The sequence below is a fragment of the Diabrotica undecimpunctata genome, chromosome 3 (assembly GCF_040954645.1).
Source record: "Diabrotica undecimpunctata isolate CICGRU chromosome 3, icDiaUnde3, whole genome shotgun sequence".
Taxonomy (NCBI): domain Eukaryota; kingdom Metazoa; phylum Arthropoda; class Insecta; order Coleoptera; family Chrysomelidae; genus Diabrotica; species Diabrotica undecimpunctata.
The window spans coordinates 33752660-33824748 of record NC_092805.1 but is presented as its reverse complement, the minus strand read 5'-3'; the positions used below and the strand labels follow the sequence as shown (position 1 = coordinate 33824748).

Here is a 72089-nt window from a genome sequence, read left to right as displayed (position 1 = left end):
ACATGCGGTTTTTGTTTTATTTTTGGTGGTTGGTACCCTTTTGTGTAGATAGATTTGTTTTAGATAGTATTTCTTTTAGAAATTTATAGCATGAAAGGATTCTACTATATAACATTTATATTCCTAAGATTTCTCAAGATAGTATGCTTACAACAAAAGTTATGATTTTTTTTCTAAAATTTCAAACTTCGAACGGTTCTTCTGTAAAATTCACAATTGGCGTATTAGCTGTTTTACCTTACAAGCGTCGATATAATTGTTTAAAAACAGCAAAATCAGCTGTACATTTTTAAGGATTTATCATCAGCTATCCCTTTGTATCACCTCGAAAACCTGTTTTAAGTGTAAGATGTTTTTCCGTTTTTTTTTTCTTTACTGGTATAACTACCGAGCTAAACTACTTATAGTGCTAAATACAATAACGTAAAACAGATATTTAGATAACTCGTTACTTAGACAAAAGATCAAGAATAACATTTTTGTTATTTTTGATTTTTTTGTTTTTTTAGTAGATTTTCAGCCGTGTGGTAATAGTTCCTTCTCTACTTATTCTATTTTTCCGTAATATTTATTCTTGCTGCTTAGTTTAAGTACTTTTCTGGCTTTAAGAAAGTTCCAGGTCCCAGTACAATACTAGCATAATAAAATAAAGTATAATATATACTACTAGAATCTATTGTCTTGGTTTTGCTAATTTTTTTCACTATTATATTACATGTAATATGTTTCAGTCAACCAATTAAAGAGAATGTTTCGTGCAATTTCCAGTTTAAAAAAAGTAATTACCGATATCACGAGTTACCTTTTAAACGTATTGTTATGTTTGCAATAAGTTTAAAGATAAATTCGCGTATTATATTTGTGCGGTATACGTGGCTATGGTTATAGTATACACAAACATTCGATTTTCCTATACAGCCTAATAAAAAAACAAAAGGCAAAAATTTTTATGAGAAAAGAAATTCCTAGTCAATAATTATGGTACATATATATATACATATATATATATATATATATATATATATATATATATATATATATATATATATATATATATATTGTAACGATTGGGGTTTATAGAAAATAATTTATAAGTTATATACTACATAATATTAGATATAAAAAAGTATTTGATTATTTTAAATAAGTTATATACTAGAGAATTTTATAAAAATATATTTATGTGAGGGCATTTTTAATAAATTAGCATATAATAATTGTAAAAAGTTGTATTTAGTAATTTTAATGTTGTAAATAGATTTAAGTGAGCCATGTGCCTAGGCAACCAACTATACATACTCCAAGTGTCAAATTAAGAATCATAATACGAATATAAGTGGGGTTATTATAATAATATATTGTTTGAAATGTGTATTTTATTAAATTAGAGTGTTAGTTACTAATTTAATTATATATTCTGATCTGAAAAGCCTAAATGTCAACAAAATTATTAATAGAAAAGAATGGAATTCTCTGGATCTCCGGAGATGGCCATGTTTGCGAAATGGTTTGTTCCAGAAAATTCAGACATGTATTAAATAGAACTGAATAGAACATGATATCTTACGAGATGGTTCTAGAATGTCCAAAAGATATAAATACCCGTGATTTGGATTCAAGATGGCAGTTTTAGAAGTTTTTAGTTAGAAGTCAAGCAGTTTATTATGAAAGTTAGTTGAAGTCAGTGAATCAAGTACAAATAGTCAAAATGTTTAATATAGTGAGTTAAATGAAGATTAAAAATTATGCATATAATTAATGCACATTTATAATTATACACAAATAATTATTGAAGATTATAAAAGTATATTGGAAGAAATTAAATTATATTGTGGTTGGAGATTAGTATAAATCAACTAATAATAATTGGATATTGGTATATTGAAAAGAAGAATAAATATAAATGCTGTTTGCTGGTTTGGTTGGTGGTGTATAGATGCTGGTGAAGAAAAATATATCTTAAATTGGTAGAAGCTGATAATTGAAAAAAGTAATTTCACAAAAAACAAGGATAACTGAAGTACGAAGACATTCAGTGGTGATTAGAATCTATATACTTAGTGGAAAATAGTTCATTTAGGCATTCAGTGGAAGAAAGGTACAAAATTTTGTTAATATAATTTAGTTAGTGTCATAACAATTTCAATTTTGAAGATAGTTTGTTTAAATTTTAGATTGTCTATAGAATTTAATTAGTTTTGTAAGAATATCAATTTAAAGATAGTTTATTTTAAATTTACATTGGCTAGGTTAGATATATATATGTGTGTTTCATAATAGTTACAATAAAGATAATTTAAAAAAGTACTTACAAACTAATTCTTTGAGAACCGCGATAAAAACCCTATATATTATATTATTAAAAATACTCATTGCTCATCATTCAAACAAAAAACACATCATAAAAATTTGGCACCCAACGCGGTGGCTCTCTATTTAAAAGAATTAGTTTGGGAAGATAAGTGCTCTCATATAATTAAATTAATTATCAGTAGAAAGAAAAAATTATAGATTTTATTTTTAATTATATTTGAACAAGTAAAGTCTCAAAATGTCTCAAGGAAAGAAAGGTACAACAAGCAAAAAGAATGAAGAAGATGTGGAAGTAGAAACACAACCTATACAAGAGGAGAGTTTAGTTCAAGTTCCACAAGATACTGCAGAAATGAATCCAGAAAGAGAGGAAAATGTCAATATGGCAGCTTTGATGTCATTAATGATGCAGATGAACAAGACAATGGAAGAGAATTCAAAAGAAATCAAAGAAGACATGAAAAAAATGGAACAGAAAATGGAAGAGAATACGAAAAAAATGGAAGAGAATTCAAAAGAAATCAAAGAAGACATAAAAAAATTGGAAGAGAATTCAAAAGAAGTCAAAGAAGACATGAAAAAAATGGAACAGAAATTGGAAGAGAATTATAGAAAATTAGAAAAGAAAATAGAAGATAATAATAATAAAATTGTAAAACAAATGGATAAAAAACTTGAAGCTGCAGAGAAAAAAGTAGCAAATGAAATAAAAAGTATACGGAATGACTACAAGAAAAGGATAGACAATGAGAGGACAGAAGTAAAGAGGATTATTCAAGATAATAAGATAGATATAGAACAGAAAATAGAGTTACAGAAATGTAACTTAGAAGTAAAAATTAACGAAGACAGGAGAAACACAGAAGAAAAATTAGACGATATACAACAAAATATTCAAATAAATTGTAATCAAATTAGAAATGTGGAACAGAGAATAGATGATATTTCACAAATGAGAGACATAGGGAGACCTTACTTAAATTTAACAAATGAGACTGGGATTAAATTCTCTGGTAATATAAAAAATTTGCATCCTAGAGTATACATAAATAGTTTAAAACATAAATTAAGATTTGTGAATAATATTAATGATATTAAAGATTATATTAGAATGACATTAAATGACAATGCAGCAACTTGGTTTGCTAGTATTGAGAATGATTTAGATAATTTTCAAACATTTGAAAATAAATTTTTAAATTATTATTGGGGTGAATTAGAGCAAGCCAAGTTTAGAGAAATTCTATATTTTGGAAAGTATAATCAAAATTTAAAATCAAATATGGTAGATTATGCATTGAAATTGATAACAGTTGCAAAATATTTAGAACCACCACTTAGAGAGGATGAAACAGTCTTAAATGTATCTAGACATTTTGATGCTGATGTTGTGCAAACCGTAACTGTACAAAATATTCAAACAATAGATAGTTTTATTAATTTTATTCAAAGAATACAAAGAGGCAATATGACAAGTAATAATAACAACAGAAAAAACAATAATAACTTTCAATATGGTAAAAATGATAATCAACAATATAGACAATCATATAATAGATATGGTAATAGTTTACAAAATTTTAATAATACTAACAGTAATCCAAATAGACAGAACTTTAATAATAATACTAATTATAATAGACATTTTAATAACAGTACTAATAATAATAGACAAGATTTTAACAATAGAAGAAATACAGAGCGACCTAACTATAACAGACAGGTAAATTGTGTTCGAAGGAATAGAAGCTGCGAAGACAGGGAACGAAGTAGTACAAGTCAGGAAAATGTGAGTAGAAGTCATAGTAGGGAAAGACATAGGACATCAGATCCAAGTGGTCAGATACAATCTGACAATTCTAATAATCAAAATTTTGTGCAGTAAACTTTCTGAATTACAAGTTAGGCCATTGCTATTATGAAAAACCTTCTGAATTTATTTCTTTAGATGAAGAGAAAATTATTGAATCTATTAATTTAATTTATATAAATGCTTTGGCCAAAAATAAAATGATTAAAATTATGATAGATACTGGTTCAGAAAGTACATTAGTCTCGGAGAATTTTATTTTTAATACATTAAAACTATCAGATATAATAAAGATTCCAAAAATTAAAATTATTGGTGCAAATAATAAGAAGTTGGGTGAAATTGATAAACTAGCCAATTTTAAATTTAATATTCTTAATAAAGAAATTAATATGCAAGGATTTATTGTCAAGGATTTATGTGTTGATATATTAATGGGAAATGATGAATTGGAAAAGAAGAAAGTAAAGATAGATTTTGAAGAAAAAATGGTAACTTTGGAAGGGCAAATAATTAAATTTATGCAGAAAGATGTAGAAGAAGAAGGAATAAGAGTTGATAGGATATTATTAAAAGAAAATAATGATGTTTATGAAGAAGAAATGTATTTTGATGATGGGGAAATGTCCCAAAAGAATGTAAAGAATAATTATTGTAGTGAATATTTAAGGAATGGAAATTTTAAGCAGATGGATGCCTACGAGGCGGAGTGCGTAAAATTGGAAGCAAGGAATAATGAGTACATAATGAAGAATAATTTTATTTGTAAAGAAGAAGATGTGATAAAAGTTTTAAATTGCCCTGAAGAATATAAATCAATAGTCATTTCCATATTGCAGCAACACAAGGGACTTGTCAATAAAGAAAATAGAATTGCACAAAATTATATCCATAGTATAAAAGTTAAAGAAGAAAAAGATTTTAAAACAAAATCATACCCAATACCATATAAATACAGAGAAGAAGTAAACAAAACAATTAATAATATGTTAGAAGATGGGATCATTGAGAAGGCAGACACACGTTTTATTAACCCCATAGTAGTAGTACGAAAAAGATCAGGTGAAATCAGGTTATGTTTGGATGCAAGGAATATTAACAAGATTACTGAAAAGCAATTTGAAGCACCAATGAGTATAGATGGAATATTAGGAAGAATTACAGGAATGTCATTTTTCACTAAAATCGATTTACAGCATAGTTTCTGGTTAATACCTCTAGAAAGAAAAAGTAGACAGTATACAGGATTTCAGATAGATGGAGTAGTATATCAATTCAAAGTAGTACCATTTGGACTTCAATCATCTTGCAGTGCTCTATGTAGATGTCTTCATGATATTTTGGATCAATATGAACATTTTGTAATTCACTACATTGATGATATATTAATTTTTTCTAAAACGGCTGAAGATCATGAGAAACACCTAAAAATTATAATAAATAGATTAGACAAAGTTGGACTAAAAATAAATCAAGAAAAATGTACATTTTTTCAAAAAGAAGTCATATATCTAGGTTATAAACTTAACACTAAGGGAATCGAAATGGATCCAGAACGGACACAAGTCATTCAGGAATATAAAACACCACACAATTTAAGAACTTTAAGAGGATTCACTGGAATAATTAATTATTATAAAAGGATGATACCAGATCTAAGTATAAAAGAAATTCCATTACTTGAACTACTGAGAAAAGGTGTAAAATGGAGATGGGATCAGAGAAGAGAACTAGCATTCCAAGAAATTAAAAACATTTTTCTGTCAAATTTGAAAATATACTATCCTGACTACACACAGCCATTCATATTAAGAACAGATGCATCAATAGAGAGATTATCAGGGGTATTATTGCAAATACATGATGGGGTCGAATACCCAATACAATTCATTTCAAGAATTACAAAGCCACATGAAAAGGGTTACTCAGTTTCAGAATTAGAACTAGCAAGTATAATACACTGTGTCACAAAATTAAGATTTTATTTGTTGGGTAATGAATTTACAATAGAAACAGATCACCAAGCTTTAACGTCTATATTAAATAACAAATATGGAAACAGTAGAATACATCGGTGGAGTCTAATATTGAGTGAATACTCATTTGAAATCAAATACATTTCTGGAAAATCCAATATAGTGGCAGATGCTTTATCAAGGTTAGAAAATACATCACAAAAAGGGCAGCGAACAATAAAAATTGGATTAAATCAATTAGTAGACAGTACTGGATTATATTCTAGAGAAGAAATTATAAGAGATCAGATCAATTTGAGTGAAAAACAAAAAGTCCTTAGGAAAGATGGAGTATATTATAAAATAATAAATGGCATAGAAGTATATGTAATAACTAGAACTTTAGCAAAGAAAATATTGAAAAATTTACATAACAATTATATGCATATTGGTTCAAGAAAGCTATGGATGCTATTTAGGAACAATTATTTTGCAAAGAATGACATAAGTATAGCAAAAGAAATTACTATCCAATGCCCAATATGTCAACTAAACAAAGAACAGAATTTAAAAAAAAAACTTACTGATAGATCCATTTCATAAATAGATGGTAGATTTCATTGTTGTGAATAAATTTGACATCATACTTGTTGAATTTTGTACATATGGAAATTGTTTGGTACCCTAAAAATCATAATTTGGGGTTAGATACAGAATTGATTGTGTAAATGTCTGTATAAAAAGTGTAAAACTTACCAATTTATATTGATGAAGTTATTTTGAATAGAAATAATTCCTAGATTTTGTCTATAAATAAACAGAACACCATATCTATTATATTTTTAATTAAGGTTATATTTTATTCTCTGATATCGCATCCATTGCTCCATTTGACATGACAGTTTGACCATAGAATAGCCGAACTGTGCTCCGTTGTTCTCTGTTTTGACATAGGCAGCGAACAGGGATGTATTTAACACATTTTAAATAAAAAAAAAATTGATTTATTAAATTTAATAAGGTATGAGAAAATTAATATTTAAAAAAATAATAAGTAAATTATTTATTTTAAATATTATTTTGGGGTATTGTAACGATTGGGGTTTATAGAAAATAATTTATAAGTTATATACTACATAATATTAGATATAAAAAAGTATTTGATTATTTTAAATAAGTTATATACTAGAGAATTTTATAAAAATATATTTATGTGAGGGCATTTTTAATAAATTAGCATATAATAATTGTAAAAAGTTGTATTTAGTAATTTTAATGTTGTAAATAGATTTAAGTGAGCCATGTGCCTAGGCAACCAACTATACATACTCCAAGTGTCAAATTAAGAATCATAATACGAATATAAGTGGGGTTATTATAATAATATATTGTTTGAAATGTGTATTTTATTAAATTAGAGTGTTAGTTACTAATTTAATTATATATTCTGATCTGAAAAGCCTAAATGTCAACAAAATTATTAATAGAAAAGAATGGAATTCTCTGGATCTCCGGAGATGGCCATGTTTGCGAAATGGTTTGTTCCAGAAAATTCAGACATGTATTAAATAGAACTGAATAGAACATGATATCTTACGAGATGGTTCTAGAATGTCCAAAAGATATAAATACCCGTGATTTGGATTCAAGATGGCAGTTTTAGAAGTTTTTAGTTAGAAGTCAAGCAGTTTATTATGAAAGTTAGTTGAAGTCAGTGAATCAAGTACAAATAGTCAAAATGTTTAATATAGTGAGTTAAATGAAGATTAAAAATTATGCATATAATTAATGCACATTTATAATTATACACAAATAATTATTGAAGATTATAAAAGTATATTGGAAGAAATTAAATTATATTGTGGTTGGAGATTAGTATAAATCAACTAATAATAATTGGATATTGGTATATTGAAAAGAAGAATAAATATAAATGCTGTTTGCTGGTTTGGTTGGTGGTGTATAGATGCTGGTGAAGAAAAATATATCTTAAATTGGTAGAAGCTGATAATTGAAAAAAGTAATTTCACAAAAAACAAGGATAACTGAAGTACGAAGACATTCAGTGGTGATTAGAATCTATATACTTAGTGGAAAATAGTTCATTTAGGCATTCAGTGAAAGAAAGGTACAAAATTTTGTTAATATAATTTAGTTAGTGTCATAACAATTTCAATTTTGAAGATAGTTTGTTTAAATTTTAGATTGTCTATAGAATTTAATTAGTTTTGTAAGAATATCAATTTAAAGATAGTTTATTTTAAATTTACATTGGCTAGGTTAGATATATATATGTGTGTTTCATAATAGTTACAATAAAGATAATTTAAAAAAGTACTTACAAACTAATTCTTTGAGAACCGCGATAAAAACCCTATATATTATATTATTAAAAATACTCATTGCTCATCATTCAAACAAAAAACACATCATAAAAATATATATATATATATATATATACATATATATACTTCTGGTAAATATTTATATAAACACCCAGTCTAAGTTTCTTAAGCACTTTCAAAACAAAGACATTACGAAACATAAACTTTAAGCGATCAAAGTAGTTTACCTTCGGAAAATCCTACAAAAGCCCAAATTATGGTTCCCCCAAAACACCCAGTCCAAGTTTCTTAAGCACTTTCAAAACAAAAACATTACGAAACATTAACATTAGGCGATCAAAGTAATTTACTTGTGGAAAATCCTACAACCGACCAAATTATGGTTCCCCCAAAACGCTCAGTCTAAGTTTCTTAAGTAATTTCAAAAGAATAAAGAAAACAAAATAGAATATACATAAGTTATAGTTTATTTCACGAAAAATGGTTGAGTACTTAATGATTGCAATAAAACCCGATCGCAAGTACCCCAGCTTAGTCAACATTAGTTGAGCAGGTAAGTATTCAGGTAAAATTGAAGCTACTGTGGAGTGTCGTTATCTTGTTTGTATAATAAATTCCTGGTAATATAAAAACGATTAAAAAATCGTATAAAATTATAAAAACGATTAGAATACATTTTATTTCATAAAGTTGTAAACATTTTAACAGTGAGTTTCACTATCAATGGTTGATCTTTTAATGACCACAATAAATTTGTTGATCGTTAAGTATTTCCTGGAATAATTATACAGGTTCCCTCTATTCTGTATAATTTGTAAAAGTATATAAAACCGATGAGAAATTTTTAAATATACATTTTGTTTCATTTAGTTGAAAGTGTTACAAGTGTTACCAGTGTTATACCTATTTATACCTATAAAACAGCATTATGTGGCGTCCGTGGAAAAACATTGATGGTGCTTCTTCCAGTGTTCCAGCAAAGAAAAAGCATTTATCTGCTGACGCTAAAGAAATCGTAAAAACAATATATAGTTCTTTACTTACAAGAGGACTTACTGCTAATACTGCTGTCAGTGAAATATCTGATTTAACGAAAATACCTCTAACCACAGTGAAAAGAATTACATCAAATCCCATTAAGTCAAGAAGGAAGCGTAAGGATGCCGGTTCTACCAAATGTACTGACGAAAGTGATAAGGACTTAATAAGACGAAAAATTTACACAATGTACGAAGAGCAACGGATACCTACATTAGATGCTTTAAAACAACGGCTTACTAATGATGATACACAAATAAACTGTAGCCGCATTAGTCTTTGGAGGATTTTGTCTAAAATGGGCTTCAGATATCGTACAATTGACAAAAGGCAAGTGCTTATGGAGTCCCATCGTTTACAAAAGTGGCGTACTGAATATATAACTTTCATAAGAAAGTACCGTACAGAAGATCGACCAATAATTTATCTGGACGAGACATGGTTTGACACTCATGAAACACCATCCAAAGGACGGTCCGATTGTTCCAACAGGTGTCAAACAAAAGCTCCATCAAACAAAGGGAACAGAATAACAATTTTACATGCAGGATCAGAAAATATTTGGGTCCCAAATGCCTTATGGCTTTCTGCAAAGAACATTAAAGACTCCTGCGTGGACTACCATGAGGATACAATGGCAGAGCTTTTTGAGCAATGGTTTAAGAATTTTCTTATACCTAACCTTCCTTAAAATAGTGTGATAGTAATGGACAATGCAAGTTACCACAGTCGTCAATTACATAAGTCTTCAAGTGCAAATAACACGAACATTGAAATTCAAAACTACCTGTTAGAAAACGATATATATTTTGAAGAAAGTTATTTAAAAACTGAACTGTTAGAAGTGTTAAAATCATTTTCTATTAAAAAAGTATATGTTTGTGACGCATTGGCCGAGGACATGGGACATACACTGTTACGGCTTCAGCCCTACTATTGTTTATTTAATTCCATAGAGCATATGTGGTACCAACTGAAGTCAAATGTTAGTTCACAAAATGTTTCTCCGACTTTAAGTGGTAGTGTAGTCGAATTAATAAGGAAATGTGTTGTATTACAGCTACTCTTGTATTACTCCTGTATCAGATAAGAAAGTTATTTGGAGTGTGTATATCTCCCTGCTAATAACTACTGGTAGTTAATGTGGGTTTTCTTGTTAGTTAAAAAAGAAGAAAACAATCAGTTAACTCCAAATTTCACGCGGTTCTTACCTACACCAAGAGAAACCTAAGTGCCAACTGTCAAGGCTCTAGGACTTTTGCTTTAAGAAAAATAAAAGCTATAATAATATAAAAAGAAGAAGAAGAATACCTGTTAACGACACATTGAATACAGTTCTTTCTTATACCAAGAGGAACCTATATACTAAGGTTCAAGACTCTAGGACGTTTAATTCAAGAAAAAGAAAAAACCTAATAAAATGGGAATACGAAAAGACTCGTGGACAACTTAAATTATGTTCTTGCTTACACCAAGAGAAACTTAACTATCAAATTTCAAGACCATGGAATTTTTGATTAAAAAAGCATAATTGTATAAATACAAGAAGAGTTCGGTAAGCCAAAGTGTAAGGACAAGTGTTCGGTAAGCCAAAACATGTTTTCGATCCAAAAAATGCACCAAAAAATACATATCAACCAGAACCAATGTCCACCACATCGAGAATGCTTTCTGCTAAACAAAAATTTCAATTTCAACAAAGGGCTCCTCCTAATTTTCAAACAATCTATCAGAAGACGAAATGGAGGATAATCCATGTTCATGTTCCTATTCTCAAAATTATTGTTGTTCGAAAAATTACGAATACGAATCCCAGGATCCAGATCAGTCAAATTTTCCTGAGCGTATTCAGCAAAATCCAAACGATTGGAAAAACAAATCGATCTGAATAATATGGTCCCTAATTCACTGCCATATATTCAAATAAATTCCCCAACTCTTAATTATTAATAGACACAGGATACCACCCATCTCCTCTCAGAGGAGGGAGGAATTATATAAACGTAAAGAGATAATTCCATTGGAATCCGCCGACCACAGTCCATCTGATCGGAAGGTATAATAATGAATTAATAATAAGAAGAAGTTAATTGTTAATTGTATTCAGAGCGTTTATTTATAGTTCGGCAACAAGTATATTGTATTGTATTTTTGAAAATAAAGTTTTTAAAAACCAACTTTCCACGAAAATAAATTTAATTCAGGTCATGAATAACTGTCTAAATTGATAAGAAGAATTCAATTTCCCCACAAAATTATCCCCTTGCTGTAAAACATTGATAAAACCAACAATATTTTGCGAAGTTTCTAGTATTTTACGTAATTTATTAAAATGCGTGTCAATTATTATTATTTTTTGCTTTGACTGCAAACCATATCTCATATGATAAGGGCCATTACATTCGGGAATTTCTAAGTAGATATTTCCATACGTTTTATTACTTTTTTCAGAATTGCTTTATCTAAATGAAGTCAAAATATTTATCCTTGCAATTATTTAAGAATAACTTAAGATAAAAAAACTTTACATCATTAGATTAACATATTTCTTTTAGTTTAAGTTATTGGTATTATAATGACTACTTCAAACAATTTGTTAATTTGTTCCTGATAAATACGGGTACTATGGAATGTGACAGTTTTAATTAGTTGTCTATCTATATATACGGTTTTTTTACACCTTCATCTCGATTCTAATACGCCACATTAGTGTGATGTCACGGCATCATGTTTTAACGTCTTATTGTAAATAAGTTATTTTAAACATAAAGACTACGGTAACCTCTTTAAAACTCTTTCCTATATATATACAGTGTGGACATACATTTTAAATAACTGTGGACAGTTATTTAAGACAAAGATGAAAAACGCTCGGGCCCGACAATTTTTATTTTAATAGAGGTATTTTATAACATAAAAAAATTGTCACCGCTTTCATCCCCTTCACTTGACAGCTACCACCTCAAATTTTTTAAATAGCAATGGGGGTCGTGCGATAGTTCGTTGGAAAGGGTTTGAAAAGAAGAATTATTCAAAAATGTATAAGTTTGAAATTTTGTATGGCATAATGGTTTTATTTAAAATAAAATATACAAAAAATAGTGTATTAAATTACATCTTTAAAATTAAAGCAACTGGCAAATTATCCTAAAGAAAACTTAAATTACTCCAGGAGATGCTCGAAATGTTCTCCATTTACTTCCTGGCAGAAGTAGATTCTTTGTTTCGTTGCCTCCCTAACCATTTGTAGGGTCTACATATCAATCCTATTACATTCTTCGATTATTCTTTGACGGAGTTCATCAAGTGTCGTCAACTGGTTCCCATACAGTTTGGATTTAAGGTAACTCCATAGGTAAAAATCTAGAGGAGTAAGATCTGGTGATCTTGGTGGCCATTCAATGAATCCACGACGTCCAACCCATCTTCTCGGATACAAATTAATTAAAAAATTTCGAACGCAAGCATCGTAATGAGGCGGAGCACCATTTTGCTGAAAAACAAGATCTTCGGTGAATTCGCCTGGATTGTTTATAAGCACATCATTAATTGCAGGAATTATTTGTGTTTCTAATAGATTAAGATAGCTTTCCCCCGTTAAATTACCTTAGATAAAAAAGGGTCTATAATGTGATCCCCTAATATACCTACCCAAACATTTAATTTAGTGTGAAATATAGTATGGCACTCTCGAAACAATCGAGGGTTTTCGTTAGACATATCTTACGTTTTGTCGATGTACATGACCATATAAATAGAATGTAGCTTCATCGGAAAAACAAATATGTCTTAAATAATTTGGATCTTGTGAAATATTATTATCTATAGTTTCACAATATTGCAGTCGTCGAGCTGGATCATCCTCTGTCAATTCGTGAACCATTTTCATCTTATAGGGATGAAATTTTTGCTTTTTTAAAATGTTTAAGACGGTCCTGTGACTTACTTCGCATTCGCGAGCAACATTTCTAGTTGAACTGGATGGATTTACTACAAATTGACACAAAATATCTACTTGCTTTTCCTCAGAAGTCTTTTTTATACCATCCCGTTTCTTGTTTTCGACAGAACCAGTTTCACAAAATTTGGTAACAAGTAGTCTATAGTAATGTCGATCAATTGGACGATTCGGAAAACGTTCATTAAATATTCTCACGGCTTCATGGTAGTTACGGCCTGCTTCATTAAATATTAAAATTGCTTCACATTTGTCTACTAATCTACGAGGTGGTGCCATTTTGATTGTTTTGACTTTTGAATACTAAAAATTTACAGGTTACCACTAATGCTCACCAAATCTCAAGTTCTTGTCAATATTCTTTACAATCAACAGTGCTAATTGCTTGGTTTTTATGACAGTTGTCAAAAACTAGACACGCCAACTAGATTATTTAAAAAATTGTTCTAACCACGATATGTTTTAACGACACAAAAGTATTTATTCTGCAAAAAAGTAATTCGGTATAAACGTTCAAGAATAAAAATTAAATAAATTTTGTTATACCGAATGTCCCATATTAAAGCAAAACCAGTGTACCTACTTTTGTATTGTTGTATCGCAAACAATAAATCGTTATTAACAAACAGATCCTTAAAGTTAAAGTGTGATAGATTTTTGAATTCTTCTTTGCAAACCATTTCCAACGAACTGTCGCAGGACCCCTATTGCTATTTAAAAAATCTGAGGGGGTAGCTGCCAAGTAAAGGGGATGAAAGGGGTGACAATTTTTTTTATGTTATAAAATACCTCTAATAAAAATTCACGTTTTCCGAGCGTTTTTCATCTTTGTCTTAAATAACGGAGTTCACTAGGGGGGGGGTAAGACTTAATATCCACACTATATATATATATATATATATATATATATATATATATATATATATATATATATATAAATATATATATATATATATATATAAATATATATATATATATATATATATATATATATAAATATATATATATATATATATATATATATATATATATAATATATATATATATATATATATATATATATATATATATATATATATATATATATATATATATATATATATATCTGATGTTTATGAAAAAGGGCTTAAGTCATAAAATCACAAGTTTACAGGGGGAATACTGGACTGTTCCAAAAATTGTTACAAATCGCACAAGTCACCTTGAAACAATTTAGTACAATAAAACCATTCAATGTACCATAATAAAATGATAATTATAGTAAGAAGACAATTTTCGTAGATTTTTAAATATTTTAAATGCACTTAAGACATATAGATCCTACTATTTGTCTGATTTAAGTCCTACTGACCGCAACTTTTGTTCTATATTCATATTTTTGTGTATCTACTACTGAAAGTGATTATAAATGCATTATAATTTAAAACTAAAACGTAAATAGCATTAAATATTTTATTGACAAAATATTAGCAAATGAATATATTGTTCTAAACAAATAATTATTAATAAAAAATCGGTTTCCTGTAAAGTCGGTTTTACGGGCGAAGATTTTACGTGACAACGTCTTTTTCTCGGTAGAATATTTATTGATATGAATATTATTAAATTGCACAATAGGAACAAGGAATTGAATGAAAATAAGAATTGCACAAATTTTAACTATAGAAATATATTTTGTTGGGCGGACGTAATTTCGGCCGGAAAAAGAGCAGGTACTAAAAGCCGGTAGGTAAATTCGGCCGGAGGTTTTAAGTTGCTTCCTTATCTCATAGGTATTTTCGGCCGCAAATCAAATAAAATAACAGAATGCTTTATATTAAAATATTTCTTTATTTCAATAAAATTATTACATCAACTTATTTCTATAAATTAAGTAAACTATAAATTTTTAAAAAACGTTTTGATGTGATACAGATTTAACGAAATTAATTCTAGAAATATTGTCAGATCGAAGCATATTTACCATGTTTTCGATAAATTTTAGTTTGTTTTTTACTTGTTTGTCTTTAATTTTTGCTGGAATATTTAAATTTTTTATTTTTAAATATGCATCGATCTGACAATCTTTTAATTTTTCTATAAAAATAAATATAGAAGGGTGACTTGAATAAAAACTAGAATTAAAGTGCGAATGGAATGATTCGCAGGCATTTGTGGTTCTTTTAATTGATGGGTTTTCATATGCCCATATATTTGGTGGAAAATGAGATTCTGGCGCTATGTAGTTTTCTAATAAATAGTCTGCGTATTTATCTATAAGTTTATGGTCCGGTTTGTATGACATGAGATCAAATATGAAACAATCTTCAACTTCAAAGGGGTCTAAATAAGTTAGCCCAAAAGTATAAGTAAGCCATTTGCTTTCCTCGCAGTTTTTATCTTTATACATTTGGGTTAACCCTAATGATTGTATTTTCCTATACCACGCCTGGTGCAAGTGGAATCTACAACCATTTAGTTTGGTTTTGGGAAAGACAACTTTTAATGCGTTATGAATTGCGATTTCAAAATCCACAAATACCTCCTTCGGTTCAAAAACAATATTATAAAGTTCAAAAATTTTAGATTTTACCAACAGAAAAAGTCTCATATATGTGTCACTGGTCTTATTGGGCAACAGACAATACAAAAGAGGAACATAATGCCCATTTTCCAGTCCATGGATGGTAAATAACTGATAAAAATATTTTGTACAATAAGAAAATGTGCCATCCATCTAAAAATCTTTCATTTTACATAAACTTATTATATTTGTATGGCAAGAAAAAACAATGATATTATCAGCTGTGCTGTTAATAAACAAAAAATTTTCACCTGTTGTGGTTTTCGGTCCATAACTATCGAGTACAGAATGTACATCGTGAATATCCTTAGGCAGGGCTGGTAAGAGCTTACGGCGGCTGTTGTACAAATTTCTTCTTATTAGACTGACATCTATCGATGACAAATTCTCTGGCAAATGATTTGAAAGAACGCTTTTAATAATTTTTGAAGGTTTCTCCGATATGTCTTCCTCAGCTTTGCGCTTGCATGAAGTCGTCACTATTCTCTCCAACGTAGTTTCATCGGACTCGTGGTTGTGGATTAATTCACTTCTAGTAACTGTGTATTCCGCACCAACAGTGTACAGTTTGGCTAAACATCTTAAATTTTTCTTTATACACCTCCAACGTACTTCACCACTTTTTAATACGTCCTGTTTACAAAACTGAAACTTTTCTACAACTAGTAAGTCACAACCGCGTGAACTCTTAATTACTGAAACAGATGCCATCGTATACAAATAATATATTTTATGCTTTCTATCGACTAGTAGCTTCAAGATAAGTTATAATACTGACTAGCTATAATAATTTTATACCTGTTATTTGTGAATTTTATACATTTAAAGGAATAATCTTAAGTAGGTACAACATAGTTATTAGAATAAAGAGATAAGTAAATTAAAGGTATTTCCGACAGGTACACAGGATTAGGTATTTCCAAATAAATACACAATTAATATTTTACAGAAACTATGAAGCGTAATTACCAATATTTTAATCTCATCGTAAACATCAACCCCTCGGCCGAAATTACCCCTGTCATAAATGGTACCCCTTGATTTATGCAGGTAGGCCAAGGGATTACCGGCCGAAATTACGCCCGCCGATTTTGTTTACTAAAACATTGTACATGTAAACTTAAACTTAACTAACTTCCAACGCGCCTAATTCTCTAGTGCTGCGCGCGCAGCGGACCGATCATGTTTGAGTGGGAGAGAGACGCAAGGCATTCGCCGGTCCGGCGGGCCTCTCTCTCGTTCGGTGACTCATTGTAACAGACGTGAGCGGGCGTTACACTTTTTCATGAGTGACTCCGAGCCACAACCTAATTTAAGACGTTGTCACGTCAAAATAAAAAATTGATACCTATAAAAGTAAACCAGATCTAGAAAATAAAAATGATTATCATAGGAAGAGGCTTTCAAATCTTTGAATCTATTTCTTCGAGATCTGGATCAATTTCTGGTACATTTAGGGTAGTAGGAAGATCTTTGTAAAATTGATGAATGAGATCCAGTAGATCTTTGTTTTTTTCTTTTGTCACAGGAAGAGGACCCGTGTACGCAGAAGTGACATCAATGGTGTAACAACATCTCCTTCTTAATGACAACCGCTTAAAAGGTGTATTACATTTTAGATATGTATTATAATCGAATATCCGGTCATAAATCAACTATTGACATTCACGCCATACAAAATGCTCACCCCTGTCACCCATTTTGGTGTTTTTGGACTAACGGACCTTTTAGAAGTTCTGCGAAGTTCAGAAATTCGTTTTGTTTCATTTCGACTATTTTAAATTTGTTACTGGTACATCGAATTAATGTAGCCCAGTCGTGAGGATGAGCTATTAAAGTAACACTCTTTTTTTTCTTTTTTTTTATTAAAGAATGATCTGCATCACATTCATTTATTTTTTCTATTAAAGAATGATCGGTATCACAAATGTGTGATGAATTTCTTCTATTTTATAGTTTTCTGTTGTAGTTGATAGGTGTACATAGCGGCTACGTGCGAGTTCTTGTTCTGTCCTCCACATGTGTCAGAGTATAGAATAATTTTTTTGACTGAATCTGGTAAATCCATTATTTCTTTATAGAGACACGATACAATCTCGTTTGCACCACGCTTGGCTAAAGTTTTGTGCCATAAATAACAAGATACCTTGCCTGTAGCGCAATCGTGAATGGCCAAGTTATATTGTGTGGAAACCACTTATGGAATAAAATTGTTTGTGTCCTTATTTTAGAAAATAATAAAAAACGTTGAAATACCTTAACTTTTAAATTGAAATGTGCGCTTTTTAAACATAAATTTGAATGTACACGGTGATCCACGCAAGTCTGGCATAGTCCATAATCTGTATTTTAAATGAAACACCCTGTATATTTGTATGTTTTTAAAAGGTCTTTAACAACCTGATCTCAACGAACTTTATCATGTGGGGTCTATTATGAATGATACAAGGTGAAATTTTGAAATTAAGTATAATTTTCTTCAAGACGGTTAATTCATAGAATACCCGAGGTAATTGATTGGATTACATTAAAATAAATGCTTAGAATGTTGTTGCTTCACCTTGTTGTTGGCAATAACACAGTCTCCTATAAAACTCCTCTCCTAGTTATCCTTTCTTTGAGGTCTTCAATGCTAGTTGGTTGTGTTGCATATACTTTGTTCTTGAGATAACCCCACAGAAAAAAATCCAAAGGCGTAAGATCTGGCGACCTAGCTGGCCACTCAATAGTACCCCTTCGCCAATCCATTTATTGAAGAAGATTTCATTCAAGTAATTTCTCACCATTAAAGCATAATGGGGTGTTGCAGCGTCCTGCTGGAACCAGACAGTTTCATGCGGTAGGGTCAGATCTATTGGATTGGGATATAAGTTAGCCAACTGAGGAAGAACATTGTCTCTTAGCATGCTGAAATATTTTTCCGCTGTCAAATTACCATCTACAAATATAAGACCAATAATATGATCTCCTATAATACCTGCCCAAACATACAACTTTTAAGGATACTGAGTGTGTGTCTCACGCATCCAATGAGGATTCTCAGCTGACCAATGTCTACAGTTTTGTCGGTTGATCTCTCCGTTCAATGTAAATGTTGATTCATCAGAAAAAAGAATTGTGCCAAGAGCTATTTCATTTGTGTTAATATTATCCATCATTCTTTCGCAGAAATCCATTCTACGATCTGGATCGTCTTCTGTTAGTTCCTGCACAAAAGTCAATTTATATGAATGAAGTTTTTCTTCATGGAGACACCATAGGACAGTCGTGTGACTCACATTATTTTGACTTGCAATTTGACATGAACTTGACGTTGGATTCTCTGCGACACTTAACAAAATATTCGCTTTCACCTCATCTTCAATAAAGTTCGGTTTTCTTTTTAATGGTTTGACATGTCCATATACCAACAACATCTAGATCAAAAATTAATAGAATTTAGATACGGCAACATCGAAGAAATATACGAGCATATTAAGGCGAGTATAAAACAAGCTGCATTCGAAGCCCTTGGAGAAAAAGAACATATAACAAATAAACAGCACTATTATGAAATAAATGAACCAACAAAAAGAATAATTGAAGAAAAAAAGCAACTATACAGAAAATGGCTGACTACAAACAACGAAGAAATTTATAAAGAATATAGAGAAAAAGATAGCGAAGTGAAAAAACAAATAACACAACAAAAGAATGAAGAATGGGAAAGAACCTGCTTAAATATTGAAATATACATAGGAGGTACAAGAACTTCGGAGTCATGGAAAGTACTGAGAGGATTGAAACAAAACTCAAAAGAAAAAATTAAATTGGGAAATATACAGGACAAAGAATGGAAGGACTATTACAAGGAACTGTTAACAGAACAAAGACCACAATTCATTGGAAAAGAAAACAGGCGAAGACGAAGCAGATCCCCACAACAAGAAATAGAGATAACATAAAAGCAATCAAAAATAAGAAAGCACCGGGACCTGGAGGCATCTCATCTGAGCTTATAAAACACAGATCAAAAAAATTACACCGGTTGATACAATGGATATTTCAGAAAGCCATAAATGGAGAACAACTCCCAAAGGAATGGACGAAGGCATATATGACATCTATATTTAAGAAAGGAGATAGAAAACGATGCGAAAACTACAGAGGAATAAGCGTAATATCATCAATAGGAAGATTATATGGGAAGATACTGCGAGAAAAGATAGAGCAAGCAATAAAAGGCAAAATCGGGGAGGATCAGGCAGGCTTCACGGCAGGAAGATCATGCATCGACCACATATACACACTGGAACAATTGTTGGAAAAGAAAAAAGCAAAAAATAGAGATATACATTTGGCATTTGTGGACTTGAGAAAGGCGTATGACTCTGTACCAAGGTCAGAACTATGGGAGGCAGTGTACAAATTAGAAATACAGACGGAACTCATAGAAGCTACAAAAGCTCTGTATAAAGAAAATAAAGTGTCCATTAAAATGGGAACAAGAATCATAGGAGACTTCACCACAACAAAAGGGCTCCTGCAGGGTTGTTCCACATCTCCAACCCTATTCAAAATATACTTAGAGAAAGCCTTGACTACATGGAAAAGAAAATGCGAAGGCATGGGATTACCGGTACGGAACGAATACCTATATACGTTAAGCTTTGCAGACGATCAAGTAGTGATTGCACAAGACCAAGACGACCTCAGCTACATGATGAAGAAACTACAAGAAGAATATACCAAGGCTGGCCTAGATATTAACCTCGCGAAAACAGAGTACCTATCTACAAGTGAAGAAGACATAGAAGATCTACAGATTGATGACAACGTAACAATCAAGTGAAAGGATAAATTCAAATACTTAGGGTTTATAATCACGAAAAAGGCAACAACAGAGGAAGAAATTACACAAAGATTAGGACAAACAAGAACAGCAATCCGACAACTTAACTCAGTATGGTGGGATAGACACCTAAATATGAAGACAAAAACACAGATTTATAAAACATTAGTGCGAAGTATTATGACATATGGGGCTGAAAATTGGATCATAAACAAGGAAAACAGCAGTAAGATGGTAGCAACAGAGATGGAATGCCTGCGAAGATGCTGCAGAGTAACAAGAATGGATAGGAGAAGTAATGACGAAATAAAGCGAAGAACATCAATAAAAACAGACATACTAACATACATAAAACAAAAAAGACTAAAGTGGTGTGGACATGTAAGAAGAACTAGTGACAGCAGATGGATAAAGAGAATAACCGAATGGAGCCCCATAGGAAGGAGGAAAAGAGGACGACCCCGAAAATCCTGGAGGAACGAAGTAGACGACGCCATAAGTAAGAGAGGCCTAAACGATGGAGAATGGGACAACAGAGAGAGATGGAAACGGTTGAGCGAGGGAAGGCAGTGAATACTGTAGAATCCCTGAATAAATATATATATATATATATATATATATATATATATATATATATATATATATATATATGACATGTCCAATTTCTCTGAATTGTGCAAAAATTTTAGACACAGTATCTTGTGCAATATTAGGCAACTGATTAAATAAGTTTGCTACTTCAACTTGACTTCTACAATTCTCCCCGTAACCGATCATCATTAAAATCTTAATTCGGTGGGTCTCAGTTAAATATTTCATTTTTATTTCTGCAAGAAATTAGCTTTTAATTAGGAATTTATTATTTTAATGTAAAATGTCAACACACCAACAACTGATTGATAACAATCCGCATTATTTACCGATTTAGTTTAATTAGCAGACTATCGTAGACAGTTTTTACCTATTCATGACAAAAAATGTTAACACGGTTACTAAACAGAAATTTTCCCCAATATGCTGACACTTAGAGTAGAAGTGTATTTATTGTCTGTATTTAGCTAATTTAAAATAATACCATAACAAGTGATAAATTATTAATTTAAAAATTTCACCTTGTATTATTCATTATAGACCCTACATGATATAGTTCGTTGAAATCAGGTTGTTAAGAATCTTTTAAAACCATAAAAATATACAGGGTGTTTCATTAAAAATAAGGATTATGGACTATGCCAGACGTGCATGGAACACCCTGTACATTTAAATTTATGTTTAAAAGCTCACATTTATATTTAAAAGTTAACGTATCCCAGAGTTTTTTATTATTTTCTATAATAAGGACACAAACAATTTCATTCCATAAGTGGTTTCCACACTGTATGTCCAAAACAACCTTTTGTAAAACGCCACAGACGTTTCTAGATCTGGCGTTGAAAGACACTGCTGTAAATCAAAGGTGTAGCATTTAATCGATGGATCCATCTGGGCTCTTGCTTTGTCCTCTTTCTTTGTCTTATATACTAAGTCTGCTGCCTCATGATGTGAATTAGTCTCTTCCATAATCATCTGTTTTTGTTCCTCGTTGTAACAAACTTCCAATTTCATCTTATACAAATCACATTTGTGACACGCATTCTTTCTTTAAATTTTAATTTTATTTTGTGAAATGCTTCCTCGTATACTGTCCTAGAAACTGGCTCAGTTACTGCCTCGCTATAAAGTTCATACATTTTTTTCAAATTAAGATGACTTGAAGATACTTGTTATTGTTGTCTCTGCTAGTATGGTGACTTTCATATTGCGGAAATGAGTTAATATGACTTCTAATTAACTCTTTCTAATAAATGCCCTCTATAAAATGCAAAAGGAATGATAAATATAGTCTTCTGCAGGTCATCATGCAGGGTAGAGTCGATGGCAAAAAGAGAATATGTAGAAAGAGGAAGTCATGGCTACGAAATATTCGAGACTGGACAAACATGACTGTAGACGAATTATTCCACCTTGCAAAAGACAGAAACTTTTAGAAATGTGGTCGCCAACCTCCGTTAATGGGGACGGCATAGGAAAAAGAATAAATGCAAAAGCCAGTTTTATCCTTCTGTTGATTTCTGGGAGTAAGAAGCCAGATTTATGAATTAATAATTGTCCCAGGTATACATACCCGTCTACTGTCTCAACTACAGTGTTGTTTATTATTAAATCTTGGACATCCACTAGCTCGTTTTATATAATTTTTGTTTTTGTCAAGTTTATTTTTAGGCTAACTTCATTGTTAGCTGCATTTAGGTCGCTTATAAGTTCTTGTAGCAGATAGGCCTTTGTTCTTCTAATTCATTTTGCTGAATATATTTTATAGAGTTGCAGTAAAGAGCTTTGGTGATATTGCGTCTCCTTGTCGGACTCCTCTGGTAGTGAGAAATTCTGGAGTGTTTTCATAAATTTTTACCTTAGCTTTTGCTTGTCTGTATATATTTGATAAAGTCTCTATATACGGTTGGTCAATGCCTTGGTTGGTCAAAGCTTCTATTGCTGCCTTGGTATATATAGAACGAAAGGCTTCTCGAAATCTATGAAGGTTAATGCTAGCGGTATTTTATATTCACTTATTAGTTCTCGAAACGTATGGATATGATCCTGGGTACTAATTCCACTTCTAAAGCCAGCTTGCTCTCTTGACTATGCAGCATCTAATGCACTTGTTAATCTGTATTTGAATATCTTGTATATGATTGGTATATTGTGGACTTATAGGTTTGTAGTTTTTGATAACCTCTTTGTTAATTTTCTCATGAATGAGAATTAGTTTTGCTGTAGTTCAGTAGTCTGGTTCATCTTGATCTTAGGTAGTTCGTTAATATATCTGCTAAGATTGTCCAGGTTTTTTTGCCAGCGTATTAAGTAGTTTTACTGCTGCTTTGTCGCTTTTCATTTTTGTAATTCTAGACTTTTTCCGGAAAGACTTCTGGTACATCTGTTTGGTTACTGATTGTTTCTTTAAGTGTTTTATGAGCTTTGTATAGTTCGCTGAAGAATTTAGTCACGAGTTTTATTATTTCTGTCTGTAATTCTGGTGTTTTCGTTTGTTAGAGCAACGATTTGTTTCTTCGTAATGATTAATGTTTTTCTTGTTTTCTTACGAGTTTTACTTCTACTTGTTTTCTTCTTTTTCTGTTTTCGATTGCATTTTCTACCAGTTTTTCATTATTTTGGTTTTATCAGGCAGTTTACTATGTTCATTTTGTTGTTGCGGGCCTCCGATTTCTTTGGCACTATCAAGGATGATTTCCATTGAGAGCTGTCGATGTGTTCATGTAATCTTTCATCAATTGTCCTTTGGTAGTGATCTGAGTTTTCTTTTAGATTGTTAATGTTAATATTTATACCGGTTACTGTTGGTTTTGTGATTAATTTTTTCTTTCTAGTTTCAGATCTAGAACATTTTTTGCTCTGATTAGTCTATGGTCGCTGCCTGTTTGAAATTTATTTATTACACTGACATCTTTTATTGTAGCCACCTTGTTGGTTACAATGAAGTCAATTTCGTTCTTAGTGGTTCCATTTGATGCTACCGAAGTCCATTTTCTGTTAGATTTTTTCTTAAAGAATGTATTTGCAATAGGCATGTTTTGGTAGTGTGTAAACTGAACCAGTTTTTCTCCCCTTTCATTTCTCTCACGGACCCCATACTTTCCCAAGACTTATTCCTTGCCGTTTCTCTTTCCCACTGTAACATTAAAGTCACCAATTAAATACTTGAAGTGACTTTAATTCTTATTTAATGCTTAAGTTTTGCTACTGTAGAATTCCCCTATTTCTTTGCCAGTATGAGTAATCGTTGGGGCGTATATTTGGATAATTTGTATATTGTATCTCTTTGATAGTTGTAAGGTTAAGCTAGCTACTTTATCCGAGATACTAGTGATTTCCACCACTCTTCGTCTCCATTTCTTGTTGATTAGGAATTCAATATCGCCTGTTTTGCCTGTTGATGTTCCTTGGTAGTAGAATGTGCTTCCTGACGCTAATTAAATTACAAATTTAAAACACTTTATGTTTGAAATGTTAATTTTAAGGCCTCTCCGATAACTTGCTTTACTGACTAGATTTACTAATGTTTGGAGATCTTGTAAATTGTCTGCAAGGATGGCTCGATCGTCAGCGTATCTGATGTTGTTGATCCTACTCTACTCTCTCTTGTCTATCATCCAAAGCCTCCCTAAACATTTCTTCAGAGTACAGATTAAAAACACTGGGTGACAAAACACAACCCTGTCGTACTCCATGTTTAATGGGTAGTTTTTCCGTATGACTATCTCCAATTTGGATAGAGGCTGCTTGATTGTAATATAAATATCTTAGCATATCGTAGTGGTCAAGTCGTGCTGACCGCAGGCAACTGAAAATTGTATCGTGTTGTACTCGGTCGAATGCCTTCTCGAAGTCGATGAAATAAATATAAACGTTCTTTCGGAACTTACAGTTTTTTTGTAAGAGCACGCGCATACAAAATAGTACCTGTCTAGTTCCTAGACCACTCCTAAATCCAAACTGCTTAATACCCATTCTACTTTCGCATAGAAGAAATACTCGGTTGAACTAGTTTGCTGTTATTTCCCCTGTTTCGTATACTTTCGTCTGTTGTTTCGTACATCGCTAAATAGGTCTTTAATGTACTCTTTCCATCTTTTAATTCACTTAATTTATTTCATTGATCATTCATCATTCATACATACTTTCCAATCGCCATGTCTTCCTGTCGTATATATCTTCTTCAGTGAGGTCTCTTTTTTATATTGCTGTTTTTATTTGTCCGTTCCACTGTAATCTAGGATGTCCTATTTTCCTCCTATTTGGTTTCCATTTCCAAGTTTCTAGCGGTATTCTTGTCTAATCCATCTTTCGCCTATTATGTCCATACTAGAGTCATTTTAGTTTTTCTATCACATCATTTAGTGCTCCTTCACATTTATTAGTTCTATAATTCGATCATTCTTCACTTTGTCCATTAGTGTTAATAAGCAGTTTCTTCTCCAAAACATCACTTATCATTTACTCTGTTTTCTGTTTCTGTTATGTTATTCTGTTTTCCATTCTTTTATTTATAACCCACGTCTCTAAGCCATACAGTTTCCCAAGCCATACAGTAAGTTTTCTACTATTGTCATTCCTTTTTCCACCTTTTTAGTTTCTTTAGGTTAAGTAAGAAAGTTCCTTGTCTAGGAATTAAAGTTACTTTTTTATCGACAAGATTGTATGATCTTTTATTTCGTATACCAGCAGCCTCTTTTAATTTTTGTGTAAATTGAATACATCATGTTTCTTTTGTAGATCTTTAATTTGAAGACATTTTTCTTCAAACCACGCTTCTTTTGCTGTTCGTATTTTTCTTCTTATTTTTGTCTGCATGTCTGCACAAGATTTAATATACCATAATTCATCCAATGTTATTTTTAATATTTGATTTTGGGTAAGTCAGAAGTAGTTTCGTTTATTGCAATTTTAAAACGATGCCAGCGATATTCAATATTGTGAAACTCTTCAAATTTATTCCACAAACTAGTTGTGAGTGATTAATTAAAGTAACTTGTAGAGTCGACATCGAATTTGCGATTGGGTTGATGCTTGAGTCTTAGTTTCAAATCACCTACTAAGAGGATATGGTCCGAAAGGACATCGGCTCCAGAATATGTTTTACCAATAAGTAATGTACTGGTTATACTTTTACGTATATACTTATTCTATAACGGTTATTGATTGTGAAGTAGGTAATCTATCCGATTTCTCCTGATCTATTCAGGACCATTTGGTGGAGCTTTCAAAGTTTAGTTGAATTCAATTTGATTGAATCAATTCACATTCAATACCTATACTGTAAAGCATAGATAATTTTAATTTTACAGAACAGAACATCTTATATATAAAATATATTATATTAACTTAATTCTATTATTTAACCATTTGAAAAACGAATTTATTGTCCCATCATTTTGATCTATTTTTTTTTTTAATTATCATTTAAATGAAATATTTTCTAATTGTGTCCGCAGCAAATAATGCAGATTTATGCAGGAATTTGATCGGTTTGTTTCAGATTTAAATTGTAAATTAATACAATTTTTCCATTAATTTAATTCAGTCAGTAAACTAATGAAATATTTATTTTTGTAATACTGTTGAGGGCGCCATCTCTTGGTTAATAGAATTACTATTAACCCAAATATTACAGATTTCTTGATGCTGAATGTTGCGTTGAAGAAGGCAACTATTCACATAAATTGAATGGTCTATCTGTAAGATAGGCAACCAAAAGTGATTTAGTTTACTATGTATATAGCAATATATAGATTTGATTTTTAAATTTAGATTAAAGTGGAATATAGGTAATTGTGAATTAAATTTTATAGCGCTAATCGAAAATATATACTGAGGAAACTTATCAACTAATTAATGATTGATGGTCAGATCATTTAAAACTAGTTTAAACAGGCAGAATCCAATAGAAAAAGTTGTTGAGAAAACTGGACAAAACCTATGCATCAAATTGGATGTTTGATGGAATTTTTTAACCATAACACAAGCGACTCTTTATAATCAAATCAAATTGGGGATATTTAAAGAACATTTAGAGGTACTAATCAATCTGTAAATTACCACGAACTACTCCAAAAATGCTCCGCCTATTGGCTACAAAAAATAAGTAAGCAATTTTTTTCTCACATTTAAACAAAAATAGCAAAGAAATAGTAGTTAGAAAAAAAATGGAACGTAAGCTACAAAACAAAAATAAACAAAGCTACTAAATATCTAATGAAATTATTAAATAATACTAAAAACAAATGTTTCCAATTATTCCTTTACGGCCTCCGAAGATACGGATTACTCACTTTAAAAGGCAACAAAAACCTTAAAACGACTTCAACAAACAGTGTGTTCAAATGTGATAGACATGGGAAAATGGGATAAAAACAAAAACAAACAAGAAGGTACAGCTTTGGACTAACAAATAGGGGATACTTGCCCAGTACCGGACACCTAAAACTTTTTGAAAATAAATTTTTTTGGAATCAAAGTATAAGAAATAAAAATGCAATTTTGTAAAAGTAAACATGTTTATTGTTCACACAAAAATTAATATTCGCAAAATTCCGTAGTTAAACTTATCAAACTAACAAATAAAAAAAAGTTTTTTTTGTTGTGCTGCAGAAACTTTTGTCCAATACCGGACACATTATGTTAATCGCATGGGTAGCATAATAAAATACATTTTTCTTAAATATTTTGTGAGTTATGTAAATATTTTTGAGTTTTATTTGCTTACAAATGTTCATGTTGCCCAATTTTCACACTTAAGACAATAGATTTCCTTGATCCATGCACGCCACGTGCGCTCTCCCATTGCATGTAGTCCACTGTACCCAATCTTCATTTGTAGTTTCTCCGCAGATGAGACACTCAGTAGTTTCTTTTTATTTAGTAATCATTTCTAAACTTCCATTACTTGGTACCGTTGACGTAAAAAGTTGTCTATTTACATCAATACTCTTGTTTTTTCTTGTTTGTTCATCTGTTTGGTTTGGTTTTTTCTGGCTGGTTGCATTTTCTTTTCATTTTTCCCTACTACTTTTTTAATCTTCTCTTCTTGTGATTCTTTACACCCACTCTCCAACATAGTTTTATAAGAAGATCCAGTCAAAATCTAAGGAAGACTTGGGACTCTAAAGTCCACCGCAGGATTTAGCAGTGCTGGCAGTAGGTAAAGGTAAAACTGTCACAGTAGAGCTACTTGATGCCAAAGATATGCAGGGCGGAAAAACTGCTACTCTGGAACATGATTTTAGTGGTTTTTCAGAAGAGGTAAATAAAGCTGCACGAAACCTGTCTGTTACAGCCAATGGTGGTCCGGATAAAGGCGTTGTTGTGTCACTATCATTGTCTCCAGAAAAATGAGCTGCAGCACGATAGTCTAGATCTGTTAAATGGTCTTCTGCAATGGGTACAAACCAGTACAGGCAAACCCAGACATTGCAGGTTACATCCTACAAATAGCTTGGAAAGCTGTTTTAACCAATCCAGCAATGTCTTTTTGAGTTATTTTAATCGGGCAATATTGGTTCACCCACTTTGCACAAGCCTCATTCTATGCAGCATTGAAGGGTCTCATTATTACTCGAACAAGATGCTGAAGTTTGTGGGCGGTGTGAGGGGGTAGACTTATCATGTGAACATTGCGTCCTCTCGCACATATAATTACTTGTAGTTCCTTGTGAGAACTGTGGCCATTAAGTATCAAAAGAGCTGGACTTTCCTTAGTAGGATTCACTCGAGCAAAAAACATTTTTAGCCAAAGCAAAAGTGAATTGCCAGTGATTCACCCACTTTGTTCATAAGCAAAAATACTCTCCTCTGGAGCATCCTTCTTTAACTCTTCTGACATTTTAACCCTACCAAATACAAATAATGTAGGTAAAAATACATCACCAGTCGCGTTGATAGATAGTAGCATAGTTACAGTTCTGCCTCTTTCGTCCGACGTGATTTTACTAACCTGCTTTTTTCTTTTCTGTGATAGAACCATTAAGGCTCGTCTCATTGCAGTTAAACGCCTTTGAGGGAGTAAAGTTAAATTTTGATAGCAGTGCTTCATATTTGTTGAAGAATAGGTCCACTTGGGGTTTGTTGAAACCGAAAGTTCTTTGAATACTTGTTCACCGTGGTTTTCGCAGCAAAAGTTGGGAATGGCAGCTCAAAAATTCATAATAAAAAGTGTCTGCTGCAATCTTATTTTCTTCAGTAACATGGTGCGGACGTTTTTAAGTGCTCAGCTAACTCAAAAGCAAATCTTAAAAACTCTTTTTGAAGTAAAGCTTCTATACTGGCGTTGTATTACTTTTTTCTTTACAGTAAAATATTGAGGCGAGCATAACGGAACTAGCGCCACAACTTGCGTCGTCACGGGTAGCGTCACAAAACAGCGGTTCTTTACATCGATTCACTACTTTCGATCAGTACTGCCTACTGTTCCACTTTTTTTTTCATAGGCATCTTGTTGTCTAAATCTGTTGTCTAATGGTCAACTAATTTGGTTTCTAGCTCTTCATAAAATGTCTTCTTAAAATGATCTATAAGTGGCTTCATATCCACGTCTCCGTCTCCTCTTAGCTGTTTGATTGTGTCTGCTAGCGAGCTCTTTGGGACAGAAAAATGAAAAGAAGCTTGTCTAATAGTCATTTTCTTTTTCTAATACTTGTACAAGCAATCCAGAATCACTCACAAGAAGGGACTCAAGGATGATAACAGTACCATTATGTAAAGGGCTTATCAGAAAAATTGAAAAAGGATAGGAAATAAGTGCAACATCACTACAACATTTAAAAGAACCAATAAATTTAAATCTATCCTGTCCAAAACCAAACCTAACAACACACAAGAGAGATGAAAGAACTGCATCTATAAAATACCCTGTGAATGCAACAATTTTTATGTGGGAGAGACCGTAAGACTACTAATACGAAATACTACAAATAGAGATAACGTATTTTCAATCGCAAACAAAGTGGTACATTTTAAAAAATTCATTGAGTTGTTAGATCCACTAGATGTAATACAACAAATTCATCATGCACCCTTTAATAAGTCATATTGTATTAAACAATTACTGGCAAATTGTTCAAAATCTTTTTGTATTTATGCAGACGCATTTAAAGGTTCAACGGGTACTTTTGAACCCTTGGACACTATCACAATGATGATATAAAGGAGGTTACAACAAGCTGGATTTACACGGCATAAAATCGGGAGCACTGTAACAACTGAGGGAGGCATATGTTTACCAGTGGACGCTATAGATTGTCTGATGATGATGAGGATGGCGATAATTTCAATATTATTTTCTGTTGTTTGTGAGATAGTTTTATTATACTTCCTTATAATCTATACTATTTTTTATATTAATCAAGAGCATGCTGTCTGTAAATAAATAACAATCCTAATATAATTAAACATTTTTGTCTTGTGCGTAATGAAAAACAGAAGATCAGAGTTTATCAATGAAATAAAAAAAATTAGTTACGTATTTATTGTATTCAAAGGTTACCATAATACGTAATAATTTCAAAGGCAATATACTTTTGTAGATAATTTATCTAATATAAAGTGTTGTTTTTATTTACATAAAGTACTTCGACGACTATGGCCATTTGTACAGGAAAAATAATATTAAATATATAATAAATAATGAGAACAAATAATAATTATATCACTTTAACTAATGTCTATTAGATTAAATCTTGTGGTAGAGTTGAGCGGTTTTTAGAAACTGTATAGTTTTTGTGATCTCTCTAGGGTTATTGAGCATTTCCTTAGAGTAGGTTTTAAGTCCAGTGCTTTATACAGGTTGGTGAATTGTTTGCAGTCGGTGAGGATGTGTTTAACAGTCAGGTAAACATTGCAACGGTGGCAAGTTGGACGAGATCCAGAGGACATCAAGAAACCATGGGAAAGTTTGTAGTGGTTGATTCGGAATCTTCTAATAGTTGATGCTTCTCTTCTAGTTGCTGTAGGAAGTCCAAGGAGAGATGACCAATAAACAGTTAGAGTCCATGGAGAGTTGTTTTGCTCTTTTGCCATAAGTTTTGTCAAGTATTCTCTACTGACTTTTTGAAAACGAGTTTGAGATCGTTAGCTAGTTGAATTGGGGTGACTCCAGTATTATGGTTGGTACCTTCTTTGGCAAAATGATCTGCTGTTTTATTACCAGTAATTCCAGTATGGGATGGCAGCCATATGAGAGAGACTGTTACGTTGTGAGCAGAGAGATTTTGGTATATGTTATGAATGTTCTGAAATAATTGGTGGTCATTAAAAATTGTATTGACTAAATGGATAGATAAAAGGGAATCTGAACAAATGGCAATATGTCTGTTTTGATGGGAGATGAATTTAAAAGCCAACAGAATACTATATAGTTCACCTGTGTAAACGCCATGTTAAGGGTAACCGAAATAATCTTACAAGTTCATGTTTAGTGGTTACTGCACAGCCAACACCAGTGGTAGTTTTGGAAGCATAGGTATAGAGAATTAAATCAAATGATTTTTTTTGTATAGTTCCTAAAAATGCTTTCTTTATACGAATGTTAGAAGATTCATGTTTGTTAAAGATGGTGAGTGAGGTGTCTATTGAAGGAAGATTTTTAGCCCAGGGGGAAGTAAAGATAGAGGAAATGAATTAGTCAGAAGGGGGTCAATATTTTTAAGTAGTTGAGAAATTAATTTAGGTATAGGTTTTACGATAAGGTGTTGGATATTGTTAGCGGAAGAAGACGGCATTGCGGTAATTAGGGAATGAACGAGATTAAAGGGATTTGCGGATGTTGATGTAGCATACTAAAGTAAAAGAGATTGTCGTCTTAGAGTAAGAGGCGGTTCATTGGATTCACGGTACATACTCTCGATAGAACTAGAGCGAAAATCGCCGTCTAGACAGTGACGGAATGCGCTATTGTGAACAAAATTTAATGAATCTATGTCAGACCAAGAGGCATAGGAATAGATAAAGCTACTGTAGTCGAGCTTAGATCGGATGAGGTCTCTATAGACTGTGGTTTCATCGGCACCCCATTAAAGATGATTAAGAGTTTTAAGAACGTTCAACCTTTTAAAACAATTTAAAACAATTACAACAAAATAAAACAATTCAGAGATTTGATTCTTCCAATTTAATCTGGAGTCAAATATCAAACCAAGAATTTTACATTGGAGTGGTAAGTGATTAGAAATCCTTCTGGAAAATTTTATTAATTTGGTTTTGCTCTGAGAGAGTGATAATCTTAGTTCATTAGATCTATCTTGAAGTAGATTTACTGCACTTTGTATAAGAGCCACGCTATCAACTTTATTTTTAAGGATGTTAAGACTAGCTGTTGATATAGTGTCTTTATCCAAATTGTTCCAGATAATAAATATTTTGTTTGGTAAGAAGTTCGCCCTAGACCTTGCAGTAGTCTGTTCCCTCTTTAATTTGTAACGATGGCCTCTTAATCTTTCATCTTGACTTAAAGTGAATATGGTATTTAGGTTCCCAAAATTATATTTTAAAATACGGAAGGACATAATTAAGTTACCTCGAAGATGTCCCTGCTCTAAATGTCGTAAGATAAGAAATAGATCTATCTATCTTCGTAACTAGGTCTTACACGGCCGTATGCCAGTGTTGTGGCTTTACGCTGAACATTTTCAAGTAGGATTTTATCGTGACTGAGATTTGGACTCCACTCTGGCCCGACAAACCTAAGACTAAGACGTATATTGAGTAAAGTTCACTAACACAGGTTAGAGATATTCGTGTAAAACATTTACGGATCAAAAACAGATTCGTGTTTGCACGTGTACACACTGACACTATGTGATCAGACAAATTTAAGTCACTGTTAATTATCACTTCGAGATCGTTGTGGGAGGTTACCGAGTTTAAGGGATGCCCATTCATAAAGTACGGTAGTGATGGGCTATTTTTGGATGATATGGAAAACAACGCACTTTTCAATGCGACCAGTCTGAGAACCATTCGAATCTTGCGTCAAGATCGTGTTGAAGAACATGTTGGTTAATAATTGGATTCACATATAATTTCGTATCATCAGCCTAAATGGAAACCTTACTGGATACAATGTGCGAAAAATCACTAGTGTAGAGGTTCAAGTACTGATCCTTGTGGAACTCCACTCTTGACTGGTTTATCTAGTGAGTAGTCTTCCTCAACTCGAACCCTGAAGTATATGTCGGATAGAAAATAAGACGATCACAAAGGCAATAAGAAAAGACATAAGAAACTATAATGTAGAAAAAACAAAACAGGCAATAGAGCAAAATATGAACATGAAAGTTTTGAAGAGGAGCGTACAAACGGGGAAAATAGAAATTAACAAACTGAGAAACAGAACTGGAGAAGAAACAACGAACAGAGATGAAATATTAAGAATAGTCGAAGAGTTCTACACAGAGTTATATAAATGAAGAAAAAAAGATAACAATACGGAACCTCCAATTACACTTAAAACTGGGGTATTAAACCAAGGATCAGATTTAATGCCCGATATAACAAAATCAGAAATCAAAGAATCCCTGAAAAAAATGAAAAATAATCGAACTCCGGGTATCAGAAGCACTAAAAATTGGAGGGGATGTATTACTTGAAAAAATTAAACAAATTTTCAATATCTGCCTTCACAGCGCCAATATTCCAACAGACTGGAACAACGCTACTATGATTCTATTACACAAAGCAGGAGACAAAGCAAATTTAGAGAATTACAGACCAATTAGCCTCCTCAGCCATATATATATATATATATATATATATATATATATATATATATATATATATATATATATATATATATATATAAGTTGTTTACGTGAATACTAGTTAAGAGAATGGAAAGAAAATTAGAGACTTATCAACCAAGAGAAGAAGCAGGATTCCGAAAAAGTTGAAAAAAAAAAACGGAACAAATTACCATCTACAAAGTATAAAAACCCTAATAGAGAAAGCAGTGAAATACAATAAACCTCTAGTTCTAATATTTATCGATTTTCACAAAGCCTTTGACACAGTTGAGCTAAGCAAAATATTACAGGCGCTTAAAGAATGCAGGCTAGATTATAGATATACTAAATTATTATACAAAATATACCTGCAGGCAACAACCACTGTCAGATTACATACTAACAGTAATCGCATAAAAATAGAACGGGGGGTTAGACAAGGAGACCCAATGTCACCTAAACTTTTTAATACGGTGCTAGAACATGCTTTTAAGAATTTGGATTGGATGACAAAGGGAATAAAAATAGATGGAGAATATCTAAACAACTTACGTTTCGCCGATGATATACTTATAATAGCTGAAGATCTAGGTATGGCAAGAGAGATGGTACAGGAACTCGTTGTGGCTACAGAAAGTGTAGGTTTAAATATAAATATCTCGAAAACAAAAATCATGACCAATTTGGTACCCAACCAGAATATCAGTATTGGTGGAAAAGAAATAGAACTCGTAGATAGATATAAATACCTGGGACATGAAATTATGATTGGCAGGGATAACCAGACTCATAAACTGAAGAGACGAATCGGCCTTGGTTGGGCAGCATTTGGAAAACTGAGAGAAACTTTTAAAAGTGAGCTGCCCACGTGCCTAAAGAGTGCGTCCTATTTGATCAGTGCGTCCTCCCAGTCTTGACGTACGGAGCAGAAACACTTACCTTAACAAAAGCAGCAGCTACCAAACTGAGAGTCACGCAGAGAAGAATGAAGCGGTCCATGTTAGGAATAACTCTGCGAGACAGAATAACCAACGAAGACATCAGGAGAAGAACCGGAGTGACTGACATCATCGAGAAGATAGCTTGACTAAAATGAAGATGGGCAGGACACATAGCCAGAATGATAGATGGGCGATGGACAAAGAGGTTATTGGAATGGAGGCCAAGGGAAGATAACAGAAGCGTCGGTCGACCACCTACAAGATGGACTGACGATTTAAGAAGACTCAATAAAAACTGGATAAGAGCGGCGCAAGATAGACGGGGTTGGAAACATGAGGAAGAGGCCTATGTTCAGCAGTGGACTCTTAAGGCTGGATGATGATGATGATGATGAGAAAATCTTGAATACAAATGTTTAATTTTCCGAGGATTCCATAGTGATCCAATTTAGCTAGTAATCGACGGTTTATATATTCGTAAGTCAATTAACGTGTTCCGTGATATCCAGTGATCAACAACAGTCATGGAACTAGAAGATCATCGTTGCTAATTGCAAGTTGTGTCAATGGTATAGAGCAGAAATACTAATCTGGAGTAACAGATCTGTATTTATCGTAATATTATATAAAACGAAAATTGTAATACTAAATTTTAGTAGAAGCCAAAAAAAAAAGAAATAAGCAAGAGACACTTTTTATAGACTGCTATATTTCATGATCACAATTAAGCAAATATTTTTAGTCGATTTTATTATCATTTCAAACAAGTATAAATGGAAAAACCTATAATGTTAATGAAGTATTTATATACCGCACCATACAAAAGAGGGGATATTATATTAGTAAATATGTTTAACAAGTAAGGCAATAATTAGTGTGTTGTTGTCAGGTAAGCTAGTAGATGTTTCGCCAGTTATAATAGCTAACTAAACGCATTATTATTTTTTGTTTGTATAAATGTATTGTTTTATGATAAAATGTGTTATCAATAATTAGGGTATCATATAGTAAAAATATAGTTATTGTATAATGTACTTTTATTTTTCTAAAATTTTATACGAGATGATTTCTTATGTTAGTTTAGTTATTGTTTTTTAAACCATACAAATTTCTGTTGTTGATTCCTCTATATTTGTTTCAGTTTTACTTAACACCCACAATCAGAATTTTAACACCATAACCGTTCTCAAATTATTTTCTTGTGACATGTTTTCACTGAATATTTTATAAATGGCAATAAACCATAATGCATTCTTTTTTTTTTTAAACGATGGTATACAGCCGACTACTGGGATTTTCCCATTAATTTTTATAATGCGTTCTAATCATAACTGCAATTTTTGTCTTGTTTATGACGTTTCGATTTCTAGTTCATATATCGTTTTCGAAAAAATTCCTAAAAGAAAATTCTGAAAAATTGATCAACCTGTAAGTGTAAGTGTTATTTTCAATTGACAATGAAAGAATTCTCGACAGATATAGTCCAGTTACTGAGGCTTAAAATATGGTAATACCTCCGAATTTTTTATAACTGCATCGATTTGTTTGAAAATTTCAAATTAAGCTCATCTTACCCTCCACTTCAAAAGTTATATACGCTCTAGGTGCGCTTTTTGTTTTTAAGGGGTGAAAACTACCCCTTTTTAAAGAAACTGAAAAATACGGATTTAATTATTTTATGCACTTAAATCTTGTTTATTCGCATAAGGTAAATATTGTAATCTGTTCTCTAATATGAAAATTAATTATTCACAATTTTCAACCCTTAAAACCCTTTAAAAACCATTAAAAGCTAATACTTTTTATAAAAATAATATGAAAAAAAAGTCGTAGCGGCTTGAGACATTCTAATTATGTATTTAAATACAAATACAAATTAATATCCTAGGTATACAATAATATTTTATTTATTGGAAATTTTCAACCCTTACAACCACCCTTATGACAAAAATGAATTAAAAATGAATAAAAAAATATTTTTATCGGTTTGAAACATTTCTTGAGTGCATTTTATTTAACGAAGATTAATTTTTTGCATATAAAATAACTTTTTATTATAATTTTAACATTTCAACCCTCACAACCACCCCCTTTGTCAAAAATGAATTAAAAAATATTTTTAACGATTTGAAACATTTTTAGAGTGCATTGTTTGTAGACAAAAATTAATTTTTTACTTATAAAATGAGCCTACTTTTTTCAACCCTTACAAGCACCCCTTTTGATGAAAATAAAATCCTTAAATCCTTAACTTAGACATGGACATAAATAGAAAAAATTTAGTTTATATTACAATTTTTTTATTTTCCAAAAAACTAAAAATAAATCTAATGCTCCAAATTATAAAATTTTTCCATGCTCCAAAATTTATTCTAAAAAGTACTATTGGTTTTTTACAATAACTCGGTTAATTTTGATGCTACAACATGCATAAAAAACGATTTTACAGGTAATTTAACGGGCTATAAGTATAGGAATGATAAAACATTCTAAAGTTCTTCATGTTTAAAGGGTGAAGGGTCAAAGGGTCGGAGACCAGTGGTTCATGCGCTATAAAGCAAACTTCAACCAACTATATCTCCGTTATTATTTAAGCTACAAAAAAAAATTAACAAATGAAAATTTTTGTTAAAAAAAACCTTTTTTTTTGTATCATGTCATCTTTTACGTATCTTTCATAGTTTTGAAGTTATTATAAAAAAAGTTTTTTTTTTAAATATTTACAAAAAAATAAAAAATGTAATCATACTTTTTTCAAAAACTGGGTATTCTAAAGTGGCTAAACTTTTGGATCATACAAAAAACACTAAAATAAAGTGAATTCTATAAGGAAAACAATTTATTTCAATCCTAGTGAACATGGCGTTGGTTTTATTTCGTTTTTTTTACAAAAATTTGAGAAACCCATCGTTTTTTTGATCGTATCTCACGTACAGTTAGTGCAAAGGACTTTTACCACCACTCATTTTAAAGGTCTTTTCAAGCTTTTTAAAAATATTATATGAGTTTTTGTCGAGAAATGTACCCGTTTTTCGTTATTTAACGTTAAATACTCGTATTGAAAGACAAAAACAAACCTTCTTTGAACAGCCATAACTCAGTTAATATTGAACTGAAAATATTCATTAAAAAGCCAATCTTTTTGTATTTTTATGGGCTTTAATTTTAGTTGTTACACTTTTTTTGATAAAACTCTTAGTTTCAGAGCTATTCTTTGAAAAACATGTTTTTTTAACGAAAAATGAAACTTTTCAACAGCGAATAACTCAAAAAGTATTGATCTAGAGATCTATTGTTTGAAATTTGTCCTTCTATTGAATAGCGTGGTTATTTTGAGTGAAAAAATTTCCACCCTCGAAAAGGGGTGGCAAACACCCCCAGGGTGGAAGCGCACATCGGCACTATATAACTTTTGTTCCTTGAGTAATTATTTACCAACACACAAAATTTCAAATGAATCGAAGTTATAAAGAATTCGGAGGTAAAAACCCTCAGTAACTGATCTAATAGGTTTTAGTCAAGATCCGATATAAGAAAGACGTTTACCGATATGTTTAAAGATAAAAATTATTTTGATAGGTAATTTAGTGTATTAAAAATTATAAAAAACAGAAGGTAATACCTCCCAATTTTTTATAACTGCATTGATTTCTTTGAAAATTTCAAATTAAGCTTATCTTACCCTCCACTTCAAAAGTTATGTACACTCTACAACCTACCTCTACTACCTTTTTTAGTAGGTGCGCTTTTTATTTTTAAGGGGTGAAAACATGCTCCAAAATTTATTCTAAAAAGTACTATTGGTTTTTTACAATAACTCGGTTAATTTTGATGCTACCACATGCATAAAAAAACGATTTTACAGGTAATTTAACGGGCTATAAGTATAGGAATGATAAAAATTTTTGTTGAAAAAAAAACCTATTTTTTTGTATTGTGTCATCTTTTACGTATCGTTTATAGTTTTGAAGTTATTATAAAAAAAAGTTTTTTTTTTTTTAAATATTTACAAAAAAATAAAAAATGTAATCATACTTTTTTCAAAAACTGGGTATTCTAAAGTGGTTAAACTTTTAGATCATACAAAAAACACTAAAATAAAGTGAATTCTATAAGGAAAACAATTTATTTCAATCCTAGTGAACATGACGTTAGTTTTATTGCGTTTTTTTTTACAAAAATTTGAGAAACCCATCGTTTTTTTGATCATATTTCACGTACCTACAGTTAGTGCAAAGGACTTTTACCACCACTCATTTTAAAGGTCTTTTTAAGCTCTTTTAAAAATATTATATGAGTTTTTGTCGAGAAATGTACCCGTTTTTCGTTATTTAACGTTAAATACTCGTATTGAAAGACAAAAACAAAAACAAACCTTCTTTGAACAGCCATAACTCAGTTAATATTGAATTGAAAATATTCATTAAAAAGCCAATCTTTTTGTATTTTTATGGGCTTTAATTTTAGTCGTTACACTTTTTTTGATAAAACTCTTAGTTTCAGAGCTATTCTTTGAAAAACATGTTTTTTTAACGAAAAATGACACTTTTCAACAGCGAATAACTCAAAAAGTATTGATCTAGAGATCTATTGTTTAAAATTTGTCCTTCTATTGAATAGCGTGGTTATTTTGAGTGAAAAAAATTCCACCCCCACAAAGGGGTGGCAAACACCCCCAGGGTGGAAGCGCACATCGGCACTATATAACTTTTGTTCCTTGAGTAATTATTTACCAACACACAAAATTTCAAATGAATCGAAGTTATAAAGAATTCGGAGGTAAAAACCCTCAGTAACTGATCTAATAGGTTTTAGTCAGTCAATAGTTTAGATCCGATATAAGAAAGACGTTTACCGATATGTTTAAAGATAAAAATTATTTTGATAGGTAATTTAGTGTATTAAAAATTATAAAAAACAGAAGGTGCCCGATATAATTTTGTCCAGACTATAATTAATTAATAATTAAAAAATGACTTAAAGATATTTTATTCAGTACAAAAATTTTATTATTCTATACCATAAATATAAATATAATATTTGTAAAACAATAATTTCAATTAGTGATTTTTATTCTACTTCTCATTCATCGGAACTAAAATTTCCATTATTGTCTTCGCTACATTCGCCATCATCTTCCGTCATTTCGAGAATGTCTTGTACTTTCAAAGGTGTTTGGTTCCCAATAAATTACAGTTTTCAGGCTGAAGTTTTGTACATTCCAACTCAGTTGCATTAAGCCTAACAGAATTACAAAAATAGTTCTTAAATCGTGTGTTAAAATGTGTCACTTGCAGGAAATGGGGTGCTGATCCCAAAGTTGCATTGATGTTTTGCAGGACCTACGTGCGATCAATTTTGGATTACGGATGTGTGTTATACGGATCAGCAAGCAAAACACATTTACTAAAAATAGATCGTATTCAGTTTAAAAGTTTGAGATTAACTTTGGGTGCTATGAAATCAACACCATGCCCCATGTTACTTGCTGAAAGTAATGAAATGCCATTAGAAAATCGTAGAAATTTATTAGCAACAAAATATGTATTAAAATTAAGGGCTAGAACAAGTGGCCTACTAAGTATGCTGTATGAATTATCCATACAAAATCTAGTAAACAATTATTGGAGAATAAAAAATTCACCACCATTAGCAGATGCCTTTCTGGAAACCAATGATTTACCGGTTACACTTTCAACAAATTATATTAAACCATTTTATAAATTAGAATTTAATACAATCTTCAAAAAATTAAATATTATATTTCCGAAATATTCAGATTCACATCAAATAAATAACAAGCTGTTGAACTCCATATTGAGTGAATATACTAATAAAACTATAATTTAAACAGATGGCTCTAAACTGAACGATGGGAAAGTAGGGTCTGCAGTGTATATTCCTTCCAAAAACAAATCACTTAAAATAAAGCTTCCTCCACATTGCTCTATTTACACTGCAGAAGCGGTAGCTATTAGGAAAGCTCTGGATTGGCTAGAGCACGCAAATTTGCAAGATGCTGTGATCATCTCAGACTCTAAGTCAATTCTTAGTGGACTTAATAATACTGAGTTAAACCATAAAACATGTGAGCTGATATGTGACATTAAACAAAAAATGAGAAACAAAGATATAACATTTATTTGGGCAAAAAGTCACTCCGGGATAAAAGGTAATGAAATAGTAGACGAGCTCGCTAAGGATTCTACTCATTCAGGTATACAAGAACATATTTACACAGTATCAGACCTAATCAATTTTTATAATAAAAAAATAAATTTTAACTGGCAAGACAGATGGAAAATATTGGCGAATACTTCAAATAATCATTATTACAAGATCCATCCTACGTTACCATCCCTAACAGAATTACCACACATATTCCATTATAATATATCTAAACGATCAGCAGCAACTATTACAAGATTAAAAACTAGTCACGGTGCTGTTCCTGCCCACCTGGCTAGATTAAACATTATAGAATCAGGAAAGTGTTTATGCGATAATATTTCCCAGTGTGATGTTAATCACATCCTGTTTGGATGTATTAAAAATAAAGCACTCTCATCTACGTTTTATGAGAACCTAGTTAAAAGTAATGTGCAACTTCCTGTAAACATAACCCACCTACTGTCATTGAATCAGAAATCTATATACGAACTCATATGTAATCACTTATATGCATCCGGATATATAATATAAATTTAGTACAATCAAGTTTTTAATTGATAAACATAACATAAATCATTTAAAAATCTGTGGCAAAAGGACTAGTTTCCATGCCAAACACACTATCATCATCATCATCATCAGTTCTTAATTTTTTTTGTTTTAAAGATTTTCAGCATGGTTGTATAGCGTTGGAGTCAAAACTTTTAATTTTTTTCGTTGTCTTCTTTCGCAGCAGAAGTTTTTATAAAATGCGAATCCTGCATCATTTACTCTGTTGCAGTTATTCACGGGCTTCATCAGTTAACGTTTTAAAAACGGTTTGATACCTTTCATTCTGAGAAAATATTTTGAATGACCTAATTTTTCCTTTATAATGCTGCTGTGTAATCGCAACATGTATACGCGTGGAAAGCAGATAAATTTTGACATAATTTTGAACCTCACTTCAGAGCTAAATCGACGTAGTTGATGCGATCAAAGTGTTGGTTATGTAACTTTTTAGTTACTGAAGAGGCTAGACAAGTTGCGGATTGTGAAATTTTGTGCATATTTCCCAGCAAAATCACCAAAACAATCCGCGTATCCGCTTCTGCGTGTAACGTATACAATCAGCTTCTTTGCTTGATACGAGTAGCACAGATGATCTTCTTCTTCTTCTTGTACCGTCCCCATTAACGGAGGTTGGCGACCAAATTTTTAAAAGCTTCTCTGTCTTTTGCAACGTGGAATAATTCGTCTACAGTCATGTTTGTCCAGTCTCGAATATTTCGCAGCCATGACTTCCTCTTTCTACCTATTCCATTTTTGCCATCGACTCTACCCTGCATGATGACCTGCAGAAGACTATATTTATCATTTCTCAGTATGTGTCCAAGGTATGCAGTCTTGCGTACTTTTATTGTTCTAAACAATTTTTGGTCTCGACCTATCCTTCTCAGCACTTCCTCATTGGTGACCCTGGCAGTCCATGGAATTCTCAACATTCTCCGGTATATTCAAAGTTCAAAGGCTTCAAGCTTCTTAATTATTTGCGCTTTTAATGTTCATGTTTCTACCCCGTACAATAGTTGCGACCAGACGTAACATTCAACAAACCTCTCTCAGCGCAGTATTAAGATTTTTGTCACAGAACAATTGCTTGAATTTTAAGAACGCTGCCTTGCCATTTCTATTCGTACCCTGATCTCTTGGTCAGGATCTAATTCTGTGTTAATGTAAGCTCCCAGATATTTATATTTTGTCACTCTCTCTATTTGCGGTCCACCAAGAGTTAGTTGTTCATTACTTATTGGACTCCTTGATACTATCATAAATTTGGTCTTATCTGTGTTGATGTCAAGTCCCATTTGAATGCATTCACTATTTATTGCATCTAGTAAAGTTTGTAATTTTTCTATACTCTCAGCCATAATTACCGTGTCATCTGCAAATCTCATAGTGTTTATGATTTCTCCCCCAATTCTTATTCCCTCATCATGATGATCAACGGTTAAAAATATATTTTTGTTTTGGATAACTCCGCAAATGTTTACTATCCCAATAATCAGCCAAAAAGGGTACCAGTGCCTCTTTAAAACGATAGTTTTTAAGACTTTGCAAAAAATCTTTAAACCTAATTTGTTGAGGTCCTGAAATTTTATATGGAATATCGAATTCCTTTCGAGCCTGACGTTCAAATGATCGAGGGTGACAAACAACGGTCAAATATTAAATGGATTTCAACAGCATTTGTGGAATTTTTATTAGTATTTATTCTACAATTTTTCAAATGTTTGTGGCATAAAGTTACCAATGAGGTGTAAGTAATAAAAACCCTCTATTATTTCTAAGTTAATAAATGTGGGCTCAACAATTTCGATATTTGATTTCAAAGTTTTCGTAAATGTTGCTTTAGGAATTTCAACATTTCACCAGTAGGGGAGACCGGGGAGAGTTCGGACACAGGGAGACATCGGACACATTTGAATTTCGCACATTTTTGAAGATGCACTGTTGTCATTTGGTAAACACAACCTTATTTGTACATAATTATAGGTTATGTATTGACAGCTGTGATTTCGGTCGTAGTCACAGAGTTATCTATTGTGAAGTGTTTTGTCGAGTTTTGTTCTAAAAATATCGGTGCAATCCAGAAGATATATTTTAAAATACATAGACTTACCACGTATAAAACTTTGGTGCTGTAATCTACTATACTTATTTCATTAATTTGCGTTTATGTTGTTGCAATATTTAGGTAAGTTTTTTTATAAACCCATTGTATTACCAATGTTTGCATTAGGGGAGAGTTCGGACACAGTGTCCGAACTCTCCCCTGTGTGTCCGAAGTCTCCCCTGATCTGTAGTTATTCTATTTTTCTCTTACAGCTCATAATGCCCCGTACATATACAAGGGTAACAGAACGACAATTTTCTGCAGACACTATGAAAAATGCCACATCAGAGGTGCTTGACGGCAAATTGAGCATTCGGAATAGCGCCAAAACCTACGGCGTTCCTAAATCTAGTCTTCTAGATTACATAAAGAAAGCTAGAGCTGTGGGTATAGACAACGTAACATTCTCTCCAAATTTCAAGCAATCTCAAGTGTTTACCGATATAATGGAAAAAATGCTTGAAAAATATTTATTAGATTGTTCTTCCATGTTTCATGGACTAACGCCTAAAGCTGCAAGACGTTTAGCTTTTGAATTTGCCAAGAAAAACCATGTTAAAATGCCTACTACATGGAGCGAAAATGAAGAAGCTGGAACAGACTGGTTTTCAGGTTTCATGAAACGTCATCCTGTACTATCTATTAGAACACCTGAAGCCACTAGTCTCGCTAGAATGACGAGTTTTAACAAAGTTACTGTTGAGACGTTTCAAAATAAATTAGAAGAAGTTTTACGTCGTCATTCTTTTGGATCTTCAGCGATTTTCAATTTAGATGAAGTGAGTCAATTAACAATTTTGTTTAGTTATTTTGATAATTAATATCACTTATTTTTTAGACTGGGGTTACTACAGTTCAGCGTGTACCTAAAATAATTGGAAGAAAAGGTCAACATCAAATAGGGCAGGTGACCTCACGTGAACGTGGAGAATTAGTTACACAAGTGGGCATAATTTCTGCTGATGGAAAAGCATTGCCTCCTATATGGGTATTCCCACGGCAACGTTTTGATGAAAACCGCATGATGAAAGGGGTTCCTCAAGTTGCTTTAGGATTAGTATCTCCTTCAGGATGGATGACAAGTGATAATTTTTTGAAAGTACTTAAACATGTTGTCAAAAATACACTCTGCTCTGATACTAATAAAATTTTACTAATCATGGATAACCACGAGTCCCATCTCTCAGTGGAGGGACTTGATTACTGCAAAGAAAATGGAATTACTGTTTTGACACTACCACCTCATACTTCTAATAAGTTACAACCTTTGGACCGAACAGTGTTTGGTCCTTTCAAAAAGTTTTTTAATGATGGTGCTAATTCCTGGATGTTGTCTAATCCTGGTCAGACACTTTCTATATATGACTTGCCTGCTATTTGTTCTTCTGCTTGGGACAGAGCTGCCAATCCAGTTAATATTAAAAGTGGTTTCAAGTGTACAGGTATTTGGCCTTTTGACAGGAATATATTCGGAGAAGAAGAGTTCTTATCTTCTTACGTGACAGATAGACCAATGCCTACTACAGAACCGGAACTCGGAAAAAGAGATTTTGATAGCTTGTCCAAACCGGGGCCAAGCAAAGTTTTAGTTTCTCCGAGTCACTCAACTTCTCCAAACATCATTTCTCCAGAAATGGTTAGACCGTTTCCCAAGGCGCCAGAACGTAAAACATCAAATAGAGGGAGGCCTAAGGGCAAATGTATCATTGCCACGGATACTCCAGAAAAAGACGAAATTGCCAACAGGAAACTAAAACGATCTGTTACAAGGAAAGTAAATCCTAAAAAAAGACAGAAAGTCACTAAAAAAATTGTTGAAACATCTTCTTCTTCTTCCTCTGAAGACATAATGAGCAATGAAAAATCCTCTGACTTCATAGAGCAAGATGACGAAATGGATACAGAAGAAACAAATATTGCAAATGGTCAGTTTATAATTGCCAGAGTTTATGGAAAAACACCAGCTACATTTCGGCACTATGTTGCAGAAATTCAGGAAAAACAGATAAAAGGATACGACGTAAAATTTTATAAAAAACATGCCACTTCTAATCGGTTTATCTCCACTGAAGAAGATGCTTTTGTTATATTTGAAGACATAAAATGTATTTTACCGAAGCCCTTGAAAGATACACGTCAAAGATATGAAAATATGATCTATTTTAATACAGATTTAGAAGATTATTCATTGCATTAATTTTTTAATATCTAAACATGTCTATTTTTTTTAAATACATTTTTATAAGTAACATATGTTGTACTGTCCGAAGTCTCCCAGTACTGTCCGAAGTCTCCCAGTTCCTAGTCCGAAGTCTCCCCGTTTCTGGGGAGACTTCGGACAAATGACCCCCTGCAATATTTTTTTATTTTTGTTGTTAATTTATTGATTTGATATATTCTGCTCTTGATTGGTTATGCCTGAACCTTGGAAGCTTAAGTTAACTACTTTAAAAGGTAAATATATCAATACACTTTTCTAATAAAAATTAATTTTTAAAAATGGTCCGAACTCTCCCCGGTCTCCCCTACATGAAAAAAGTAAAGACGGCATGGGTGCGACTGGAAAAGTGAAGCAATGTTCCAGATTAATTTTCTTTCGTTTGCTAACTGCCAGAAGTCGTCCAAAGATGTCTCGTTCCATTTTCATCACCTTCTTATTTTTATCTTTAGTCATGAGAACTTTTGTAATGTTTTGAGAAGCTAAATTGATGATTTTGTTACGTTTTATAGGTTTCTTAAATCTTTCAGGAGTTAAAGAGCAATTTGAAATAAACTCTAATTTTTGTTGACTGCCATTTTCTTTGACGTTCAGCAGGAAATGCTGAAAATCAAATGGATTCATCGTTTATTTTATTCCTTTTATGATACTATCCAAGTTTCTTGTGTCCTTTTGAATTTTGCTTTTTTGCAAAGAGTGCGAAGTATCATCTTTATTAGTTAATCCAATATTTTGTTTCACAGTTGATAATATTTTTTTTGCCCTTATGCTGTGGCTGAGTTCTCATGGTTTGTACTTACTGTTAGTGTTAAATTTTTTTGTTAAACTCACTTTTAGAATTTAAAATAAAACTCATTTTTTAATTATTAATTAATTATAGTCTGGACAAAATTATATCGAGCACCTCTTGTTTTTTATAATTTTTAACATACCAAATTACATATTATCAAAATAATTTTTATCAATTAAACAGATCGACGAAGGTCTTTGTTACATCTGATCCTTTACTATTTATTATTAAAAGCAACGGAGGCAACAGCCATGTTCAAACTTTTAGAGCTGGAATTCAAGAGCTTGTTGTACTCTCGGTTGATATAAAATCCTGACCTTTTTGTGCTTATTGAAATTTGTGTAATATCTGTTGTGGGTTGTTCCTTGATGTTTGTTTGATTTAATGCCATACTATTTCAGTGACATTTAGGCAGAACTGTTAGCAGGCCAAGAAAGGACGTTATATTCTGATTTCTAAACCAGTTTTTTGTGGTTCTGGCTATATGATAGGCGGCTCCGTCCAACAAAAAAATGTAATGCATGCCAACATTTAATTTAACAATGCTTGGTAGGCTGTTTTAAAGTATTTGTTGACAAATCCAATTGGAAAAAGGCCAAATTGTCTCAATAAAAGAGAAGACGGCATACGGTTACCTTCGACTTGGATATCTCTCATAAAGAAAATACCGTCCGCTCCACTCGTAAATCAAAATCCTACCTTCAGAAATGTTCGCGCCAACCCCAGCACCAATTCCCGCGCCAATCCCACGCTGTCCCCCATGCCAACCTCCACCCAAGCCACGTCACCATCGACGGTATAAATGACTCATCTTCTACTCCCAGCACCACTAATGCTTTGATTAGTGATCAGTGAAGTAGTGTCTGGGAACTCAGGAGCTTTATAGAAGCGGGTGGGGGCTATGGTTCTGGAGTTCTCAAAATAAATTTTGTGACCTGACAATGGAATGATTATAAATAATATTTTGGACTCTACAGTTTATTTGGGCTATATAATATCAGGGGTAGTGCGCACAAGGAATTTCATACATTGCGTGTTGTTGTGAATTCTTCCGTCTTTTGGGTTGAACTGCGTCGATTATTATTGGGCCGAGTTTTCGACATTCTCTTTAACGTCTTCTTCAGGGCTTCTGAGGTCTCAGTCTCGGCACTTGAACAAGAAGAAGAAGTGTGTTTAATATTTTTGGTATCCCGGAGAGTTTGGTACTTAGATGTTAAAAGATAAGGAACTGAAAAACTATATGTATGTATGGTATTTGTACCATACATACTTTGTATGCTAAAGTAAATAATAATAAATTCCGATAAGGAATTTATTTACTATAAAATAAATAACCACTGGATCTGAAAAACGGGTAACAAATATTTTATGTATATATATTTCGACGAGTTTAAAAATCTAATTTTTTTTACTAATTGTGCAAATATATTGACTGAATATAAAAGGGCTGCTAGGCGGTCTATGGTTTGTTTAGTTGCTTTAACTTAGCGCACCGTTAACTTGCTATAACTGTGTTGAAAAAATGTAGTCAACGTTTACCCCAGTAAAGAGTGATTTCTTCTTAATTTACAAACAAAGACGGTAGTTTAAATTAAATAGACATAATGCTAATGAATGTCAAATGCCGGTTGCTACTGTTAGAACTATAGTCCCAATAATAAGATAGGAGTGAGTGAATCTACTCTTTACACAGGCTTTTTAGGGAGAGGAAATATAAATGTAGCGCCTCCTAAAAAATCAACAGTAAGAAATTGTCATTGATGAAGGTATTGAATGTATATGAAGAGATCCCAACACTTGTCAGCTTTGTAAGGGTTGTAGAGGAAAACGAAACTTTGACTCATATAGGATGAAAAACCTTGGCTCACTTTTCTTTTTCAATACGAGAATTTTTTTTTAATTCTCTTATTGAATTAAACGAAAATATTTGCTATTATTTTTAATAAATTGTCTTATCATTGGAATGACCCCGTATAAGACATTTCAAAACAAATGTATATACCATAATCTCTACATAAGTGAAATTTATAACCAGTGTATATTTTTAGACATCGTTAATTAAAAGCAGTGAAAAGTTATTCGATGCAAACATACATGATAAATTATCTTATCTAGTTCTGTTGCTAAAATCATTTGTTTTTCAGTTTTCGCCGTAACAAGAAGTTTTTGAAGCGATGGAAGCGCTACGATTTACGTCAAAAATTAAAAAATTAGAATTGGTAAATGTGCCCATACCGAAAATTACACAACCAAATCAAGTGCTGATCAAAGTTGCTTACTCTGGAATTTGTGGAACAGATCTTCACATTATTTCGGTAGGTTGTTTTTTTTATTTTTAATAGTTTTTATGGTGTAATTAATACTGGCTATATCCTTCGTACAATTTTTTCTTCTTCAAATGCTGTCTCCCAATCAGAGGTTATATATATCATCATCACTATCTTTACTCTATCCACCGCTGCTCTGAATAGGTTTATCGAACTGCATTTAAACCTGTCCCTTAAATTTTTCAACAATGACGTTCTCCTTCCCACACTCCTTCCTCCTTTTATATTTCCCTGTATCATCAATCTTAGCACTTCATATCGCTGTTTCTTCATTACGTGCCCCACATATTGTAACTTTTTTATTTAACTTGTGTCTATTATTTCGTACTCTTTGCCCACTTCTCGCAATACTTTGTGTTGGTTTTCTTCTGTGTCCATGCTATTCTAAGTATCCTTCTGTAGAACTATATTTGAAATGACTGTAGCTTATTTATGTGTTCTTGTTTCAATGTCCAGGGCTCTTACTCCCAGTTCTAATCTAAGGTCTTTATTGGTTAGAATTGTTTTTATTTTTACAAACGTATTTCTTGCTATTCCTATCACGGCTCTTATTTTTGTTATTTGGTTATTATTATTCTGAAATCCAGATTCCCAAGTATTTTTATTTTCAACCCTTTCTATCAGTACGTCTATAAAATGTATGTTCGTTTATATATTTGTTTTCTTTGTGATTATCATATATATAGCCCGCTTTCACAGAAACTGCTTGTCTTGTTTAGTAGTAGTTGGAGCTGTTTAGCAGACCTTGCTATAAACACGGTGTCATCTGCATATATTATGTTGTTTTAGTTCCTTAGTTAATTCACGTTCAGATAGTAATACTTCTTCAAAAATGGATTCATTATGTACATTGAATAGTAATGAAGCTTAAGACAAGACAAAAGGCCTAACCAACAAAATCAATAAACTAACACCTTTATCAGATTAACAACAAGGATTCTGATCTGGAAGATAAGACAAATCACAGAAAAGGCCATCGAGTATATCGTATTTTTTATAGACCAGACAAAGGCTTTCCATTACATCCAAGTCGAAGACGTCTTACACCTACTATATAAAAGAAACATACCAATCAATATTATACAAACCATCGAAAACATCCACTTCCATAATCGAATACAGGCAAAGATAAATGGAAAAATAATACAGTGTAGATCAGTACAAAGCGGAGTCAGACAGAGTGACTCGTGAAGCCCACTTCTCTTTAATATAATTATGGACGAAATAATACAAGCAGTACGTAAAAGTCATGGTTACAGAATGGGGAACAAAGAAATCCAAATATTATGTTATGCAGACGACGCCGCATTAATCGCCGCGACAGGAGACGAGCTCCAAAGATTAACACATATCTTTAATATAACAGCCAAGAAATACAATGTGATGATCATCATCATCATCCAGCCTCAAGAGTCCACAGCTGAACATAGGCCTCTTCCTCATGTTTCCAACCCCGTCTATCTTGCGCCGCTCTCATCCAGTTTTTATTGAGTCTTCTTAAATCAAAATCCACAAGGAAAATAATTCCTGTAGCTGGCTGTATACCACGTATAACAAAAGAGGTTAGTCTTTGTATATGGGTATATTTTATTTTATAAAAACCCTTAAAAGGGCAACATTACAAGCACGAACGTTTTCGGAACAACTGTTCCATCATCAGGTTAAAATGCAGGTTAACATGCCTGAGCCACCAAAATATTTGGGTAAAAACCCTTTAAATTGAAAAATGTTACCGAAGAATGTACATGATGTTTATAATACTATATGATGTTTAATATTTTAATTAGATTTTACTTCAGGTAACATACACCCATGCTTAAGTGAGTTCCAGTGTCCGGAGAGTAAACCTCTTCAAACGGACTACGGTTGGCAACTCTTACGGAGTTGCCAACCGTAGTCCGTTTGAAGAGGTTTACTCTCCGGACACTGGAACTCACTTAAGCATGGGTGTATGTTACCTGAAGTAAAATCTAATTAAAATATTAAACATCATATAGTATTATAAACATCATGTACATTCTTCGGTAACATTTTTCAATTTAAAGGGTTTTTACCCAAATATTTTGGTGGCTCAGGCATGTTAACCTGCATTTTAACCTGATGATGGAACAGTTGTTCCGAAAACGTTCGTGCTTGTAATGTTGCCCTTTTAAGGGTTTTTATAAAATAAAATATACCCATATACAAAGACTAACCTCTTTTCTTCTTAAATCGTCAGTCCATCTTGTAGGTGGTCGACCGACGCTTCTCTTGTCTTCCCTTGGCCTCCATTCCAATAACCTCTTTGTCCATCGCCCATCTGTCATTCTGGCTATGTGTCCTGCCCATCTCCATTTTAGTCTGGCTATCTTCTCGATGATGTCAGTCACTCCGGTTCTTTTCCTGATTTCGTTGGTTATTCTGTCTCGCAGAGTTATTCCTAACATGGAACGCTCCATTCTTCTCTGCGTGACTCTCAGTTTGGTAGCTGCTGCTTTTGTTAAGGTAAGTGTTTCTGCTCCGTACGTCAAGACTGGGAGGACGCACTGATCAAATACCTTTCTCTTTAGGCATGTGGGCAGCTCACTTTTAAAAGTTTCTCTCAGTTTTCCAAATGCTGCCCACCCAAGGCCGATTCTTCTCTTCAGTTCATGAGTCTGGTTATCCCTGCCGATCAAAATTTCATGTCCCAGGTATTTATATCTATCTACGAGTTCTATTTCTTTTCCACCAATACTGATATTCTGGTTGGGTACCAAATTGGTCATGATTTTTGTTTTCGAGATATTTATATTTAAACCTACACTTTCTGTAGCCACAACGAGTTCCTGTACCATCTCTCTTGCCATACCTAGATCTTCAGCTATTATAAGTATATCATCGGCGAAACGTAAGTTGTTTAGATATTCTCCATCTATTTTTATTCCCTTTGTCATCCAATCCAAATTCTTAAAAGCATGTTCTAGCACCGTATTAAAAAGTTTAGGTGACATTGGGTCTCCTTGTCTAACCCCCCGTTCTATTTTTATGCGATTACTGTTAGTATGTAATCTGACAGTGGTTGTTGCCTGCAGGTATATTTTGTATATTAATTTAGTATATCTATAATCTAGCCTGCATTCTTTAAGCGCCTGTAATATTTTGCTTAGCTCAACTGTGTCAAAGGCTTTGTGAAAATCGATAAATATTAGAACTAGAGGTTTATTGTATTCCACTGCTTTCTCTATTAGGGTTTTTATACTTTGTAGATGGTCATTTGTTCCGTAACTTTTTCGGAATCCTGCCTGTTCCCTTGGTTGATAAGTCTCTAATTTTCTTTCCATTCTCTTAACTAGTATTCGCGTAAACAACTTATATATATGGCTGAGGAGGCTAATCGGTCTGTAATTCTCTAAATTTGCTTTATCTCCTGCTTTGTGTAATAGAATCATAGTAGCGTTGTTCCAGTCTGTTGGAATATTGGCGCTGTGAAGGCAGATATTGAAAAGTTGTTTAATTTTTTCAAGTAATACATCCCCTCCAATTTTTAGTGCTTCTGATACTATTCCATCTTCACCCAAGGTTCGATTATTTTTCATTTTCTTCAGGGCTTGTTTGATTTCTGATTTTGTTATATCGGGCATTAAATCTGATCCTTGGTTTAATACCCCAGTTTTTAGTGTAATTGGAGGTTCCGTATTGTTATCTTTTTTTCTTGATCTATATAACTCTGTGTAGAACTCTTCGACTATTCTTAATATTTCATCTCTGTTCGTTGTTTCTTCTTCAGTGCTGTTTCTCAGTTTGTTAATTTCTATTTTCCCCTTTTGTACGCTCCTCTTCAAAACTTTCATGTTCTTATTTTGCTCTATTGCCTGTTTTGTTTTTTCTACATTGTAGTTTCTTATGTCTTTTCTTATTGCCTTTGTGATCGTCTTATTTATTTGATTTATCGCTTCTTTGCTTGTAGTGTTATCTGCTTTCATTTGTCGCCTTAGTTCTATAAGGGTTTCCGTGGGTTGACTCAGTTTTTCATCTTTTTTGCTTGTCGGACAATATTTAGTTTGAGCCTGTTGTATTGTGTTGACTATTTGTTTGTTCAATATATTGATGTCTGCTGTTGTGGTATCTTTCAATGAATTACCAATATATTTTTCGAACTCCTGAATGTTAGTTGGTTTTGTCCATTTCTTTGGTTGTTTCTTATTTATCATTTTGAGTCTTTCTTTTTCGGTTGATATCGTTATTTTAGCTCTTACTAACCTATGATCACTGCTTGTACTGAACTGGTTTATCACATTTACGTCTTTAAATAATTCTTTTTTGTTTGTTAAGAAATAGTCGATTTCGTTCCTTGTTTTTCCATCAGGACTTTCCCATGTCCATCTTCTGTGTTTTTTCTTTTTAAAGAAGCTGTTCATTTGATAAAGATTGTTTTCCAAAAGGAAAGTCAGTAGTTGTTTGCCTCTATCATTTCTGCCTTCGCTTCCAAAATTTCCCAATATTATTTCAGAGGGGTCTTCCTTAGTGCCTATTTTGGCGTTGAAATCACCACCTATTATTAAGAAGTGGCCAGGATTTTCCTTGATTGCACAAGATATTTGGTCGTAGAATATTTGGACTTCTTCGTCTGGATGTCCTGTAGTAGGGGCGTACACTTGAATGAACTTTAGGATATATCTGGCGTTTATTTTGATGTTTAAGTAGACCACTCTTGTTGAGATTTGGTTTATTGACACAATTCTGTTAGAAATTCTTTTGTGAATAAAGAAGCCGACGCCTCCGACTGTCGATTCCTCTTCTCCTTTGTAATAAAATAAATGGCCTGATGGGAGTGAGTTAAGACTCTCTCCCTTTTTTCTAACTTCGCTGATACCTACAATATCCCAGTTCACTTTTGAGAGTTCTTCCTCCATTTCTTCGAATCTTTCTTCGGTAGAGAGTGACCGAGCATTATATGTGGCGATGTTGAGGTTTATCTTTTTGACGCACATTGAATAGGGTTGGTTTACAGTGGTCGGGTTTTTGGCATTTAAACACCGTGCTTGCGTAGCATGTTGGTGAGTATTCATATTTATTCCCACGAGTAGCTTGGGAACGTTGGTCGATTCCTGTAGAGCCCCGCGTACAGGAACAAGGCTAATATTCAATGGGATTTCGCCCGGTGTCCCAAGAGCATCGTTAGCGGCCGCGTGACGTGCAACCATTCAGTTTTTAGCACGATAGCTTCCACCTTAACTTACGGTGGTCCCATCATCAATGTGATGATATCAGCAGAAAAAATTAAATTTATGACAACATCTAAATACCCACTACGATGTAAAATCGAAATTGATGGGAAAATAATAAAGCAGGAAGCAAGGTTTAGATTTCTGGGAATAGATAAACCAGTTACGGAGATGTTGAAGAAGAAGTACGACAACAAAGCTTAAAAGCAAGTAAAGCGACGGGATCTCTTAATGACACAATCTAGAAGAACAAACACCTAAGACAAGACACAAAAACAAGAATCTATAAAGCAGCAATTAGACCCATATTAACATACACGACGGAGACGAGACCTGACACATCTAAAACGAGACTACTAGACTACTAGAAAGACCAGAGATGAAAATAGTCCGACGAATATCAGGGAAAAGTCTGTTGGATAGGGATAGAAGCGTAAACATAAGAATAGCATGCAATATACAAGACATAAATGGATGGGTGACAAAACGGAAACAGGAGTGGAACGAACACATTTGTAGAATGGCAGAGGATAGCATAGTACGAATAGTACGAGATAAGTCACCAAATGGACGAAGAAGTATTGACAGACCAAGAAAAAGATGGTGCGATAATTTAAACAATTTAGAAGGCTAATATTGAAGAAGTAACAGGCTTTAAAGCCCAAATACAAGAAGAAAGAAGAAGAAGAATAGTAATGGAGACATAATATATCCCTGCCTAACTTCTCTTCTGATTTCTGTTTCTGAACCAGCTTTATTATCTATTACAATTTGGGCTCTTTTACATGGTTTACCATGTATTATTTTCAAGAATAATTTTAGAACGTGACTTATTAATGATATTATGCTGTATTCACTGCAGTCTTTGGCGTTTTTATTTTTAGGAATAGTGCAAAAGGTAGAGGGTAGCCATTGGGTCGGTATATGTCCTGTTTTGTATATTGTGTTAAATAAGACTATTATAATGTCTAAGGTTTCATCATTTATGCGTTTTAAGCTTTCTACTGGGATTTGTTCTGGACTTACTACTTTGCCATTTTTGCTACTTTTTAATGCCACTTTAAAACTACACCATCTTTGACTTATAATTTTATCTGTTCTGTTCTATTGTCTTTAAATAACTCATTTATGTATTCTATCCATCTCTTTAATTTTTCGTTAGTATTCAACACTGAACCTCTCCCGATGGAAAAGTAAAAAATCAGATAGATCATGTCCTAATTGAAAGCAAACATGATAAGGCAATAATCGATAGCAGGAGTTACAGAGGGGTATATACCAACAGTGACCATACACTAATAATAGAAAAATTAAAACAAAAACTACCAATAATACCGAAACCTGTTAGAGATAGATTAAATTACCAATTAGAGCGCCTTCAAGAGAAGTAGGTAGTAAACAAACTAAAGGAAGAAATAAATAAAACGCTAGAGAATCCAGTCAAACGAGATATAAAAGAAGAATGACAGACCATACAGACAGCCATGTCGAAAGCAGCGGAAAAGTGTATAGGAAGGGAGCGTATAAAAGATGGCAAGACTGTTTCTATGAAGAATGTAGGAATGCTTTGGCAAGAAGAAACAAGGTAAAACTATAAAGAGATAGAGAAAATACCCAAAATGCCATCGAAAACTATGTCACGAGAAGAAAAGAAGTTAAAATAATTTGTAGAAAAAGAAAAGGGAACAGTTAGAAAAGCAATTGAAAACATAGAAGAAGCCTACATAAACAAAGACGTAAAAAACTTTTACTGATAAGTTAATAAATCCAGAGAAACTAAAAAGAATAATCCACAGTATTGAAGAAACAAAGAAGGTTAATTTCCAGGAGAAACAACAGCAAAATTAAACAGATGGGCGGAATACATCGAAGATCTATTAAATACAGACCAACAAGAGGAACGCGAGGGAAATTAGAATTGGCAAGAAGATGAAGAAGGGAAGCACAAGGAACCAACTTTGAACGAAGTCGAAGAAATAATAAAATACCTAAAAAATAACAAAAGTGCAGGAGAAAGTGGTATCCCAGCTGAGATTTTTAAGGAAGGTGGCGAAAGAAAGAATATTTTACTTAACATTAGTAATTTTGCAAAAGGAAATGCCGAAACAATGAAATAGCGCTCTTATTTGTCTTATTTATAAAAAATTAAACAAAATGGAGGGCGAAAACTATAGAAGTATAGCCATATTAGAACTTGCAAAAATTATTAGGAAAAGATTAATAAAATATGATAACAAAGTGATTGGAGAATACCAGGGAGGTTTGAGACCAGGAAAAACAACTACTGATCAAATAAATATGTTAAAATCAATACAAAATAATAGCTACAAACAAAACTTAGGATAACATATGTTATTTATCGATTTTAAACAAGCATATGACTCCATAAATCTAACGATGCTATATGAGTTCATAAGAATATTAGAAATACCAGAAAAGCTTATAAGGCTAGTAAGAATGACGTTTAGGAACACGATAAATAGGATAACAATAGAAGAAAGAGTTTCATGGCAGTTCAGAGTGAATAGAGGTTTAATACAAGGGGATCCGCTATCAACGAATTTATTTAACCTAGTATTAAAACAAATCGTACGAAGATCGAATATTAGCACAAACAGAAACATTTTCAACAGCAGTGAACAGTGCATAGCGTACGTTAATGAGGTGGTGATACTAGCGAGAACAAAAAAACATCTAGAAAAAGATTTACAGAAATTTGAACGAGAAGCGAAAGGATACGGATTAACAATAAACCAAACAAAACGAAATATATGTAATTGAGAGGAGACATAACAAATAATAACAAACATATCAAGATAAACGGAGCAGATACTGTTATAGTTTTAAAACAGTGTCTGAAAAAGAATTTGAATCCTTAGGAGTAACCATAACGAACACGGAAAAATAAAGGAAAAGAGATAGACAAAAGATTAATGAAGGGAAGTAGAGTGATAGGGTCACTAAATTTAATACTGAAAGCAAAAAATGTGATAAGAATAGCTAAACTGCGAGTCTACGAGACAGTAATCAGACCCACAGTGATGAATGCCAGCGAAACGTGGATTATGAGCCAGCAGCAAGAAAATAAAGTAAAGATCTGGGAAAGAAAGGTGCTTAGAAAAATATTTGGAGGAATAAAGACGGCAGAGAATATTTGGAGAAGACGAACTAATAAAGAAATAATGAAGATGTATGGAAAACCAATAATTACGGCAAAAATACGAGCCCAAACAGGTAGATGGCTGGGTCACATTATACGAATGCCAAAGAATCGAAATGTTAAAACAATACTGAAGGAGAGATAAATGGGGAAAAAAGAAGAGGACGTCCAAACAAGAAATGCTTGAAAGCAGTAAAGCATGACGTGTGAGAAATAGGCGTGAGAGATTGGAGAGAGAAAGCCAGGGACCGAAAAAAATGGATAGAAATAACCAAGTTTTTGGAAGCCAGGGGCCTACAAGGCATGTAGTGCTGTTATATCATCGGGATATATCGGAACAGTGAAACGATCGGGAGCTCGGCATTTATACTGTGGCGTATTTACGAAGTATTATGTATTGCTAAATGCTAGTTGATGATATCTGCTATTGAATCAAACTTATTTGCTTATCCAATACCACTGAAATGAGTCATAGTGACAAAACTTCATGATAATTGGTATTTACTGCCAATGTATGTGGTATCTGCAGGAGAATCGTGCACGGGTGTTTTTTTAAGATACAAAAATCTTATGACTACAAAATGAATTGAAATAAAAACTGATCGAAAGGGGTAAAAAATGCAGTTAACGTGGTATACATAATATAGAAACAGATTGATGTGAGATAGGCTTCGAAGAATATTGGCTTAAGTTTCCAATAAAAAAAAAATGAGAAATATTTAAAATATGTACTCGTCAATTATTGTTTATTTAATGTCTCTATTATATTGGCATAATGATGTAGTTTACACTTGTCTCTGGAATGTAAAAGTGATAAATCATTTATTATTTTTCAGGGCGAATTTCCGTGTAATGATAAAGAAACTTTCACTCTAGGACACGAATTTTCAGGAACAGTTGTAGAAACAGGAGCTAATGTAATTTCCTTCAAAAAAGGGGACAAAGTTTCTGTAGATCCTAATAGGTATGTGACTTATAGAAATAATATCTAAAATTATCTTCAAAATTAAACAATTCTGTCTATAACTCCTTTAGAATCATTTTGACTGCAATATTAAAAAAAAATGTTGCCAAAAATTTTGACAAAAATGTCAAAAAAAGAAGAATTTCCACATATTAAGTAACAGGATATATATAGAATATGGGCATTCACAAACAGAAATTAACACTGAGATGAGACAGATGATTTTAGGTTTAAAATTAATTAATCTAAAGGATTGCATCATTAAACAAGAATGTTATTAAAATTTTAATTAGTATTAACATAAGAGGGGATAAAAACCAGTGAAGATTAAAAATTAATTAACTTGAATAGTATATTGTGTATCTAGAGGAAAAAGTAATATATTTTCGAACGAAGATGCAGATTAGTGGTTAAAAAGCGGAGCATGAGCATCGATGTCCGGAAATGTGTTTTTACTCAGTGTACTCTGTGGTCTCTTGACGCTCTACGACCGCCGCTCTTGATTAGGATCTTAAATTCTTTGGTTCCATCCTCGTGTTCGGGGAGTTAAACGGGATTCCGGCCTCTACGTACGAGAAGTTTCGCCGGGCCTCTGTGGTGGGCGAGGGGACACCGGCAATCAGAATACTTTAACAGTTTGAGCTTTCTTACAATGACTTATTTTAAATGTATATGTTAGTATTCTATTGCGTGGTATATGCCTCGAACTCCACAGAGATGCCGGCCTTCTCATTTCGTGTAGCCGCGTTCCCTCTCCTCGAGAGATGCACAAGAATACCGGCAGTGTCGACTCTTCCTACTGCCCGTCGCTTCGTGTCACTTCCTTTCGTAAATAGTATTTTCCATCCTGTAAGGACGGTTACTACACTACTCAACAATTGAAGTGGATAATTTTAAAATTCCTAAAATTAACATATAAAACTATTTTTAAAACAATTGCCTGTACTATACTCTATATGCTATCTTTATTGCCAATATTTTTTGCATGTGGTTTTTTTCTTCCTATTCTTATCGGCCCTTATCTCGTACAAAGAGAGACATGTTGTTCCAAACATGAATATATCATTCGTATAAAAGTGCTTGTATTGGCTTTACCAGTTGTCAATAAGTCAAGAAATCTATTTATCACAAAAACATTATGCCGCAAAGACGTTTAGAATTAGTGCAGCTCGAGCAATTAGTTCATTGGATCCAACAAGGCATAACTCAACAAGAGGTTGCTATGAGGCTAAATGTGTCGCAAAGTGTGATAAGTCGTGCATGGAATCGGTATGTAGCAACTGGATCTGCAACATACAGGCATGGAGGAGGAAGAGTACGATCTGCAACTCGTCGGCAAGACCGTTTTGTAGTTCTGGCGGCAAGAAGAAACCAAACACTCACGGCTTCCAGAATTAACAGTATCTTCAGGCATGCTACTGGACGAGCGATTTCCAGTCAAACTGTCGGAAGACGGTTACATGCATCCAATTTAAGGGCTAGAGGGCGCGCTACCCATCCACGACTAACTAGGCAGCAGCGTGCATGCAGATATCGCTGGGCGATGGAACACTATCAGTGAAATTTCGAAAATTGGAGGAATTGTCTCTTTACTAACGAGTCCAGATTTCGTTTGTATACGAATGATGGCCTAATATTGGTGTGGAGGGAAAGAGACAGCGTTACAATGAAAATTTGAGAGTCCCAACCACTCTTTTTGGAGGTGGATCCGTTTGCGTGTGGGGAGGCATATGTTTTGACGGTCGCACGGACTTAGTCGTCTTAATTAATGAGACAATGACTGCTACACGATATCAAGACAGAGTCATAGTACCAATAGTTGTTCCATTTTTTGGTGCAATAGGCGAACAATTTGTTCTGATTGATGATAATGCTCGCCCTCACCGTGCGAAAATTGTCAACGAGTGTATAGAAGCTCATGGCATTACAAGAATGGAGTGGCCACCGTGTTCACCTGATATTAATTGCATTGAACATGTTTGGGCCGAAATGTCTAGGCAACAAAACAGGCTCCTTCAACCGCCCCAAACCTTAGATCAGTTGGCCAATATATTACGCGCGATTTGGGAACGTATACCGCAGCAGTTCATCAATAATTTAATAAGAGGTCTTCCAAATAGAGTTAGAGTACTAAGGCGACACAGAGGTGGAACCAAACACTCCACCACCAGAAAATAAACAAAAATTTTACAATTTTTGTTTATTCTTTATATATTTTGTTTTTGTCTATTTATCCCCAATCTGGTGGAGATTTTTTTTTCTTTAAGAATTTCTTTCTTTCGGTTCATCTGTATGAAAATACGAAGTAAAAATAAATCTTTATTTATATCACTCCATTTTTCTATTTGACCTTATAAACAAAAAATAAAATACACATTTTCAGAATATCCACTTCAATTGTTGAGAAGTGTATTTGCATAAGGTTTCTGGTGACGAAGCGTTATCGCAGCTGGAAAACCAATTATAAGCCCACTTGGGGCCTTTATTCGCTCTTTACCGTTGCAGGTCCCAAAGAAAAGACCACTGTCTTTTCTATTTCAAAAGCCCGTGTCTTACTGGCAGGCAGCGTTCGTAGTCAGCACGCCGGTTCTTGAGCTTCGAAGGTTTATCTTCTAAAATGGATGAAGTCTTCTTTTATTCGACGTCTTCGACGATATTAGGTTACTGAATTAATAATAAAACTCAAAGTAGTGTGGTGGCGACACCAGGCCAACAAGGTCTAGCGGGGCTGGTAGTATATGACGACTAGATCCCGATCGGAAGATGTGCTGCTCTTTTATACACTTAGTATTTGAGAATTCGCAGCAATCTTCAGCAGCAAAGCAGTTAATAACGAGGTTTGTGATTGGCCGGCCAAAGTGACAATCATCGTCGTGATTGGTCACTTTGGCAGTAGACATACTTAAATATTAAGTATTTAAAAATGTATAATTAAAAAAATACATAAAAAAGACTTGACATCTACTACTGACTATATTATAATTGAAAAAACGACAAACGCGTCAATCGTGTTCCAGTATTCAAATTTCCTGATATAGTCTTAAAACAATATTCTCTACCTAGGTTGAAAATTACGCAAGCAAACGAAGTAACCTCAGCTTTATAATCTACAGAGTAAACGATTCCATTTGCTCCGTGTAGTGTGGAATGAGTTTTCTGTCATTTTTTATTATTCTTTGGAGCCTCCACATTTCTTGCGTATTTTGGCGCTGTTCTTCCATTTCTTTTACATAATTGTCCCACTTTTGGCTCATATGTTCTAGTAGTTCCTGTTTAAGTTGTCAGTTTAGTAGATTTGCCCTATTTTTGTCTTCCTGGTTTCTTGTTTTTCTGGCTCTCTTTTTGGTTCTGTTCTTTTTCCTTATTATTTCTTCATTTTCTATTTGATATCTCTAAACCTTCCCACGCGTATTGTATAGTCTTCTTTAGTAGTGCTATTTCTTAGATCTTCTTTTATAATGTTTTCGAACGATAGAACTTTTGTTTCATTCTAATGCTTACTTTTTGAAATGTTTCTACTGAAATTTGGCCCCTTTCTTTTCTGTCTTTTTTTTTTTGGTCTTCTTCCCATGTGCCTATTTCTACGAATATAGGGTTGTGATTTCCTGATCCTTTGTTTAATGTTTGGAATTCTGTTTATTTGTCCTATGGTATTAACTACCATTATATTCAGACGGGTTGGTAAAACATCTCCTCCTTGAATGAGTTCGTTCGATGAACCAATTGCCATGGCGTCTTCCCTGTTCACTAGATAGTTATTTAGTATTTTTCCGCTGCTGTTTATAACTCTATCATTCTGGTTAGCAGATCTGACGGTTAGGTCTCCTATTATTATGGACAATTCCTCTATGTTCAGGAACGCTTCCAAAGCGTTGTCGTTTAGAGGATCTCTGGCCTTACATATGCTGAAGTGATCCTTATTTCTCTCTGTTTTATTTGAACTTTTATTGTCGTTGCTTCCGTAAGAGCTGGAAGTCGGTTGAAGAGTGTGAATTATTCCTTTTCTCACTAGGATAGCAGTTCCTCCTAAATTTATAGTCGTTCCTGGTTCCTGTAGACGTCGTATCCTAGAAACTTTATCTTTATGTCATGAGTAAGCTTTTTCCTGAAATTTTCATGAAGTGTTCCGATTAATTAGTTAGTCCAGCACGTTTACATTTGTTCTTATTCCGCTTGAGTTCAAGGAGCCTATCCTCAGATATTCCTTTGCTTCGTTTCTTAGTTCAACGCTAATAAACATTTTTAATCTGCTCGTTGACCATTTTTATGGCCAACTCTTCTAATATTGTGGCTAGTCAGAATTACCGTATTTTACGGTCAGAAATTTGGCAGAGAATTAGACATTCTTGACAGATTTCAGAAAAACAATATTACTAAACGTGAAACAGGCAAAGCACCACTTGAAAATTATGACATAACTATAGAAATACTAATTAAACTAATTTATTATTTTACTTATAATGTACGATTTAATCAGTAAAAATAATTCTAGTACTGATAATTGATTAATCATTTTAGTGGATGTCTGTGCTGCGATCACTGCCATTCAGGAAACCCTCATTATTGCTCAATAGGTGGAATCAGTAATACCATTGGAATCTTTAGGAACGGAGGATGGGCCAATTATTGTGTGGCTCCTGTGGATCAAGTCCATAAACTAAGTGATTCCATTACTCTGGAACAAGGTAACTGACATATTGTAATAATTGTGTTAAAAAAAGGAAAAATAATAATTTAAAGCGGGAAAAATATGCACGTATTATTTGAAGACATGTAACAAACCCCACTTAATAATGAACTTATAAATGTAGCCCTTTCATCTTAAATTAATATATTATTTTTCTAACGTATAACGTATTCCTTAACCGCTAGATAGATCTAGTGAGTTTCTTTAGTTACCCCGTAGTCTGGATTTCAGTCTGGATTTTAATCGGGGCAATTAATGTATCGTAATTTCACATAAAATCAATTGTTTATTCTAAAGCGATATATAGGTACTCGTGGCGAGTATGTAATGAAGAATTCACAAATTTGCTAATACTATTTTTGATGTAAAGATACATCGAAGATATAAATAAGAACTGGGAAAAAATGAAAGACAACATTGATGAGCCAACATTCAAAGCTTTAAAAAAAACGAGAAGCCTACCTGAAGCATCAAATACTTTGGAATCCAGAGAAGCCTATGGAAGAATAAACAATGAAACAAGAGCTGATAAGAAGACCAAAAAAACTAATATTGGAAGCAGTTTACAAAAGCTCATGATCTAAGCTCAGCATCATTGAAAGGTTTACTCAGCTGACTGGTTTCGTTCTCTCCTATTTTAAGGTTTTTTGCCTCTTTTTCCAGATGCCCTGCTATTATTAAGGAGTTGTGAGGCTACTTGATTTGCTGTGATGCTTGGAAAATTGTTTGCTCCTTACTAGGGTTCTGGTTAAGATTCTTCAGTAGTTTCTAAAGGTCTACTATTCTATGCCACGCATAGACGTTAGTCCTAGCTACGTAAGCAGTTGTTAACACTATAACCTGAGCCAGAAAGTTACACGAATGGAAGATGTACAATAAACCAATTGGCTGGATTACGACCGCTTAGAACGAACAGCAAACGGCTTCCGAAAAAAAAAACATGTGTATAAAGCATGACCTGAATATTGAATTAATAACGCAGTTTATGAAAAGAAGACTAACTTGGCTGGTTAGGGCACTTACACGTTTAGATAATAAACAGCAAAATACCTGTTAAGCGAATATGAGACGACATATAGACTAAAAGAAAAGAAGAGGAACACCTAGACTTGGAATAGTCCGGTTGGGAAGTTATTAAAGCAGAAATGTAAACATGGTATATACCGTTAAATATATCCTATCAAAACAGGAAAATTGAAATATCTCGGACATATTAAACGTGGATACTTATACAACTTGCTCCAATTGATTATTTAGGGAAATAGTCACATAATTTCAAATAATTATACTTGCATACTTTATAATTATTATTCTTTTTTTTTGCAGCTGCTTTAGCGGAGCCACTATCGTGTTTAGCCCACGGATGGGACATCATAAGTCCAGTTACAGTGGGACAGAAAATTCTAATCACCGGTGCTGGAATTATTGGAAACCTGTGGGTCTGTAATCTACACTTGCAAGGACATAAAAACGTCACCGTTTCTGAGCCAAATTCAGCTCGACTAGACATGCTTAAGAAATTGAGTAAGTATTTAAATGAGAGAATCGAAGGAGTATTTAATACGAAAAATTTATTTGTAGATACTGGTTATAGTCTTATTACCCCAGATCAATTGAAAAAGAATCAACAAGCTGATCCTAATTACTTGTTTGATCTCGTTATTGATTGTAGTGGATATGCACCAGCTGTGGAGCATGCGATATCTTTACTGAGTAGAGGAGGAAAACTATGTATATTTGGCGTGGCACCACCTCATTCAGAAATAAAGTGAGTATGGGTGATTGCGAAATATAAGATAAGCAATCGATACAATATTTTGTTAGGTTTGGTCTCAATTGATCAGTTAAGATACAGTATCTCTATCTCTATTTATCTTTGATAAAATATTTAACTGTTTTTGACACGTTTATATAGCACTGTAAAGTCTATTTAGATTATCGTCATTTCCATACAGAAATATACATTTGACACATTTCTGATCGTATGTTTGTTAATTAAGCTTTTCGTTTGAGATCGAGAGTAGTGAATCGATGTGAAGTCCCGCTATTCTATGACGCTACTCGTGACGACGCCATCTTGTAGCGCTAGTTCCGTGACGCACGTATCAGCATTTCACTATAGAGAAAAAAGTAAAATAGAACGCCAGTACAGAAGCTTCGTTTCAACAGGAGATAATTCACGTGGCACCAAAGTAACCATTAGTTGAATGGATTGCACCCATGTCGATTACTTTCATTGAAGGGCTTTGTGATATATTATATTTTTCGTTGTGTTGCCAGGTGCGATAATAAAGAAAGTGGAGGGTTTGCCTACAGGTCAACATACTAGGTACAATTGACATAAGAGAAACAAATTATTTTCTACATTTAGTCTACAAACATTCAAGGATTAGCCTTGTCATTTATCGTCGATGTTTATCGTCATATCGAATGCAAAACAAATCGGATATTAAATTCGTTAAAATTCGAATGATATATCGGTTGGTATCATCGGAAATCTCGGAATTCAGGGAATGGGAACTCTTAATCCTTAAATTTTGCAATGAGTAACGTCGCGTGTATTATATTGCCTATAATTTTCGACACCACCATTACTAGTTTTAGTTGGTTTAGATTTATAATTATGACGACGACCTAGCAAGCCTTTAGTTGTAAATTGTGCACTGGTAAGCCAAGCACACGTCTTGGTTTGTTATATATTCAAGGGATTTGACAGAGATTTGGGAATGCAGTGGACTAACGATTTTATCCCATATCCTTGTTCTTTGCTACTAAAATTGTTTTTTCGCTCAACCAATTATTGACATCACGACATCGTTATGTGCAGTGGCGGATCCAAGGGAGGGGGTCACGGGGGTCATGACCACCCCCAAAACAAAATTAAATATGAATCAAATAATCCTAAAAAAATTAATTTAAAACCCATCAACCCTATAAGCTGGAAGTCAAGAGTTGAAATGATTCAAACTTATTTATTCTAGGGGTAAGTGTAGAATTATACGGAAGCCTTTTTAAATTGCTCTTTAAAAAAATCAACAATTCTAAATACAGTAATACCTCGACTAAGACTTCCACGAATTCAGAGTTACGCGATTTCAAATTTTGTCAATTCGTCATTTGAGTGCCAGAGGCTCGTATAGTTTCTCGTCAAACCTGTCGTCAAAACCAATCTGCTAACTCTTGCGAAGAATATTTCCGAAGATCCATTTATTTACCCCTTTTAGACAATACCTTAACTGATTTAGAAGAACGACTTTCACCGAAAGTTATGAATCTATTTATTCTTCAAGTCGTTTTACCTAAAGCTGATAACACACCAGAAGATAAAGTTGCATTAAAAAAATTGTTGACACTAGAATATTATTGAACCAACTACTTACTGCATATTCCACAGTAGAACAAGAGTTTTCACTGTGGATTCAAAAGTGGAAAATAATGGAAAACTTCCAGATTGTTTTTAGAAGTATTAGAAAACTGCGATATTCATATGTATCCAAATATCAGAATATTTCTGCAAATATTAATTACACTACCAGTCAGTGCAGCAACAACAGAGCGTTCTACGCTTAAGCGTCTAAAGACTTGGCTTAGAAATAGAAAGGTTAACTGGTTTAGCACTCATCAATGTGCATCCTGAAATTTCTCTAGATGTTGATGCAATCATAGAGCGATTTGCTAAATCGGATAGGCGAAAAGAATACATATTTATAAAATTATATAATATTTACTTATCTTATTCTTTTAGTATTTTTAATCACTAAACTTTTATTTACCACTCGTTGCAGGCTGTTGCTGACAATTCGTGAGAAACATTTCAAATACCGAGTAAAAAAATATTTTACTCACTTATAGCCTAATATGCCTAATTATAGAAATAACTATTCCTTAATTATATTATGTTTTTTATTGAATACTACTACTACTTGTCGGCTTATAACGTTCTCCGCCGTTTTCCGACTTCCAATCTTCCAATCTTCAATAGGTCTTCTTCTATGGACCTCTCTTTCAGTTCTTTATTGATTGTCTACTTTGCCAACTTTTTCTCGGTCTACCTCGTTTTCTCTTTCCTTTTGGTTGCCATTTTAATCTTTCCTTTGGTATTCGTTGTTCACCCATTCTTTGTATGTGTCCGAACCAGATAAGTTGTTTTGTTGTTAGGTCATCTGTGATTGTTCGTTTGATTCCCATTATTTCTCTAATGGATTCGTTGGTAATCCTTTCTCTTCTAGATGTTCCTGCAGATCTTCTCCAAAAATCTTTTTAGGTCGCTTTCAGTTGAATTTCATTTTTTGTTGAATAAATTAATTTAAATAAAGTGCTGTTAAAATTATTCTTAAGGTTTCTTCATCATTGCGGAAGGGTGGCTATAACTACAGCAAATTGCTCTCTATCTTTAGCTGTTCTTAGTGTCGAATGTGTGTCCATGCCTGTCCAGTCTCTTACATTCTTCGGCCAGGAGCATTTTTTTCTTCCTGGACCTCTTCCTTCTACTTTCCCTTCCATTATGAGTCGTAGAAAGTTATATTTTTCTTGTCTGTAAATATGTCCTAGATAACTCGTTTTTCTGTTGTTTACAATATTTAGGAGTTCTCTCTCAGTCCTCATTCTTCTCAACACCTCGTTATTGGTCACACGTGCTCTGTCCAGGAAATCTTCAGCATTCTTCAAAAAATACACATTTCAAAGGCTTCAATACGTCTCATACTTGTAATTCCGAGAGTCCATGTTTCCACTTCGTATAGCAATAAGGAATAAATGAATGTTTTTACAAATTGATATCGGATATCCAACGATAAGATAGAGTTTATTAGGAATATTTGATACATTCATTAATGTTTACACTTACATTGAGTTATTACATTTAAATTACTTAACTTTGGTTTATACTTATTTATCCTTGGTTTGTTCTTGATTTTGTAGCTATAGGATAGGTGGGTTTAAATTAATTGTCTTTAAAATACCTAGTTTAAATTGACAGTCCTTGATTTTTCAGTATTTATATTTTAATAACTTTCCTTTGGTTTAATAGTCTTGTACACTTGATTTTACTGTCATAGAGTATGTGGGTTTCAATTATTTTCTTTTGTTTAAGTTTAAGACCCCTTAATGTTGTACCCTTCTTTGCACCCGTAAGGTATTTGTGTTTTAATAACTTCTCATTGGTTTAATATATCGCCTAAAATAATTATTGAGAGAATGATTCCCTTAGATGAGGCACAAATCATATCAATCGTAAAGGTGCAAAAATCTAAATCCCATATCAAAATCACCCTTAGGACCCATGACCCCCCCTAAAAAAAATTTCTGGATCCGCCACTGGTTCTGTGAGTGGTTATACAGTAAATAATGCCTCTCTAGTGCCAAACCCTAGTTGGTTTTCTGTTATTCAATCGTCTTTTTTTCTAATTTTTTGTAGACACGTTCATTGTATCACTCGCAAGAAGACATTTAAAACATGGGTCATCAAGCTGACCGTTCTATATTCTTCATATTACATTGCGTTTGGTTTTACTAATTTATATGCGGTTATGGTATATTAGAATGGGTTACAATTCTACTAGTAAATCAATGTGGTTCTCTGTTCGTAGTCGTAAGATTTCTGTAGGTATTTCATCAGGTCCCAAGACTTTATAAATTTTGAAACGTGTTTATGCTTTTTCTATTTCCCCTTTAGTAATTTCAGGTCCATTTCTTCCTCTTGGTTCTATTATCTCTATTTTTTCGTCATCTTCAATTAGGACTTCTATATATTCTTCCCATCTATTTATTTTCTCTCTTTCAGTACCTTTTTCTTGTATATGTCAGCTAACAGCTTCTTTAATTTTCAAGTATATGCTAAAGCTGTCATGTTGTTTTTTCAAATCTTTCTATTTCTGAACATTTTTCTAATAGATATATTTTTTTTTATTTTATTGTTCTATTTACGTTTTTAAATTGTTGTTGGTATTTATTATTGTATTTTCTCCATTCCGATATTAATGCCTTTATTGCTTGTGTTATCCATTGTTTGCTTTTAGAGTACATATATCAAAAATTTGTTTAACTTACTAATATATATCTCCCGCCAATTGTCGTTGTACGATAATTTCCAGGATATTCTTTAACTACAGATTTTAAATTTCAGATTCTAAAAAACTAATTACTGAACTTTGAATGAAGTTGTAATATTTCGATACCACTTTTTAAAGTTTTACGTCCATTCGTAAATTATTATTATCATTATTAAGGTATTGAATATTTTTAGAATAAAACCTTTTGAGATATACATGAAGGAATTAAAAATTTACGGGGTATTGGTTAACCCCTTCAGCTTTCCCAAGTCGTTGGGTTTATTGGAAGCCATGGGTGACAGGTAAGACAACAATGAAGAGCTTATTTTTGGGGTTCTAAGAAATTTATGTTTTGCAGGTATTTAAATTATGAAAAGATTGGAATTAAGACGTTTGCATTGAAGGATTACGAAGAAGCTATAACTTTATTAAAGAAAGGTACCATAGCAAAGGCTGTGTTTAAGCTTTAAACATTATAAATAAATATTTTTACGTTTGAAATTTTGTGTTTTATTTTCAATAATGTATTTAAAAATACTGCCAGACATTTTTAAATTAAAAACTGCAATTATTTCTCAATATAGTGTCCTTTTGTAAGAAGTATCATCATCATCATCAAACAGTCTTTAGTTTTGTCCACAGTTGGACATAGGCCCAAAGATTTTCCATTTATTTTTATTTCTTTTTACCTTTGTTGCTGTTGCAACCCAATTCGTCGAGATTCTCTTGATGCCATCTGACCAGTGGGTGAGACGTCTGCCCTGGCTGCGTTTATCACTGCTTGGCATCCATTTCGGAATCTCCCATCTCGCAATCGTGCTACACGTCCTGCAAATCTCTTTTTAAAATTTGTAATGCGTTAAGATTTCTCCATGTTGTTATTTTTGAATTCTCTACCAATATCGCTTATGACTTTCTCGGATCCAGCCCTCTACATCCCTACGTACTAGAGACTTTGATACTCCCAGAGTCACAGCCGGTTCGTTCGATTCGTTTGATCTTTTTTTAGCAATTTACTCTGCTTTTTCGATGCCCTGGTACCCAGACATGCTCAACCTTGTTCCGGTCTGGGTTCAAACCGGTTCATTCCGTTTTTCTATGCAATCCTAAATCAGTTTGAGTGTCATTTCCTCACACGCCTTCTGCAGCACTGATAGCTCCAGTGCCTTCAGTGCTGCTTGACTAAAATATATGGAACTGCTCTTTTTCAACTATTTCCTCTTTATTTCACTTTGAACATTGCAGTATCACATAAATTTTTGCTTGGAAAACGGTGCTAAAACCAAAGCTTTCGCTAATTCTTTGATTTTTTGAGTATATTCCTGCCCCCCACACGCTCTGTAGTTTTGAATACGCCTGTGTACCAGATCTTAACTGTTGGTTGTGACGCCCCTATTTCTCCATACATTCTTCTTTCGAATCGACACCTTGTATGAATTCTTAAAATTCTATCTTTTTGTCATGTGGTCCGGTTCGGCATTAAAGATGTCCTTCATTACAGTTCTTGTAATACTCATATGCCATCTCCTTTCATTGCAAAGTTTCATTGATTGCGTTATTCTATAGGCTCCCAATCTTGCATTTATTTTTATTATCAAATGCAAGAAAGACAAGCCCAGTAGACCCTCTATAGCTGCTGTTCTAGTAGTTGGCACCAGTTATCCACACACATGCAAGTCTTTGCACCTTGTTGAGTTTGGTTTATGCAGCTGTTTGAAGTATCTTAGTCCATCACATTGGTGCTAGACTGCTCGTCATTTTTCTAATTGCTGGTTTCAGGTAAGTTTCGAGTCTATATAGCCCGAGATACTTCACCTCTCCCTTTAACTCATTTTTTGACCCCGCAAGAACCTAATCCCTCTAATTTCTGTCTTTGTGTGAAAGCTACTCTGGTGGATTTGTGGCGATTATATTCAGCTCATCCAAATAAGTCCATTGTCTCACTATCTCTAGGGCCTCGTTCATACGATCTCTGATGATCGTATTGTATTTTCCTGGCTTGATGATTACCATATTATCCGTATATCCAATTGGTTTATCACCATTTGCCTTCAAAGTTCCTATTAGTCCGTTCATCAGTAGCTGCCGTAGTAGTGGGGACAGAACTCCCCCTGTGGGTATCCTCTATCGACACGGGCCAACACGGCCCCTCCAATAATGGTGGTATTTTTCCTGAGCATAATAGTCTATCCAGTTCAAATAAATATCGTCAACTCCTTTACGTCTCAGCGCATTGGTTATAGATATTAGCAAAGTGTTGTTGAAAGATCTATATCCAAAAAGGTTAACAGCATCACTTCTTTATTTTCAATCGAGTTCTCCACTTTTTTATGAGAGTAGAGTGCTGTCTCGGTTGAATTCCCTGCTCTATAGCCATATTGTTCTTGATGTATTGGAGTGCGTATCAATATTGCATATTGTGAAACACATTTCCTGTGTTTCTTCTCAGTACTCTCATCTCTTCCGGTTCCAGTAGCCTTTGCGTTCTGGGTGTGTCGGTTCTTGTTTCTGATGCATATGTCATTATTGGTCTTACACTGGCTTTATAAATTCTTGACTTTATCTCAGTGTTAATGTGTCTGTTTTTACATATGATTATTTCTTTGTTTCCCATTCTGTATCCTCTTCCTTTGTTAACGCTTTAGATGATTTCATCCGTGATCAAATTGAAGAGCATGGGGCTCAATGAATCCCCTTGTCTTATTCCGCTGCCTATTGCTATAGATTCTATAAGTTGCCCATCTATTCTGACTTCCGTTTTATTGTTTTGGTAGATGTTTTCGAGAGTTTTTATAATA

General features: G+C 33.1%; 1 protein-coding gene across 2 annotated transcripts; it reads left to right on the top strand.

Annotated features, from left to right (window-relative positions):
* Window positions 1–35885: 35885 nt before the first annotated feature.
* LOC140436662 (D-altritol 5-dehydrogenase-like) lies at window positions 35886–69792 on the top strand. Of its 2 annotated transcripts, XM_072525668.1 has the most exons (8): window positions 35886–35971; window positions 49062–49232; window positions 58427–58554; window positions 63073–63239; window positions 64568–64765; window positions 64823–65009; window positions 69486–69593; window positions 69650–69792. In XM_072525668.1, exons 2-8 carry the CDS (start codon window positions 49092–49094, stop codon window positions 69759–69761), a joined length of 1041 nt encoding a protein of 346 aa, XP_072381769.1. In that variant the 5' UTR covers window positions 35886–35971; window positions 49062–49091; the 3' UTR covers window positions 69762–69792. The 2 variants fall into 2 exon arrangements, with proteins under 2 accessions (XP_072381769.1, XP_072381768.1); XM_072525667.1 differs by lacking the exon at window positions 35886–35971 and having other exon boundaries at window positions 48974–49232.
* The last annotated feature ends 2297 nt before the right edge of the window (window positions 69793–72089 follow it).

What these genes read in the sequence shown, in the direction of transcription:
- LOC140436662 (XM_072525668.1), top strand. Translation starts at nt 49,092, where the DNA reads ATGGAAGCGCTACGATTTACGTCAAAAATTAAAAAATTAGAATTGGTA. An exon ending in CAGATCTTCACATTATTTCG is followed by an intron (nt 49,233 to 58,426) that starts GTAGGTTGTTTT and finishes ATTATTTTTCAG; the next exon opens with GGCGAATTTCCGTGTAATGA. An exon ending in GTTTCTGTAGATCCTAATAG is followed by an intron (nt 58,555 to 63,072) that starts GTATGTGACTTA and finishes TAATCATTTTAG; the next exon opens with TGGATGTCTGTGCTGCGATC.